General features: G+C 31.7%; 3 protein-coding genes and 1 long non-coding RNA gene across 4 annotated transcripts; 2 read left to right on the top strand and 2 right to left on the bottom strand.

Moving 5' to 3' along the window:
* Nucleotides 1-349: 349 nt before the first annotated feature.
* LOC143066406 (uncharacterized) lies at nt 350-7,562 on the bottom strand. Its single transcript, XM_076239342.1, has 5 exons — nt 7,452-7,562; nt 6,725-6,841; nt 5,077-5,190; nt 1,911-2,024; nt 350-1,357 (listed from the first exon to the last, which is right to left on the bottom strand). Exons 1-5 carry the CDS (start codon nt 7,534-7,536, stop codon nt 987-989), a joined length of 801 nt encoding a protein of 266 aa, XP_076095457.1. The 5' UTR covers nt 7,537-7,562; the 3' UTR covers nt 350-986.
* A 15,970-nt stretch (nt 7,563-23,532) lies between these two features.
* On the bottom strand, nt 23,533-38,346 carry LOC143066250 (uncharacterized). Its single transcript, XM_076239241.1, has 6 exons — nt 38,334-38,346; nt 31,484-31,756; nt 29,682-30,005; nt 26,228-26,515; nt 25,100-25,294; nt 23,533-23,984 (listed from the first exon to the last, which is right to left on the bottom strand). The coding sequence occupies exons 1-6, from the start codon at nt 38,344-38,346 to the stop codon at nt 23,698-23,700; spliced, it is 1,380 nt and encodes a 459-aa protein (XP_076095356.1). The 3' UTR covers nt 23,533-23,697.
* An 8,093-nt stretch (nt 38,347-46,439) lies between these two features.
* On the top strand, nt 46,440-49,202 carry LOC143066405 (uncharacterized). The gene is made up of 3 exons (XR_012975600.1): nt 46,440-46,545; nt 47,500-47,610; nt 49,116-49,202. It is a non-coding gene; the product is annotated as an uncharacterized LOC143066405 (long non-coding RNA).
* A 3,049-nt stretch (nt 49,203-52,251) lies between these two features.
* LOC143066404 (transmembrane protease serine 5-like) lies at nt 52,252-56,566 on the top strand. Its single transcript, XM_076239341.1, has 4 exons — nt 52,252-52,364; nt 54,252-54,397; nt 55,388-55,472; nt 56,391-56,566. Exons 2-4 carry the CDS (start codon nt 54,287-54,289, stop codon nt 56,462-56,464), a joined length of 270 nt encoding a protein of 89 aa, XP_076095456.1. The 5' UTR covers nt 52,252-52,364; nt 54,252-54,286; the 3' UTR covers nt 56,465-56,566.
* Nucleotides 56,567-60,948: the final 4,382 nt, after the last annotated feature.

The raw sequence follows: 60,948 nt of genomic DNA, 5'->3' as shown, positions 1-60,948 counted from the left end.
GTTTTCTGTTTAGTATTAAATTTATATTAAGATCCATTTTGTCACATCTTGTGATCAATTTTATTTGGCAATCGCCAATGGCAGTTAGCAGGGTTTAAGAACATCAGTTGTTCGACCTGTTAGTCAAATGCGTTTTGTTTAAATATACTTTTTCACTTTCTTGGTCTTTTGGAAAATGTTGTTTGTGCTGTATTTAGACCCTTCTACAACGAAATTTGTTTTACATGCACACGTATAAAAATTGCGGTTTTTATCCAACGCAATCATAGGTTTGAACGTAGTTTCCAATTTAGACTTGTTTTTAGACTTGTTTATATATATATATATATATATATATATATCCCGTATGAATTCTACAGAAAATAACAAATTTGGATACAGAAATCTGTTAGATGTATCAGGAATATGAAGACATTTGTAACATTTCATCCTGTAGAACTTATTTTATTTTAAATTAGAAAATCATTTGATAAATCTACAGAATAGATACGAATCTCCAAAGTAGAAGGATAGATAATATAGATTTATGATAGTTTCGAGTATCATTTCGGGGGAATCGAGTGTTGGATGTTGATGTGGTCTGTTGTACCAATATTTTGTATTATAAATGTTGTCCTTTTTATGTATTATTATATGTTCTAATATGTACAAAAGAACCACATACACATTTCTCAATTCTTATTGCTGTATTATAATTAAATATTCTATATAATTATTTAGTTTTTTATTTAATTGTTCCACACAAGTGTTATTTTCCTGTACAAAATATAAAAAACTCTGCACATGTTTTAGTCTTGAGTTTCTATTTTAGTAACTAACTTCGTTTACTAAAAGGCTAACAATAAATTTCTTTTTAAAATTTTTTGTTCTAAAGGGAAAAGTTAGTTGTAAGAATAAATGTTTTAACATAACGGAAAAATAAGGACTTATATTTCCCTACAAGATAACATTAAAACAGGTTTTACCACGACAAAAATGATAGCTGATCACTTACAAACATATGTAAGTGTAACATAAGGTATAGTTCCTAGACAAGCATTATTTGCAGCAGCTGACCATTGCTGTTGGAATACTTCTCCATTACAAGTTTGTTGGTTATTAGATATGCTAGCCATTTCTTTTGTAATATCTGTTTCACAGCTTGATGCTTTTCTTGGAGTATTCAGACAGGTATTTATAGTGGAGCGGCCATATTTGGCATCTGTTATCGAAATACGAGTCGATTTTGGACACCCAAATGTTTTCTTACTGCCTTGGCATAATGTTATCCTTTTACCACCTTTATCAAATTCTTTACGCAAATTTTTAATCGCAATTACATTATTGTTTGTAATTCCGTGTCCGATACCAGGGACCCCTGCAAGACAATTCTTAATTTGAGATGAAAAATATTAGCCATAATTTCTATACGATATTTCCCTTCCCTCCAATTTGATAAAGAATACTTCTGCTATATTTTATGAATAAATTAAAAAAGACAAGATATACAAATGGTGATATTTTGTTTTATCTGGGTTGTATTTGTATGGATATATATATATAAATAAAAAAGAAACTGAAAATTAATTTCTATGGTTTTTCAAATATGGATCACTGTAAAACTATACCAAATCTCTTCTATAAAGATATACAATTAACACATAAAGCTATTTGATAGTAAAATTTTATTGTTTGGTGCTCTGCATCATCAAGTCATAAAAAACCCATGTATGTGTATTTATCATTTACAGTTTTTTTCGATTAAAGAAGGTGTTACTGAGATAATGAAATAATATTACACCTGATAAAATAGGAGTGAAAATATAGAACATCAAAGTAATTTTTATACAAAGAAGGGTTGTAAAAACAACATATTTTGTGTATATCTCGTAATATCTATTAATTTTTTGAAATCATTAAATGTATATCACCTTTTTCGCATCTGACGCCTGTGAAATCTGCTGTACATCTACAACTATAACTATTAATTCCATCTATACATGTACCACCATTGATACAAGGAGTGAATTCACAATCGTCGATATCTGAAAAATATATTGACAACTGTAGGCGAACGAAAATGACATATCGAAGTCTTATCGCATTGATTTCAACCAATAAAGGAGCAATATTTAGGCTTGTGTCGGTGTTATGCTTTTGGACTTCAAGTTTCGAAAATCTTCCTATTTACATCGTTTTGTCGAAAAAGAAACGATGCACTAAGTTCTCTGTATTTTAGAATAGTTTTGACATTTACTTCATAGTGAATTCTTTGCAACTTGAAAGACTGTGTATGAATTATAGATTTGGTTGAAAACTATGCATTTAATGCATAAATAAGATGTAAATTGAAAAAAAAGCATTAAATAAATTTGGTAATTTCCGGATTTGTTTTATATAAAACATTAATTTATTCAAAACACGAAGGTTAATTACTACCCAAAACAATGATTATCTTAGCTATTGTTTTGCACAATTTTTTTACTTCATTTTGTTCCAACTGTTTTAATTCAAGCGTCACCGAAAAGTTTTTTGGAAACGAAACGCGTGTCTGGCGTACCAAATTATTAGCCTGGTATCTTTGGTTAGTCTCACCTTATTTGGAAGTTTGGAATGATCACTGAATAATTTGACTGATGGATTATAATGAAGTTAATCCAGCAAAGCACTTTGATGCATACACTTGTAAAAAGTGTTATTTTGATTACTGTAAATTCAGAAAATATTACTTGTCATTTTAGAATAAAATGCTATTTTAGTTTTTGCGATATTGATTATATATAAAATCCGGTTTAATTTATATAAAAAAAATCAAAATGCAAGTAGAAATTATTGCGATTATAACCCCGTTGCTTTTTTTCGCAACAACAAATTACTGATAGCCTTTTATTCCATTTTTTTTTATATACTCTACGGATGTAATGAGTTATTATAACTGTTAAATCATTTTATCGAAATTTTCAAGGTTTTGTAAACGCTAGTTTCCAGTTAAGAGATTGGAACATTCATCATAGAGATTTTTATAATCCCAAACAAATCATAAAGAGGAATAACACATATCATAGATATAGGAAGATGTGGTGTGCGTATGAGACAACTCTCCATCCAAATAACAATTTAAAAATAAGCAAACCATTATAGGTCAATGTACGGCCTTCAACACGGAGCCTTGGCTCACACCGAACAACAAGCTATAAAGTGCCACAAAATTACTAGTGTAAAACCATTCAAACGGGAAAACCAACGGTCTAATCTATACAAAAGAAAAATAAAAAAAAAAGAAAAAAAAGAGAAACGAGAAACATGTATAAATTACATAAACAAACGACAACTACTGTACATCAGATTCCTGACTTAGGACAGGTTCAAACATTTGCAGCGAGATTAAACGTTTAAATGGATCCAAACCTTCTCCCTTTTTTTCTGAAACAATAGCATAACATCACATCATAGAAAAACACACATTATAATATCAATTGGCAGGCTTAACTCAATCAAAAAACGTACATTAATACACTATAAACCAATAAATTCAATCTGCGATATCTGAATGCAAATGCACAGTTAATTAAATATTAGGGACAAACATTCAAGTCCAAAACGCAAACAAACAAGTCCAAACAAAGCCATGGCAGGTCACCACTGCGAAATATTAAACCCTTCGAAAATATTCACTATAGAAAAAAAAAATAACCGGTTTTAAAAAAAATACAGGTAAATCTTGAAGTTTATACAAATGTAGTAAAAAGAAGTGAAACTTAGAATATATTCCAAATAATCAAAGCTGGTATATAGACAAGATCCAAAGAAATATAAAATAACAAAAAAGCATTATAAACAGTATCAACAGGTCGAACTAACAAGAAAATACGTTTTGAGAGTACTCGCAGTTACTGACAGCTAGTTAAAAGCCAAAAACAATTAATAATAAAAAAATCATGCATCAGTGACTAAAAACAACTAAAACACATCCCAGGAATTTAGCATTTTAACGTCATGAACAGTCAGAGAAGACATGACTTGTGCAATGCCAAAAATAAATGTATCGACAGGTAGTAGGATAATGAGGAGCGACTTCTATAGAGATAAAAATTAACGTGTCTGTGTCTCTATATATCCCGCCTCAAAAGGAGATACAATTTAGTTATGTTTTAATTTGTTAATGACAAAATCGATATAAGTGCAAATGTATACTATATTCAGAGATCTAATTACAATATTGGTACGATAACCTTTACTTATAAGTTTGTTTAAAGGTTCGATGAGTTTACACGGATCACATAGTGATTTCCTCGCTTTAAGTACAATATTACCATAAAATTTAGGATGTGAAATACCATTTTTAATAAGTTTTCTACAGGTAAAGCCAAATTTACTTATTAAAGAATTTAGTAAAAGTTTTAAGTAATTTATGGTATCGAAATCCCTGACACAGCAATTTCCCAGTGATGCATTGATTACGTTCGTTAAAATCTATGACATCCGAACACACACGGGCAAACCGAACGAGTTGGGATATATAAACACCGTATGATGGAGCCAAAGGCACATCACCGTCTAAAAAAGGAAAACTAACAATAGGAAATGAAAAAATCGTCTCTTTTGTCGTACATTTTAGTATGAAGTTCTTTTGGGTAAATTTCTGAAGTATATTTAGAGAACTCTTGATTATTCAACGAAAAAATATCATCCAGATAACGGTAGGTATTTTTGAATGTATCAACCAAATATAACAATGATGGGTCTTTACTGAGTTTGGTCATAACACTGGGATTCATAGCAATATAGAAATAAATCTGCTATTAAAGGGGAACAGTTGGTGCTTATAGGAATACCTACTACTTGACGATACACTTTATCGCCGAAACGTACATAAATGTTATCTAGCAGAAAATTTAAAGCTTCAATCATATCCTCACATTTCCAGTAAGTGTATCTAACATACTTTCCTTTTTCGTTATAGAAAAAGGCTTTAAAGGAGTAAAGCAAATAAAATTACAATGAGATTTTTCGAAAGACCATTTTATCAAATACAAAAATAAATATCTCATGAAAGATGACGTTATGAATATAATTAAGTATATATGAAAGACATACCTTTTTGGCATCTGGCGCCTTTAAAACCTGCTGTGCATATACAACTGTAACTACCAATTCCATCTTTACATCTACCACCATGCATGCAAGGATTGACCTCACACTCGTTTATGTCTGTAAAAAAAGATGTACATAAGTCACTTACAGGTCATGAATGTGACCTACCGAATTAGACTATTTACCGGATTTGTTATCACATAAGCAACACGACAGGTGCCACATGTGGAGCAGGATCTGCTTACCCTTCCGGAGCACATGAGATCACCCCTAGTTTTTTGGGGGGTTCGTGTTGTTTATTCTTTAGTTTTCTATGTTGTGTCATGTGTGCTGTTTTTTGTTTGTCTTCTTCATTTTTAGCCATGGCGTTATCAGTTTGTTTTAGATTTATGAGTTAGACTGTTCCTTTGGTATCTTTCGTCCCTCTTTTAACGCATTTTGAGCAGGATCTGCTTACCCTTCCGTAGCACCTGAGATCACCCCCAGTTTTTGGTGGGGTTCGTGTTGTTAATCTTTCTATGTTGAGTCTTGTGAACTATTGCCTTTCTGTTTGTCTTTGTCTTTTTTAGCCATGGCGTTGTCAGAGTATTTTTTTTATCTATGAGTTTGAATATCCCTATAGTATCTATTGCCCCTTCTTTTATCAGTTAAACACACTGTTCACGTTAAGTGAAGTGTTTTCAGGTTTAAAATTATTCGGGTTGGGTTTTAATCATTAAGGTAATTTGGTTCTGAAATTTATGCTTTACGGAATTCTTTACAACCAAAGAGTGTTTGGATCATAGTTCTTTTGAAAGTTTTACGTTTCAGTTCATGATGTGAACGACGAAAGAGCGTTTTACATAAGCTTCTCAATGTCCTGACTACCATATATACTAGTATGTGAAGGGATGTCAGGAACACATATTCGAAAAGTGGCGTTTTAAAAAATGTTCTCAGATAAATAGTGAGACTCATAGACATCTCTCGTTTATATCGTTTTTATATTCTATGGAGGTAATTAATTATTGATAATGTATGATCGTTTCATACTACAGCTTCACTTAGTCAGGATGTGTACAGATTGCGTTGTCTGTTTCTTTCCCCTTTCGAACGGAGTTTTTAACTGCAACTGCACATCTACTTGTAAATGCTAACTCTCATAGTATTACCAGTCTCTAATATCTTTATGCACTTATTTTTTTTCATCGAAATGCTTTCTGACAGAAAGAAAATATGAACGTTTATAATATCTTTACACTCAAGGAAAGAGTATGGTGTATGAATCTATGACCTCTCCTAGAAGCTTTATAAAACGCAAAAAAAGGTTGTTGATCTGTAAAACTTCCAATTGTGATATATTCCCTTACGTAAGGTTTATATAAAACGCAAAAAAAGGTTGTTGATCTGTAAAACTTCCAATTGTGATATATTCCCTTACGTAAGGTTTATACTGAGTTTGGAATCAGAATATAGGATTTCCTCAGGAATTTTCTATCTGGGAATGTATATCAAAAACGGATACACGAGTTTTGAATATAGGTGAACTGCTGTTGCCTCTTATTTATAAGATATTTCTGTTACCTTTAAAACACAAACAAAAATTATGCCTAAACCAAATTAAGGATAATATTTTGATTACATGTGATTCATATATGTATACATATTATACCTGTTTGGCAAACATTTCCAGTGAATCCAGTCCTACAAACACACAAATATCGTGTACCATGGTTTATACAAGTACCTCCATGTTGACACCGTGATGCAGTACATGTGTTGGCATCGTCTGCAATTGCATTCAGTAATTTTTTTTATACAACATATGTTTATGTTTATAAAATGATTGTAATTGTTATACTTTTCATTAGGAAGATTACCAGGTAATTCACACTTCACGTTAGATAAGGAAAGATAAGATGTAGAAATCGTGGGATAGTTTATCTATTAGAGTATTATATTGTCAAAAGCAGGAAAATATAAAAAAAAAAGGCTACAAAAACTCAGGTTGAAATGATGTAATGTACGAAATATTTCAAAGGGGAAACTTTCATAGCTTATCAATTTTTTGTCTGTTAGTAAGAGAACCAAATCTATATGTAAATATATTCGAGCGCTACTGATGATTTTTTTATAGAAACAACGCGCGTCTGGCGAACTAAATTATAAGCCTGGTTTCACATACTACTGTAACAGCTTAATTTGATCACTAAATACTAAGTCTGTTGCATCCTTCGCGTAAACATATTTTATTGAACGTTAGTATCTACCCTTCTACACGGTTGGACACAATTGATATTTTTAAATAGCCGAAAAAATGACACAGAGTATAAACAATATATATTATGTATAACATGTGAATATTATCTTATGATGTAAGTAACATTAAAAGATGTGACCTTTTTCGCATCTGACACCCGTAAAACCTGGTATACATGTACAACTGTAACTACCAATTCCATCTATACATCTTCCACCATGCATACAAGGAGAAGGTTCACACTCGTTTATATCTGAAAAATTTACAAATCACTTTAATCGAAACAAGCGGTTTTTGAATTAACACATTATTCAGTGATATGCATTGTTCTCACGTTCCATTTTAAAGTGAACATTTTTCAGGTTTGTAGTTTTTGTTAAAAGACGGTGGGAAAAAACTGCAGCATTTTATTTTGGGTGTTTTTTTTTAATTCCTATTTGTTTTAATGAATCCGACGCGCTTTCCTAGCTTTACCTTCATCAATAACAACAAAAGCCGAATATTTGAAAGGGATGTACAAGAACCGAAACAGTTGAAGAGCTACATAACCAAAAGGGACCTTCAAAAATAGCCAAATCCATCTTAGTCTAACTTTGACTCGAATTGAAACCTTTGTTCTATTATAATTTGTTAAGTTATAAATGGACAATTTCATAAGGTTTTGTTATAAATCATGTCAGCATCAAAGTACTGACAACTACGATGATGAAAATATCGGGGACTGATAGCCCACCAGCAAATATATCGACCCAGCGCTGTAAAATATGAATATACGTAGTTACACTCATCCTCGAATATTTAAAAGCCAAGGATGTATAAGAACCGAAATAGTCCAAGAGCTGTAAAATAATAATGAAAAAAGAACACAAAAAAGTTCAATTTTGCCTGAGGATGTTGAAATCTTTTTATTTTAAAATTTCAAAATTAATAAACGGAAATATAAAAACTTATAAATGATCACTGGACACTGGAATACACGTCTGTAACATTCCATTTCTATTTTTACTCTAGGTGTAATACCACCAAATCATGGTACGTCACATCCGGTTGTAGGTCGAAAAGAAATATTCCCTTGAATTTGACAATTGTAGGTAATTTATTCTACATTTCATTAAAGTAAAAGATTTCTGTGTCATAAACATATGTCTTGGGTATTTCAAAGCACCATTATTTTTTTATTTGGGATTTCTATAGAATATTTTGGGATCTTGAGGTTACATGGTGACTAAACCTTGTACACAGATAAAATAAGAGGAGAAATTTGATTGGTTAACTTCCAGTGATGGTTATTTTCTTATATGCAATGAAATGTTATTTGAAATTTTTTTCATAGTACTGGACAGGATAAAACTTTACTCATGCCAAGTATTTCTTTATTTGAAACAAAGATAAATTCTACAGATTTTTTTGAAAAGTGCAAATTTAACAAAGACTAATAGGGGAAAATCAATGGTGGTATTACACCTCTAAGGAAGTAATTACGTAAATTATAATGGAGGATAGTTTAATATTAAATCTTGACGTAGTCGGGAAGTATACTGATTGCTTTGTCTGGTTGTTTTTGTCCTGTTTCAAACGCACTTTTCAACTATAACTTCCCCTAAACTAGGTACTGCAAAATTTCAATAAATGTTTGTCTTATTGCTTTCATTTGTTTCAGGTTAAAAACAGAACACTTTATCATATCTATACAAACGAGGGAAGATTCGGCTGTATGCAACTATGATTTTTCGTAGAAACCTTGTAGTTTATAAGACACTGGAAACACCAGAGGAGACATTTGATCTGTTTATTTAGCGACCGTATTCTATGTCAGATCATAAAAACTATTACCGATTTAAATAATGAAAACTGCAGTCACTCAGGATATTTCGAATGATTTGTATATCAAAAAGGGATTCATAAGTTTTGAACATAGATTAACTGTAACTATTTTGATTCGAAAGTGAGTGGTCAGTCTTTTGTAGACAAAAAGAGCCTGGTATTTGGATACATTTCTGTAAAATTATAAACTGTTCATTTTTGTGAAATGATTTTTTTTTAAAAACACTTACAATTATTATGTTTATAAAAGAGGGGCGAAAGATATCAGAGGGACAGTCAAACTCATAGATTGGAAATAAACTGACAACGCCATGGCTAAAAAGAAAAGACAAACAGACATATGATAGTTCCCAAGACAAAACATAGAAAACTAAAGACTAAGCAACACGAACCTAACTATAAACTTGGGGCGATCATAGTTGCTCCGGAAGCGTAAGCAGATCCTGCTCCACATGTGGCACCCGCCGTGTTGAATATGTTATTACAAACCAGGGAAATAGTCTAATTCGGTAGGTCAATTCCATCAAAAAGAATTGAGGTAAACTATTTGATGACATTTCATTAATGTATTCATACCTGTTTGACAAAAACTTCCAGTGAAACCAGCCTTACAAGCACAGGTAGAATTTTTACCATTATTTATACAAGTTCCTCCATGTTTACATCTCGACGGAGTACATGAGTTTTTATTGTCTGCAATTGATATAAGAAATCAATTATTAAAACTAACCATTCAATTATAAGTTTTTTTCAGCAATTTCCATTGGAAATAGTATTGCAACTATTAATAATTTGAATTTCTGGTTCCTTTTGTTAGTTTAAACTAGACTAACAGTTAAGGCACCAATCTGTCTTTTTTGTCCTAATTGTTTTATTAAATGTTCAGAATAAGGCCGTGTTCACACCAAACGCCATGTACAGTAAACATGTTTACATTTGATTTAATGTAATGTACACTAGTTTCATATTAAATTTGTTCACATCTATACACCTTGTTTAGTTACCTGTACATAAGATTTGTTCACACTTGTAAACTATATGTCATTTAAATTTCATTACGTAGAACTGGATTCTTATTTTCGTAAACTTTTCTAGCAGTTAGGAACGATCATTTGAAATTACAAAAAAAAGGGGATGGCTTTTTCCACAATTTGATTAAACAAAATTGGGTCATACAGATGATTATAATAAACAAATATTCTGAATCCAAAGTTTCCCCATACATTATAGTTTTAAATATTGAATTGGTTCCATCGAAAAAAACTAAATATAAACTTTCGCGCGAGAAAAAAAATTCTGACTCAGAAACTCATCTTTTTTTTTGAAGCAAAGTGGTTGCTCCTTTGTAAAAGTCATTTTGGATGATTTTCAGTAGTTTAAAGATGTCTCGTTTACTCATTATAAACGTAGTCTGCATCAGCGTGCTTACAGACGCAGAAAAAAAATTCCGATGTTAAGGATAACTACATTTCTATCTTTTCTGTTTGTATCAAATGGTATTTTTTCTCCAAGGAGTATTTGGCAAAGGGAGGGGTAATGATTTTTGTTTTATTTCTAATTGTATTTTAACGGATCTGAGATGCTACACAAACAATTAACCTCACCCATTTTCAGTAATGCATTTATGAGTGAATCGTTGTTTGAGCAAAGACCTGTGTACGTCCATTCGTTTCGGGAAGACCTTTTCAAATGAATTATGTGTTCGGCAATGATGATGGATGAGTCTTGATAAGGGGTTAACTAAGCTACGTAAAGTGTTTTTATAACAAATAAATATATCAAGTTTAGACAAATATTTATGTAAATAACTTAAAATTATTACTAGTAATAAGTGTTATAAGCATGTAGACAAAACATGGTTTAAACTACATGTTGGGAACGTTATTATGTTTAGTTTATATGTGAGTTACACTAACTAAGTCAGTTTATTGATGTAATAAAAGTAGATAGCTGTAAAATATTAGTGCAACAGGCTAATTGTATTTGTGTTTGATAAGAAGAAGGATGGAGCTGTACAGTATTGTTACACTAAATTGACACAGTTATCTGCCTTTGTATGGCAATTGTATTGTTTACGGTTTATGTATTTGTTACAAAAGTAACTACAATAATACAAAATGTTTTTTTTTCTTTTAGACAAAAAGTCTTGTAAACAAAGTTGCCATACATAATAAAACCGTATAGCGAGTTATTTTCGCGGGGTGCAAATTTTCATAAATTCTGCCAATTTAAAAGGCACATGCAAAGGTATTGATAAAAGTTGTGAATCCGCCAAAATAATAACCACGAAAAATGTTCGTATACATAATTCAATGAAAATCGCGAAATTTTACACCCACGAAAATAACCCGCTATACGGTATCTTCTAAATGGTAGTATCAATCTGGAGCAGTCTTTGCGGTCAATTACACTTGCTGTGCCTACCGACATGTATAGCGCAGTAATAAATATATGTATGCATAGATCATTCTTGTCAATAACAAGTACGTTAAATGTTCGAAATTTTGACAAAAACTAACCACATTATACAATACTGAAAAGTGAAATAACAAAAAATACCGAACTCCGTGCAAACGAAAAGTCCCTATCAAATTGTAAAATCAAAAGCTCAAAAACATAAAACAACAAGAAAACAACTGTCATATTCCTGACCTGGTACATGCAGTTTTTTTTATGTAAAAGGTAGATTGAACCTTGTTTTAAAGCTTTTTCAAACCTCCCACTCGTATAACAGTCGCATAAAATTCATTACATTGACAACAATATGTGAACAAAGCAAACAGACATAAAAGGTAAAAATAATCAGTAATAAGGATACAGCAGTCAACTTTGTTTAATAATCGTTATCAAAACAAAGAAATATGTCAACAAAGAAAAAAAATGCCAATGAGACAACTCTCCACAAGAGACAAAATGACACAGAAATTTACAACTAAAGGTCACTGTACGGCCTTCAACCATGTGCAACGCCCATACCGCATTGTCAGCCATAAAAGGCCCCGAAATATCAAATGTTGAAAAATTCAAACGAAAAAACTAACGGCCTAATTTATAACTGTTTTGTTGGTACATATTATATTTGATTTTTGTTTATTGTTTTGTATTTAAATCAGGTTGGTTTGTTTTTCTTCGTTTGAATTGTTTTTACTCGTTATTTTTGTGCCCTTTGGTCTATGAATACTATGTGGTGTAAGACAATGCTCCGCATTAAAGGTCATATATACCATAATCTAAAATTGCATACATTAATGACATTTGGTCTTGGCTAGAGAGTTGTCTTATTGACAATCATATGATACTACACATATCAGATCTGTTCGTTAGGTTGCTGTCTAGTTGACGTATATAATTATTTAATAGAAATAACAAACCATATTGTAGAATTATTCAGTTAGAAAGTAAAAAAGAAGACCTGTGCTGGCACCTCAGCTATTTTGATTAGATTGCTTTTTAAAATTTTACTTATTAAATTAACCTCTTCCAGCCACGACAAAAAAATGTCCTTGATTGTGATCATGTGTTATCCTCTTCTCGTTCTTGTGTAATAAAATCCCTTAATATGGACTAAGATTCTCGTCGTGATGCTGAATTGCTTCAAAGTTTTAAATTCAATATAAATTTATTATATCAGTTGGTGACTTATAAGAAGTAATTACGAACCTTTTCAAACATTTTTGTAATTTTTGTAATAGATAAATGCTAGACGCATGAAATAATTACCTTGACATGAATACTGCAAAGATAAATATTTTGAAGTTTGGGGGCATGGATCACCAAATGTGCGATTAGATGCTGCTAATGTGCATTCCCTTTCACCATTACACCAATGCGATATAGCTACAAATACGTCTGGCATGGAGCATGAAATCTGTTGCGCACGACTATCTGAGCAAGTCACAGAGTTGGATCTTCCATAGAATGCACGATGTATATATAGATGTTGGTCATCCTGACATCGAATATTTTTGGTAAAGCCTTCGCAAATTAACACCCTTTCGCCCGGTAGATCTGTAATGCAGGGGATAAGCAATATAACATCATGTAAACGCGTAGATGATGATGTATATTTTTAAGTTATAATTTTTAAAGTTTTGGATTTGCAATTGCGCATTTGATAAAAAGGATCATCTCTTAATAATTTTGTCAATTACATAACCTTGTATTATAATATTATTGAAATATAGTAGAGACGCTACAAAAGAAATATTTTACAGACCCTGAGTGAATACACTATAAAAGTAGACGAACCGAAATACCAGGTGGAAAAAATTTAACTTGCAACCAGGCAATACATCAGCAAACCAAATTTTGAATCGATTTAAGACTCTTAGTTGTCTCAATACAATTCAATATAACTTGTTGATATTCGGAAAACTTTTCATATTGTTTAGGCAATTAATATATTCGATGACTGAACGGTTATCACCATTTTTCAGGATTTGTGCTGTTTTTTTCTGTCATTGACGATTAATTAATACATGTTGTACCTTCTTTTATACATAATTTTATCTGTAAGAAAAGAAAATCTGAATCACTGCTTTAAAAACAAACCAACTAACCTATGCATTTGTAGTCCACTGTTAGATATTTCGAAGTTCCTGAGCATGGATCACCGAATATATTAGCGTCTGCTGTAACTTCACATGACTCTTTTCCCTGACATATTCCTTCTAATCTCTGTTTAACTCCTTTTGCGCTACACGATACACTTTGACTTTGTCCATCAGAGCAAATTACTGCATTGCTTCGTCCATAAAATGCTCTTACGATTTCAATTTGTTGACGAGGACACCTTAGCGAATGTTTGTATCCTCCGCAAATAATAAGACTCCTTGGAATTGCTGCAATAATGACTTAAACTAAAATACATAACAATCTATATTTCCAATCTTATTCATATAAAACCCTTAATTAAATCGGCTGTCATATCAATTTAAAACAGAACAAATATTTTTGATTTCCACAGAACTAGATAGATTTTTTACCAGACTAAAAGTCCTTGTTCAGAAATGCCAGAAGTTCAAATATCACAAGATTTGTTAGAAGCTATCTTTTAAAATGAATAAAACAGAACAAATATTTTTGATTTCCACAGAACTAGATAGATTTTTTACCAGACTAAAAGTCCCTGTTCAGAAATACCAGAAGTTCAAATATCACCAGATTTGTTAGAAGCTATCTTTTAAAATGAATTAAATATAAATCTATTTTTTAGAAATGAGAAAATAGCATGTAAGGAAATAATGTATATCCGAACAAGTTCAAAATTTGACAAAGACAATTTATCTTACTCTTCACAAATTATCACATGACAGGATAATAGTAAAAAAGTGTAGACAATTCAAAGGTACTTGATTTATTAATACCAGGGTAACGGCAAATTGACATTACCAAATCCCGTGTTATCTTCATTGATCAAAATGAGCTGTAACTGCTTCACTAATAACATCTATTGCTTGTGGCTTATGTAAAAATCGACCATTGTGCGTTCGGTTATTATAATAATCAATGAATGTTCAAAAATGGTCAACTACGGTATAGCAGTGCCATTAACTTTTTTAAATTTTATATTTACATTAAGAAATACTTCGTGATAAGGTATTATGTCTCTAAAATTGAGAAGGGAATCCGCTCCTTACATATTGTTAGCCCACTATGTAAAATATCAACTCACAATAGCAGGTGCTTGTTATTGTCCGGTATTATTTGTATGGCAAATCTTACTTTACATTTTCAGTAAGTTTTACATAATGTAATTGTACATGAGGTAAGATTGCAAAACTCACAAACATCGTTAGCTTAAGACTTGTTTTTCCCATTTTTGTTATGAAGGTCAGACAAAGTTAACCTAAGATGTATTTAGCTAATTATTTTTATGTATTTTTAGTCATAAAGCTCTACAACTGTGTCGGTACTTACACATTCTAAGCTTTTAAATATTCGACTATGAGAGTTCCTGATGAAGGCAAATCCGGAAAAGCGCTTTTTTATTCGTTGTTTTCATTTTTTTCAACAGTTTTAACATTTTACGTTTTCTCTACTAGATGTTTGTGACCAATACTTACTCTCACACTGATAATCTACTTGAAGATATTTTGAAGTTTTATGGCATTGATCTCCAAAAACAGACGTCTTTGCTGTTAATTCACAAGACTCCTTTCCATAACACATGCTTAACACTTTTGCAAATACACCGGTGGTAGTACATGAATCCGAATTACTCGTGGAATTGGTACAGGCTACCTCATTTGCACGACCAAAAAAAGCGTAATTTATTTTGATTTGTTTGCCAGGACATTTTATTACTTTCTGGAAATTTTCACATATGACAATACTCATTTCCTTCACAACTGAAAAGAAAATAAAACAGAAAAGTATTAATGATATTTAATGGTACAGTGTCATCGTACAAGCAGTCTATTTATGTGAATTCGCGAACATTTGAACTCTCTTTCTACAGTGTGATCATGATTTATACAAACATATGTTGAAAGATGAGGCAAATATTAACACCCTTCACATCGTTTAACGACACAAAGTTTACTGTATGAAGTGTCATATTCAAGTGAAGATATTAGATAAGGTAATCATCTTTTTCATTTTAGGGATTATTTACCACTTGCATATAAAGAAATGTTGTATTGTCTTGAGGTATTTCTGTATCCTTAAATACAACATGCAAAGTATAATTAAAACAAACAATATTGGACAGCTGTTAAACACAACAACAGTTTTTTTTGTTTATTAAAAAAACAAAGTTAAAGGTCAATGAATTCCCATGTTCTTCTTTCTTAGCAATTACGACCTACATCACTTAATAACATTAAATTACACAAATACTTAAAATACAAAAAACGTGAGTTTTACCTCTTGCATGTAGTTCGCTTTATCCAGATAATTGAACGAACAATCTATATATTTTTACGTTAATACCTAGCATGACAAAACTAATCTTCTCTTTATTGTAAATCACTTTTGATGACATTGTATTGTACAACTAATTTTAACGCAACAGACTGCGACAAATATTGTCCTTTAAGTGATGGATGTGTAATTACTGTGGTAATTGTATTTTTTGCTGTTTATGCAACATATTACACATTCTGTCACATATTCTTATCATTTCAGCAATATTTTGTAACATTTTCCTAAGGCGGGAGGTTTAGCAAGCCATTAAACCAGGTTCAATCCAACAGTTTTTCTTAAAATGTCCACTACCAAGTCAGGAATATGGCAGTTACTATCATATAGATTGTTTCTATATATGTTGTCGTTTGTTTTATTGCATTGTAGTGTTCCTGATGTTTCTTTGTATTTCTCTTATACTGTAAATCAGATACGCGTATAGTTCATTTTGCGTTTAGTCCTTACTAGTCCATTTTCCAGAGATTTAATTTCGCGATTTTCAAATTTGCTTAATGCTGTTGGATGAGGAAAGATCCAAGTTTAACAAATTCGCGACAATTTAATTCGCGTTATTTTTCTTCTCGCGAAAAACGCAAAAAATCATTTGGTTTACAGTAGTTGATGTGTTTCCCTCAGTTTTAAATTGTAACTCGGATTTGTTTTTTCTCAATTGATTTATGATTTTTGAGCACTGGTATAGTACTGTTGCCTTTATTGATTTTTTTAATTTTTTTTTTCTTTAGCAGTCGAAGTAGATTTTTCTTTAGTAAGATGCATATATGAAATCACTAAAACAATTAGTAATCATAAGAACACAAAATTCCAAATGCAACTGTCGAAAATGCAGATCTGGTTATTATTATTTACCCTTATAAGAAAATTTAAGCATTTGGATATGTGTACTACACTTTTCATTTTATAATATATGATGAATCGACTACTCGACGTTACTTAATCGAAAAGTCAGAACACAGAAAAGTATAATGATACACAAATATGTTTATAATAGCACACATAATATTCACGCAAGCATCATACAGATAAAAGACCAAAACTTATGACTGGAAACGCAATTAGAATATTACAGGTAACTTAAAGACTTGTAGCCGTTATTCGAGATTATAGAGGAAAAAGTGACGAAAAATTATCCTCTTCAAAATTAACCTCGTTCAATGTTGAGCACACTCTGAACATTGTAACCACCGATTATATGATAACAAGAACACGTTCGTGTAAATCGTCCAGCTGATATAACAAACGCGGAAAAGGACGGCTTCTATAATTTTGTACTTTTGTCTTTAATTGGTTTAAAATGTTAATATACAAATATATACTACCAATAACTAATCTCATTTTAGTGAATAAATGTATATAAAAACATGACGGTACTCCCGTATGTGTTGGCATCTCTGTATAAACAAATCTTAACAAGAGAAACTAGACAAAATATAATGATGTTAATATTTCCCATATAGATGTGCCAATTATTATGACCTTCTTGACCAAGTGAAAATATTGTCATATTTCAGTCGACTTGTTCCTTTGTATTCAGGAGCATCGTGTGAAGAATAGTAAGAACTAACCATTATCATTTTGTCTTTAATTTTTGCTATATGCTGTAGAAAACTAAATAATTTAGAATTTATTGACTGCATCAAATATGAAATAATGATATAATAGAGTCTTATCCATAACTTTAACTTTCAATATTAGGGTCAATTGAGAACAAAGTTTTACCACAAAATATATGTTTCAGCTTTTTGATAGTAAACTTTCCATTTCTATGTACCGGTATTCAAACAGCGCTTGCCTATGAAGTATACATAAAAATAATTTAAAAAAAAATCAAATGAACTTTTACATCAAATGGTTAAGTATTAAAACATACCTTGGCTTGTTACAGTATCAAATACAAAGAATAACACTATAATAACATATTTCGCATCCATTATAGGATAAAGTCTAACTAAATGAATAATAAAATATCTATTAACAAAAACAAATACATTTATATTATATGCAGTACATCGTCACATGTTTAATGGAATCCAATTACATGTGATTAGCAGCAAAATGTTCATATAATGCTTATTTAATATATATCGATTTCGATTTCTAAATAGCTAGTAGAATATAGTAACACTTCAACCAGATTGTAGGATTAAAAAAAAAACAACCAATCATTTAAATGAGGTATTTCCTGTAAACAAAAGCTGTCTGAAGGAAAAGAGACAAGTGGACATTGACCTATAATGGTTTACTTTTTTAAAATTGTTATTTGGATGGAGAGTTGTCTCATTGGCACTCACACCAAAGCTTCCTATATCTAAGTATATTCATATATTATAAGGTATATTGAACGTGACATACAGTTGTGTAAATAAGCGAATTGAAACGTCACAATTATTTTTTACTTACGACTATTATTGTTTGTAGGTCATTCGTTTGAACACAAACAAGGCGGAAAATGATGAGATTGGCATTTTAACGTGGCAGCATTACGGTTCATATACTGCTTCACTTAAAAACATACAAATAGTAAAATATAAAAGTACTGAACTTCGAGGAAAATTCAGAACGGAATGTCCTTGATCATTGCAACAGAAGTAAAAGGATCCACTGATGGCCTTCAGTTGTTTTCTGTCCTTTGGTCGTGTTATTGTCTCTTAGACATATTTCCTATTTCCATTCTCGATTTTATTAATTGATTGATAGTTGTGTGCTTATAGTCCCATGGTAAATATTACATTTATATTTCGGAAGAAAAAACAAATAACAATAAGTTAAATAAATTGGCTCTTTAAAGTTAGTGTATCAAGATAGAATAGAACACAATCGACGATAATCAGTGAATTATAGTCTCCTGATTGACCAGGAACATTAACATTCAGACAGCAGAGGGGTTACACATGTTTGTGGGCGCTTCAACCTGTCCCTAACATGGGTGTAACAGTAAAACATAAGAAACCATAAATTGCATATGCCGGACTTATCAAATCGGAACACTTTCATAAAAGAACCAACCAAACATAATAAAAGCCAAAAAGACACAAACCATCAATCTTGTATGTGTAATAAAGACGTCATTTTAAGCCGGAGAAAAGCATTATCTGATGCATTGCTAAAATATATGTACATACTATCGATTATAAATTTTTCTAAATGTATATAAATGAAAAAAATTATGTTCTGATTTGTCAAAACTAAAGTCAATGTTAATACAGATAAACATTTATTGAATGGTGTGAATTGATATTTAACTATTATTTCAGATGGATCTCTTCGAAATTTACGGGCTTTATAAACAAAATTACCCTACAAATTATGACATTCCATTTTCGAGAATAGCTCCACCGTACAGCCAGACTTCAACACCAAATCTTCAACAAAATGCAATAATTTAGCAAAACCCAAAAGCAATTTAACGAAATCCCAGACCCAGGAAGCCTGTAAAATAGTGTATGCCGTTGATCGCTGCCTGATATATGTGTTTAATTAAGCTTGAATTAAACTCCTTTTACCGGGACATCTTATAGCATAAGTAGTGTTTTATAATAATTGTTGAATGTCGTATGGTTGCCTATTGTTACTAAAGTTTCATAGTTTTTGAAAGATAGCTGTCTCATTGGCAATCATATCATATCTCCTTATTTCTCAGACAGTGAATTAGTTTTATGGAACATTATGACAATTACTACTACAAATAATAACATATTGTATTTGCATGAAATGAGAAACTGTCTGTGAAAAGATATTAAATACTACCTCTTCCATACACCTTACTGGAGTTAATAATGATCTTTGGTAAACATACCAGCAGCCACTTTCAAATCAAATGAAAAGATATGACATTATTGAACATAAACCATATAACAATAAGAAGAATTGGTATGATTGGCAATGAGACAACAGATCATCAAAGTTCAAAGGACGTTGATGTAAGCTATCAAAGTCACCGTATATATTTTTGTAAATTAAATCAATTGTGAGTTGTCTGTGTAGCAAATCCATTATTGCATTTTCTCCCATGTTTGACTTTGAGCGTTCCTGATGAAGGTAAAACCAGAAAATCGCTTCGGACGCATGAATTATTAAACGTGTTGTTTTTAATTTTTCTCCCAGTTGACATACCATTCAAGTTCTTTCATATGGTATGGCAAGTCTAGTAGACAACACTTCAGTGTTGACACGAAATATCATTGTTATTGTCATAATTATATACATTTATCATATATTTAGATTAGATACAGCATATGTTGTATATCTAATGAAAGTTATTTTTTCCAAACTGTATCACCTACCCTAAAACGAATACCCCATATCGCATAGCTAAATCTGTATCGCATAGCTAAACCCGTATCGCATACCGGGCGTGACGTGAATTATCGATTAAACTCAAAGTTTGACCTTTCACGCTCAGCTGCTGTATTTCCTGGCATGAAACGAAATGTAATTTCATTTCGTATGAATTTCTGCACAGTACTCACTAGAGAAAATGGCTAACCATTTTCATTTTGGAAAGTAATCCCTCTTTACTAAGGTTTGTGCTTAGTAGTTCATATATCATTTCAATCGAAGATTGGTCCACAAAAAGAGGAGTCTTATTATCCTAAATGGTAAAATTCGCGAGTCCTTTCTTTTATATGTTTTTCGGGCAAGTATATTTATTTTTCAGGTGGAACTAGGCAAGATTATTTATTTTCATCCGTAAATGGGGACCTGAAAATTAATTTCTAAAATCTGCAAGCCCCACCTCAGAATCAGATGATTGTTCCCTTACATATCATGAATCGATTATGTTAAAAAATTAAATATATGATAATCAGATCAATACATGGCAAAATCCATTTCGCATGCTGTATCCACTCGATCAATATCAGCCCTCGGAAACTTCGGCCCACGGGACTGATATTGGTTTGTCGTTCTGATACAGCATGCGATACAGATTTACCCATGTATTTTTCTATATGTATCATATATTTACAAATCTTTGAATTGTTGAAAATACTTAAAGGTTTCATATGACAGGATAATCATATCTGAATTGGGCATCAAACTTTCGGAATTTTGGATCATCAATGCTGTTCAACTTCATACTTGATTTATCCTTTTGACTTCTTTTTTCTTGTGTAACTGATGAGTATTTTACTCATGATATGACAGTTCTTGTCCATTTGTTTTTGATGTGCTTTGTTATTTTATTTTGCCATGTGATTATGGAATTTCCGATTATATTTTCCTCTAAGTTCAGTATTTTTGTGATTTTACTTTTTACCGACGTCTGGCATGCAAAATAATAGCCTGCTATTCCAAACGGAAAATTGAATTAATTTCTTCGAAAGTTTAACAGAAACCTTTATGATTTGGTAGACATTTTTACTGTTTGATGATTTGCATGATGGATGGAAACATGGGACTTTTCCTCTGAAAACTAATTTTTTATCGCCCCACTTTGCTGTTGCGATTGCCCAATTGTTCGTGATTTTGGTAATTTACTGAATCTTTCAGCTATTGTTTCTCAAGATTTATTTAGAAGAATGAGCTGTGCTCACTAACTTTATAGTATTCGTTTGTTTTATTATGAGGAATCAAAATTATCCTACTATAATTTCATATACTTCACTCCAGATAAGAATGAGCTACTAATATAATGTTAGATAAAGGCAACAGTAGTATACCGCTGTTCGAAAGTCATTAATCAATTGAGAGAAAACAAATCAAGGTTACAAACTAAAACAAATTCTACTTTGTAAAGGATCGCACTGATTCAAACATGTTTTTCTAAAACTGACATTATAAAGATGCTTTTATCGATTGACAACATACTTATTACGTTTGGATGACGTGTTTTGCAACAAATTGTCGGTATTCCAATGGGAACCAATTTTGTACCTCTTCTTGACGACTTTTTTCTTTATCATGAAGATGATTTCAGCTTCCCAATTGTGAACTTTATATTTCTATGTAGCAATATTCCAGCAGCGCCTGTATACGGAGTATATGTATCCCAATTGATCTGATATTCCCGCGCTTGTATTTCCTATCATGATGTTTTTTATAGAGGTTTGCTGCTCACAAGGAAGCTATAAAACCAAGAGTTCCAAATGGTGAAGTTGAAATCATTTCTTCGAAAATTTTACAGACGCCATCACAAGTTGGTTGACCGTTACGGAATAACCTTTTTACAGATGGTATCGGATATGTTTCTTACGTCGTAACTATAATCCCCTTCCATTTTCATGAATGTGACCTACCAAATAAGATTTTTTATTTGGTTTGTAATAACATGAGTAACACGACGGTTGCCACATTTGGAGAAGGACCTGTTTACCCCTCCGGAGCACCTGAGATCACCCCTAGTTCTTGGTGGGGTTTCTGTTGCTCAGTATTTAGTTTTCTATGTTGTTTCTTGTGAATTTTGTCTATTTGTCTTTTTCCATTTAAACCATGGCGTTGTCAGTTTATTTTCGATTCATGAGTTTGAATGTCCCTCAATGACATGTATCTTTCGCCCTTCTTTTAATCAAAAAGGGGGGGGGGTTGAACCAGTGGCTAGCTAAACCTTGCGCTTTTATAGCAATGTTAAATACAACAATAAAATTACATGACAGGACTACAGTACAAATAAAGGCAAGAACATTCCGGAAAAAGAGAAATACACAAATAAACCTTACAATAAGTCATTTCGGCATGCTAATAATTATCAAAGGTATCATGCTTATTATTTAATACGTGCGTTTTGTCTACATAAGACCAACCAGTGACGCTCAGATCAAAAGAGTAAAGAAAGGACGAAATATTACAATGCTCAATTTTCACTTTCTCTTTAAGATTAAGGATATTCGTTCACAACGCATATTTGTGTACTCCGATTTTGATTTTTCAAAAGAACTAAAAAAAAAAAGGATAAAATTGCAATAACAAAAAAAAAAAAAAATGAAATCCAAGAAAGACAAACAACATCATGGCCGAATAAAAAAGGACAAATTGCGACAACCAATAGCCGACGAAACATCATATAGAAAACGAAAGACAAAGCAAGATAAACTCCATAAAACGATGTTATTTATGGGTTTAATGAGTGACACATCCGTCGTCATTGGTGAATGACAGTCAACCAAGTAATGACAGTGAGCGTCCGTAAAATTTACTTTCCAGTAAATAATTTACTTATCACGAATATCCCTTGGTTTGAATATGCAGGTACTTCTGAAAGGTATTGCTATATATAATAGTTTATAATGTTCAGAATAGGAAACGGGAAATGAAGAGACAAAATTTTGCAAAACAGGACTCCTCAAACAAATGTTTTACAAATTTATTTAGCAACAACCACAAACTGAACCAATCTTTGTTATAATAATCTTGTTTAATTTTCAAATAGACTGTCCGTAAATAGGCAGACGTATTGGGATTGATTGATGAATATAAGAGTCATAACAATTTCAAAACTTGATTAAAATCATTTTTTTAATATAATATGATATATTCTAAGAACAATTTAAAATGTGCTATTCCTCTTACTGATCTCGATGCCTCTTTAACTTTTCATATTGTTAACGTACATATCAATATATAATATTCAAAAATAGATAAACCTTTCATAATTGAGTCGGAGAAGACAAACAGTCAACGGACTTAATTTTACAACAGATCTAATTACGCTTTATACAGCTGTATCGTATCTTGAAATATTTAGTTGTTCCCATACAAGGATCTTTGGCTGGTGCATAAATACTGCATGCTTGTTTTCCATTACAACTCTTTTTAACATCAGGAAGAATATTTACTGGACCACATGATGTTGTTCCTATGTTTCCCATTGGACATGTTCTCACACTATTTCTTCCATATGTTGCTTGTTTCACATCGATGACTGCGTTCTTCGTTTTGTCACATTTTAACGTGGGGTCGTCGTCTATGCATATATGAATATTCATCACTACAAAAACAATGCCATAAATATAATTTGTAGCTAAAAGGTCAATGGATCCTGTTTAACTAAACTAAGGTGAAGGCATAATTTTGGGATGAAGGTGTCATCAACACTTGAAAGCCGAGAATTTTTTTATGATCAAATAAACTGAACTGAAAATTTAAAAAAAAACTGTTTGTATCGGTACTAAATTAAAGCTACAGTAGATTATCAATGTTCATTCCATAGCAACTAATTATGAAGAGACAAACTTCGTTGACAAACTTAAGCTGAGGAAAACGCATATATACCTCAAAAGGAGCGAGACTCCGTTAGTCGACGGGGTAACCGTCTTTTGCTTTGCATGCATAACTTGTCACTCTCAATCAAAAAGTCGTATACGGGTAAAGAACACAACCCGTAAAATAACAGACTTAAATGGTATTTTAAGATAGAATACAACGATAACACATCCCTAGCCTGGTAGGGAGTTGAGACACACGCAACACGTCGTGTCTATTAAACAACTCGTGATGGTGATCACACAACTAATATAGGGTCGATTTCAGCCGACTTTTTTTTATGTATACCCCATGTAAACGATGTACGTAAAGTGTGAACATTTCTAATGTGCAGATTAATGGAATACTGTTGCATCAACACATTCACCAATTAATTAATGGGCTTTAAAACAAAAAAGTCAGCTCTATTCATTAACATTTATTTAAAATCTTCAACTGGATTTTTTTTTTCGATAAGTATAAATGTAAGCTATATTTTACAATTTTCTAATGAATTTCAACTTGAAGAGTCTATGGATACAAAATTTCATAACATTCTAAACTTACAAATTCTTAAGCCTTATTTTTCATTCCTGTCGATAATAGAAAAGCACAATAAAGGTTACACAGAGTTATACTCAATCTTAAATGATTTTGACCCTTCAAATAATTGAGTTTTCATAATCGGATAAAGGAGAAGAAAATATGCTCATATTTTATATCAATTATTGTCCAATTGTTACCTGTACACGCTGGTAATAGTGCATATACTTGTAGTGACGCGTTAAATACCTGACCATAGTAAGCGTACTTTTTTCTAACTGGTACCTTGTTAATTAATTTAATTAATACAGTTTTTACCGTCTTCATCGTCCTCTGCGGGTATATTTGACGGTTGCTGTGGTTGTTGTGGAGGTACTGGCGGTTGTGTTGTTGTTGTTGAGAAGCAATTGTCTTCGTCACTACCATCTGAACATTCCCTTTTGCCGTTACATTTGAATGAATCTGGTTTACACGTTCTATCTGACCTGCATTCAAATTGAGAACGGGAACATCCTAATCAAAAAATGTTTTAAGTGTTGATTAATGCAATAAACCTTAAAAGATTTCATGATAATATCAATCACGAAACTATAAACAAGTTTTATCCCTCCATTTTCTCCTGAAAAATACCGTACCAAGTCAGGAAAGTAGCAGTTAAAAATACCGTACCAAGTCAGGAAAGTAGCATTTAAAAATACCATACCAAGTCAGGAAAGTAGCAGTTAAAAATACCGTACCAAGTCAGGAAAGTAGCCGTTGTTTTTCACTTATTCTGTGGATTGATGACCGTCTCATGTTGTCAGTTTTTATTGATGACCATCTCATGTTGTCAGTTTTTATTGGTGACCGTCTCATGTTGTCAGTTTTTATTGGTGACCGTCTCATGTTGTCAGTTTTTATTGGTGACCGTCTCATGTTGTCAGTTTTTATTGACTTCCATTTTTTAATTTTCTTTCGAGTTCTCTATTTGTGTAAAACTTTTTAATAAACACACAAATTTGTATTTGGAGCCTTTATTGGTCAGCATTGATCAGTTACTGTTCTTTATAAATTCTCAAAAGTTTGTTCAAATGGAAAAATAAATGCGTATGTTCACAAGGTTCTGCAGCTTTGTAGAAAATTGATACCGTTAATGCTATTTGATCTAACATGCTTTTCGTTTATGACATTTGTATCAAAACAAGATTAAAAAAAAAGAAGAGAAAATGAGTTTAAGCTAAGACCATCTGTAGAGTAGTTAGCTAAACAGTTTCATGTGTTGTCCTTCAAAGTTTAACATGTGTATGTCTAACATATTAGAATGAACTATCGATATCAGTCATCAAACTAGTTACAAAAAACGGGAAATTTCATCTCTGAACAAACTTTAAGCTACAAGTTTTAATACTTAGACACCAAGAAAAGTGACATTACGACAAAATAAATATGTTTTTATTACTACATTACCTATCTTACACTTATATGTTATCTTCAAATATTTTGATTTATCGTGACAGAGGTCAACTAAACCAAAACTTGCAGGCTTAATAGGACATATATGTGTATCGTCACATTGTCTTCTAAGTTTGGATAATACAGATTCACATGTTGCTGTGTTTCCTTTTGTGCATGTTCCTAGATTAGTTTTCCCGTGCATAACCCTCACCACCTCGATTACTCTACCATACTTCTTATAACATCGCAGTTTAAAGTCTGGAGTCTTGCAAAATGTAAGCATTTTCCAACGAGGCTGGTCTGCAACATCAAACAAAATTAGATAAAAAAAATTATGACCAAAGGTATTCACTCAAAATACTTGTGTCATAGTTTAAATTTAGTTTTAAGTTAATAAAAACATCCATTACGATTAACAGATGTTCCTATTATCTATTTGCATTTAGTTTTGATGTCATTTTGGATAGTTGATCCCACAAAGTATCAATTTCCCGATGATAAATACTCTTTGCATTAAATTAGCTTTGATAACTTGAAATATTAATGGGGGAACGGAATTCATTTTCAATTTCAATTCCATCTTTGCAAAGTGGACAAATTTTCTGTTTTAAAGGCGTTCAAGTATACCTACCAACTTCTGATAGTAAGTTGCTAGATCTATAACTAATTATTATCTTACCATTTTACAGTGACTTGACTGTTAGTGTTGCTCTCCACCAATTGCAACTTATTCAAAATTCTGACCAAATTGCACTTAGTTTTATAAAATCAAATTGTTCAACTGGTCAGAGATTTGCACTAACTGCTGTAGAAAACCACAGCCAAGTCCTGAAAGTGCTAGGTGATAAAATAAAACATACTTACCATCCTATAAGACTTTAACTCCACTTCAATGATGACGTGACAAAATCCGCCCATCAGTTTGTATAGGTATATTATAGTCATTTCCATGCTGAAGGAACTGTTATTATTTTGAATTGCTATAAAAATGTCCAAACTAAGCTTTCAGCATGGGAATGACTATAATATACCTATACAAACTGATAAACTAATTTTGTCACAACATAATTAAAGTGGAGTTATAGTCTTATAGGATTGTAAGTATGTTTTATTTTGTCACCTTGCACTTTCACATTTTGACTGAACAATTTGTTCAATATTCTGACCAGTTGAACAATTTGGTTTAATAAAACAAATTGTTACTTGGTCAAAATTTTGAATGAGTTGCAATTGGTGGAGAGCAACACTTACAGTCAAGTCACTGTAAAAAATAAACACTTGTTGAGGTCCAGTTGGAGATATTTTTCTAATTCGAAATTATTCTTAACTTTGCGATACTTTCTTACTCACTATTATGACTATCTTTTTAAGGGTCACAAATGAGCTCGTTTTCAGTTAACAGCCTTTATCGATAATTTAAATAAAATTGAGAATGGAAATGGGGAATGTGCCAAAGAGACAACAACCCGACCATAGAGCAGACAACAGCAGAAGGTCACCAACAGGTCTTAAATGCAACGAGAAACTCTCGCACCAGGAGGCGTCCTTCAGCTGGCCACTAAACAAATATATACTGGTTCAGTGATAATGAAAACCATACTAAACTCCAAATTGTACACAAGAAACTAAAAGTTAAAATAATACAAGACGAACAAAGGCCAGAGGCTTCTGACTTGGGACAGGCGCAAAAATGCGACGGGGTTAAACATGTTTGTGAGATCTCAACCCTCCCCCTATACCTCTAGCCAATGCAGAAAAGTAAACGCATAACAATACGCACATTAAAATTCAGTTCAAGAGAAGTCCGAGTCTGATGTCAGAAGATGTAACCAAAGAAAATAAACAAAATGACAATAATACACAAATAACATCAGACTACTAGCAGTTAACTGACATGCCAGCTCCGGACCTCAATTAAACTGATTGAAAAATTATGTCTTCATCATATGAATATCAGGCACAATCCTCCCCGTGAGGGGTTTAGTATCATACCATCATAACATATATGAGAAGAACATAACCCCTGTTATGCCAACAACTGGTTTATTAATAATAATTGTGTTTAGTTCCGATGCAAAGACCCTATAAGTGAATCAATATTAACGCCAAAATATGCAATCTTTAATGACCTGACAACAGTATCGTAACTATATTCCTTCTTAATGCGTCTATTTAAAGGTTTTGTTAGCTTCTGAGGTGAATACTGACATTTTTGTGCTTTATAAAGAATATTTCCATAAAATATTGGATGTGAAATACCTGAACGTATAAGAAGTCTGCATGTTGAGCTATATTTACGAATGATGTCCTTATACCGATGATAAAATTTAGTAAATGTTTTGACTAGTTTGTGATATCGAAAATCCTGGTGTAATAATTTTTCAGTAATACATAAATTTCTCTCGTTAAAATCTAAAACATTGTTACATACACGAGAGAATCGTACAAGTTGAGATATATAAACACCGTAAAATGGTGACAAGGGAACGTCACCATCTAAAAATGGATAATTAACGATAGGAAATGAGAAATCATCTCTTTTATCATAAATTTTAGTATTAAGCTTTCCGTTAATGATATATATATCAAGATTTATAAGAAAGGGCAGTGGTCATTGTTAGTATTAGCTTTATTTAAAATAAGTTCAACAGGATAAATTTCTTTAGTATACATACTGAAGTCGTCATTATTGAGAGCTAACATATCATCCAAATATCTAAAAGTATTATTAAATTTGTGTATCAGATGTTGTTTCGATGGGTCTTTGCTGATTTTTGTCATAAATTGTAACTCATAGCAATACAAAAACAGGTCCGCAACAAGTGGTGCACAGTTAGTCCCCATTGGAATTCCGATAACCTGACGATATACGGAATCTCCAAAGCGAACAAAAATGTTATCTAGTAAAAATCCAAGGGCAAATATAGTATCAAAGCATGTCCAATTGACATAGTTTTTTTGTTTATTGCTACTAAAAAATGACCTAAAAGAGTTTGAACATATATATTCACATTCTGACTTTTTAAATGCCCATTTAATTAGGTGTGTGAATCAATGTTGAAGAAAAACAACATATTCTAATACCGTATCATAGACCCCGTACATTGATCCTTTTTAGATGATATAATTTTCGGCGCTTTAAACGGATAATTATGGTATTATACCGCTTGTAATAATTTTGTTATATTGCTGTATAAAAGTAAATATCATGATCTCTTAACAAACTAAATCAGGCCGTTAGTTTTCTCGTTTGAATTGTTTTACACTGTAGTTTCGGGGCCTTTTAAAGCTGACTATGCGGAATGGGCTTTGCTCATTGTTGAAGGCCGTACAGTGACCTATAGTTGTTTAATTTCTGTGTTATTTGGTCTCTTGTAGAGAGTTGTCTAATTGGCAATCATACCACATCTTCTTTTTTTTATATTATATGTGGTCACTGATGTAAATTATCGACACATAACCATACCTTTATTTGCTATTACTGGTGATGATGCTGGTTTTATCGAAACGCATTTATATTGCAGCTCTAAATACTTTGTAATTCCCGGGCAAGGATTTCCAAACATATTACCGCCTGCCGACAACGAGCATTCTCTTTTACCATTACACAATGTTCTTAACTTCTGCTGAACGCCAGAGGCACTGCATTTTGTATTTCCGACATTACCGATGAAACATGTGACTTTATTACTTCGTCCGAAAAATCCTTTAGTAATCTGTATCTGCTGGTTTTGAGGACATATAAGTTTTGCTTGATAATTCTGACAGATAACTAAACTTGTAGGATAATCTGAAAAAAAAATATCTTATCATTTTATAATTGAATATAACAATTAAATATGAAAAAAATCTGTACTTTGCATAATTAATATATTTCATGGTTTTATATGTACCACTTTAAGAAGATACAATTGGTAAATATTTCCAACGGTTAACGATTTATTGCTAATTTTTGGTATTCTTGTCTTTTCTCTTGAGAATGTGCTTTGTCTATACGCCTCTTAGTTTTTCTTTGTTAACTATTTGTTTGATTTTATAGTTAGGAAGGTTATAATACAATGTTGACTACTGTTCCCCTATTTTTGACATTTTTACCTTTTATGTCTATTTGTTTTCTTCACACATCGTTGTCAATATAATGAAATTTCATGCGACTGTCATACAATTGAGAGGTTTGGCAAGCTATAAACCCAGGTTCAATCCACCATTTTCCGCATAAGAAAAAATGCCTATCCCTAGTCAGGAATATGACAGTTGTTGTCCATCATTTGGCCAAACTTTTAGGAATTTTGGTCCTCAATGCTCTTCAATTTTGTACTTTATTTGGCCCTTTTAAACTTTTTTGGATTCGAGCGTCACTGATGAGTCTTTTGTAGACGAAACTCTCGTCTGGCGTATATACAAAATTTAGTCCTGGTATCTATGATGAGTTTATTTCGTTTGATGTGTTTGAGCTTTTAATTTTGTCAGTTGATTAGGGACTTTCAGTGTAAAAGTTTCCTAGGATTTCGGTATTTTTGTTATTTTACTTTTGATCAATGAATAATGAATATATATTGTGCTAAGTTGAATCAGATTTTCAACCTGCTAACTCAATAGGTAACAGGTAACAATATAACAAATTACCTCACATGGACGTTTTGTTTTACTTTTCTTCTTATTGCAGTTTTTTTTTATACAATTGATCACATTTTGTTTATGGCAGTAAAATATTAAAAGAGGAACGGCAGTCTATTTGTGTTTTTTTGCAATTCATAAAACATTTTCTTATTTTTTTATTTTATTTGAACTTTCCTACTCTCTATTTATTGTACGAATAAGGGGCTGATTGTGTTTAACTTGCAATTATAAATACGACATAAGTAGATCTGTAATTTATCAAAACATCGTGTGGTTATACATTATACAATGTTTTGAGCCTTAGAGTGACAAGCTGAGTAAGCCATCTTATATATGTACTGACAAGACTACGGTCTACATGAAGACATGCCCACCTTCCCGGATTCAATATTCTAACGCAGAGCCGACCAGTCTCTATTTTTAATCCTAAAATGGCTATTGATTAATACAAAAGTAGAAAAAAAGCTATTTCGAACCTAAGTCTCCATTTTTGGATCAAATCTCTCCACGACTGCTTAACACTACTTAAATCAAACAGAAAAGTTATTTTGTCATAATAGGTATACATCTAGCATAAAAAAAATATATAGTAGCTGAAATCCACGAGTAAGCATAGTTATCTTTGCATTTTCTATAAACTCGACAAACCTTTGCATCTGTACGTAACACTCAGGTAATTTGCCGTATTAGTGCACTCAGTTCCAAAAGTTGAACTTTTTGCTTCAAGATAACAACTTTGCCTTCGGAAACATTTTTGTGTGACAGCTGATTTAGCTCCTGATTCACAACTTTCGCTTTTCCGTCCTGCCTTCAGACATGTAGTACCATCTCTACGACCGTAGAAGGCGTTGACTATAACGATCTCTCTGCCATTACAATCTATGGTGGATTTCTCATTTTCACAAATGACTTTCGTCACATCTGAATTATAAATGAATAATTTGTAAATATTATTCTGATTTATTTTGTCGAAAAAAAAAGTAAAATCACAAAATATACTGAACTCCGGGGAAAATTCAAATCGGAAAGTCCCTAATCAAATGGCAAAATCAAATGATAAAACATATCAAACGAATTGACAACAAAGGTCATACTAAGCATCAGAACCTTGCAGGGTACAGAGATCTGACACAGGGAAACTCAGAGATATAAAATCCAACCATGACTTCAAATTAGAGCTGAAAAACCTCTTTCATCTTCTAGGAAAATCTTTTATGTTACAACATGGAAGAAAGTCAAACAGTAGATGAACAGAAAATGGTTGTTGATATAAAAATTCAAACTATGTGAAATTTTGTCTAATCGTTAACAAACAGAATGTACTAATTGACTTTTTTATATTACAAAATCTTTTAAAAATTGCTCCATATCTTGATATTAATTGATGGAATATTTCCGGGATAGAATGCATGTTGAAAAATACAACTTTCATCTGTTTCTTATTGTAAACTTTCCGAATAAAAACGTTCTTATTTGGCTACATTATGGTCGGGATTATAACCTTTAATTTTCGTTGTAAGAGTAACTTTGGATATTCCTTGCTTGTCATGGTGTTATCGTTATTATTTAATATACTTTTTGTGTAGATAACAAGTGGACGTGGTCCGGTACTTATACATCCCGACACAAAAAAGACACAATGAACAGATCTGAGAGTACTCGCAGTTATCTGACAGATAGTTCAAAGCCACTAACATCTATTAAAAAAAATCATGCAACTAAGACTAAAGATTCAACGGAATCTCAAACGTCTGCTCGCCAAAGTCATCCCATTTTGCGCAGCTATAGCCTTCACGGAAGAATTTGCCATTAATCTTAATATCATGCCAGTTGTCATGACTGGTAATGACTGACATTATATGCACCAAGAATTTTAGGGCTGTAATGTAGGTCATTTATACACACCAAAAGTGTACAAAAAACTTGTGTCATGTTTCTGTATACTAAATTATTATGAAATTGAGCTATTTCCTTCAAAAAACATGTACAAATATGTAGAAAAAATGTACATACGTTATCATTAAGATAAGATAAGATTAAATATGTAAACAACCCCTGAACTACAATGTTATATGGAATCTTCCATAATGTAAACCCCTAAAATACAATGTTGTATGGAATCGTCCATAGCAGGCGAAAGACATAGGATTCACAATACACGGTTTCCCCTGATAATGCCAGTTGTCATGACTGGTCATGACTAACATTGGATGCACCAAGAATTTCAGGGCTGTAATGTAGGTCATTTATACACACCAAAAGTGTACAAAAATCTTGTGTCATGTTTCTGTATACTAAATTATTATGAAATTGAGCTGTTTCCTTCAAGAAACATATACAAATATGTAGAAAAAATGTACATACGTTATCATTAAGATAAGATACGACTAAATATGTAAACAACCCCTAAAATACAATGTTGTATGGAATCGTCCATAGCAGGCGAAAGACATAGGATTCGCGAATACACTAACCCGAATATTCCAGTTGTTATATTACGCTCCCTATTGATCACTACATTAACGAAAGGTGGAGAGAATCGGAGACGGTAAGGGCTTGAATTATTCGAGTTACGAATACACGGTTTCCGCTGTTAATGCCAGTTGTCATGACTGACATTAGATGAAATAAATATAGATATGTCTATAAACAGCTGATAAAGTCTATTTAATAATTTAACTTTTTTGTTGGTTGAGATGTGTCGATTGTGCAGCACATGTGTCCCTTCGCGGCCTTCAGTTTAGATTATAGACTAGAGAAGAGACTAAATGCGTACAAACCTGATGTCAAATGAAGATGTAGGAAATGTTATAACGTCAATCCTTTAAATTATGAAAAACAAACATATAGTATCGAATTCATAACAGTGTGGCTATGGACATTGATTGGCGCACTTTAATATCCCATTGACTGGGACAGATTAGGTGAACGTTCGTCTATAACGCCCATTGCTCACGACGTCCTTAATATAAACATTTAAACCGTGGGGTCACCAAAGGTTCTCAACGCCTATATAAAATAATTCGAAATACTAATCAGGAATTTGTGTTTTGATTTATATTGATTAATTAAACGTCCTTTACTTGTGTTTTTGTTATGTTTCGACAATCAATTTTCATAATAAGATATCGCAAAGCCATGTTCTTTCAGAAAAAAGAATGACTTACTGAATGCATGTATTGATTGATTATCTTTTTTCGGATTTAACCATTGCGATTGTCGAGTTATGTAATCTTTTAACTTTTATCTGGTCTAATTTTATTTTAGAACGAATGCATAATCCACTTTCAAAAGTTGTGCAAATACGAAACATAAAGACAAAATATACTTCTGCCCTGTCTTTTTCGCACTTGAAAGTTATTGGATAGTAAGAAAGCTATTTGGATTAAACCTTGTGAAATTTGCATGCATTTACGTTATTGTATTGGCAAAATGTATCATTTGGTGTATATAGGAAACTTAAACCGTTCTGCTATACTGCTACTATACTTGTGAAAAACACTTGGCAACAGAAACGCATTCATCTTATCTATATAAAAAAATCGACCCAATTTACATAGAAATGGACGTCTTCGTGCATTTGTGATCGCAAATAAAATATGTTCCGGACCTTATGAGTATTTGGACCATACGTGTATGGTTGGACCATATTAGTATACCCTTATGGTCATGATATATGCGTATGGTCCAAATACTCATATGGTCCGGAACACATACATGATATTCTGTGCGTTGACTTGTCGGTCGTCTATTAATTTTTTTCTTTTGTTGATGGATTTGACGTCTTTCTGTGAGTGATTATTTGTTCATGACTTAAAACTTACTTGCAAATAATTTAAAAACAAGACTTGATTTATAAAAATGTCCAAACAAACCATGATTTTTTTTTAAACATACATCACATCCATTGCAAAAGGCTAAAATTCGCCAGGTCTTTAATTTCAACTAAGTGAGTTGACTAAATTAATGTTGCGGACCATTTTCCAATTTCCATGCGGTATCCCTATTTTTTTTCTCGCTCATCTTTTATGTTTGTTTTTTTCATCCCAAGACCTCTTGGAGCTTTCATTCTATAAAGTGTGTATTTTGCTAATGGTCGAAGGCCATACGGGGACCTATAGCTTGATAACGCCTGTTGGTCCCTGGAAAGAATGTGTCTGATTGCCTATCACACTTCATATTCTTATTTTAACATGCAGTTATATCTATGATAAGAATGAAAATTGAATTGTCATGGAGACAAAAACCCAACCAAAGAGCAAAAAAAAAAAAAAGAAAAAAAAAAAGCCCAAGGCAACATGTAGATCTTTCGTATCAAGGGAATTACTATAAATATATTTATTTCAGGTTAATAGTATTAGGCCATACTCAAGTTATAAAATAGATCTTGTCGTCAACTTTTGCAACCAGCTTCTATGTTTCTATAATGCACTGTTCATCTTTTTTGGGCTTCGACTTTTCCATTGGACAGACAATTTTGTTTTCGACTGTTTTAAAAAGATGCATTTTTTTACAAAATCATACAAGTAAGGAGTCTCTGGCCTTTGGTAGTGTTGTATGTTAATTAATGTTTGTTTATTTATTTGTTTAGGAAATAAGTATGACGTACATTTTCACTGAACTAGGACACTTTTTATAATAGTTTTTCGATATCGATCGGGCAAAAATAATCACGAATATAATGCCTACCCATGTTAAAACTACAATAAAGTATAGTTTGCATCAATTATTTCTTGAACCTACCATTTTTTTTGTCTGTGTTGGATTTGTGTGGCATTGAAAAAAACGGGTATAAACTACACAGTGCAGCTTCCAACAAGAATACAAGATTTATTGATTTTCAAAATGCGACCAAAATTAAAAATTTGCTCGAAGCGGAAAAAATTCAACAGTTTGATTTTCATTGAAATAAAATAATTGTTATGATTTACACACCGTTACTTTTTCCAATATAAATATTCGAACTATTTTGTTTGTTGTTTCCTTTATAAATTTACATCATTTTTAAAAAGACCACGCGTCTTCGATATTTAGAAGACTATAAAAGCGATGTTCATTATCTTTCTTCTGCTGTAAGTTTAATTTAGTTATTTTGTGTCATAATTGCCATCTCGTATGTTTTAAATTTGAATAAAGAAGATTCAGGTTGTCTTATACGTCAATGATACACACAAAAAAAAAAACGATAACAAATAAAATAAGGTGCAACATTCATTCTCCATGAAAAGAATACATCACATGGATGTAATTTTTGTAAGAAAAATACCAATTTCGTGAGAAGTTGTGTGTTGGACTTGAAGAGCCAAGGCAAACTGTTAATATCATCGATTTATGGTATATAAAAAAAAAACAAAGCCCACATGGTTAGCATTGAATAAATAGAAGGCCACTCTTAAATGATCACAACGTAGAAGTTTTTGTTCTCTTAATCAATAAGATATTTTCTGAAATAACGCGGGTCCCTATTAACTTAAAAGTTTTTTTGTTTTTTTTTACCATGAATAAACTTTTTTTTTTATTATTATTTATTGATATCAGCTCTGGACATTAATATTCTTAAAAGTGAAACTGTTGTAAGTGATGGTATAACAATTATTTAAAATAAATTCCTTAAATGATATGTGAAAAGAAAGTTTCATTTTATGTATCAAAATGTGTAACAAATGATTATTTAAATCCCCACTTGAAGGCCTCCGATAGACTGAGTGAGCATAAAATCATCGCCCACGACAAACAAGTTAAAGGTAAACTTTTCAGTACAATAACAAAAACGTTTTACTGTCGACCACACTGTTATGAATTTCGTTCTATGACAATTTTTCACATAAAATAGATTGTAAAATTTTCCAAATGAACGTCCAAAAAAATTGCGTCTCAATAGAAGATTTCCCGCGCAAATGTCATGGGATATACCAAAACGACTTTTAGGTGTGTTGTCATTAACATTCTGGTCAATGAACACAGTTAGATAATATATATCAATATGTTAACTATATTTATATTGGTTTTCAGAAAAGTGACTTTATCAGAAAAAAAAATTGTGGCAAACAACGGTAAATAGCATATATCATCTTGACATGACATATGAAAACCCCTTAAGCATAATGGTGTGTGTATGGAATAGGTCATGGAATTGTCCAAACCAATACAGGTGAAATACGTAGATTGATAATTGTGGACACAGCAGGAAGATTAGATATAAGATCCTCATGAGCCCGTTGTAAAAAGTAAAAAACTGTAAAAAAATCAAAATTTGCTGAAATTTGCTCGATTTACCTTGAAGTGAAGACAATAAAAATTTGCGTGTATAGAGTGAACCCCTATATAATATAGAATGAAATTCAAAACAGTGTGGCTGTGGCCATTGATTGACACATTAAATTCATCCATTGACTGGGACAATTTAGGTGAACGTTTGTATGTAACGACCACTGCTCACTATGTACTTTTTAAAGACACTTAAACTATGGGGTCACCAAAGGTTCTCAACACCTTAATAAAGTAATTCGAAAAATTAATCAAAAATAACACGATGTTTTGATTTATATCAATTATATAAATCAAAACATAAAGGTTATTCCTGATTAATTTTTCGAATTATTTTATAATTAAAGGCGTTAAGAAAACTTTGGTGACCCCACAGTTTAAATGTCTATCGTAGGTACGTCGTGAACAGTGGTCGTTACAGACAAACGTTCACGTAAATTGTCCCAGTTAATGAATGAATTTTATGTGTCAATCAATGGCCACAGCCACACTGTTTTGAATTTCATTCTAATACTGTGTTCTTGACGACTTCCTATCGCGATGATCGATAGAAATGATATTTTATTATTTAGGTATGTAATAATTCTAGCGTTACTGTTTAAAACAGAACTGAGTGTCCAACTTCATCCTGCTGCTACCTGCCTTTCTTTTTTCAAGCTATCACATTCTTTATAGATTAATACTTTTAGAGACAAAATGATTTAACTGGTATCTTTGAAAGCTAAAAAAAAAACACAAAAAAAAAAAACCAGCTGAAATAATTGGGTTTCCAAAATGACCACATATATTACTATAGTTTTCGTTGAAGCACCTACTAAACTGTAAGAAAATAAAATGCGACCAGACTCATCTTATAACCAAAATCAGTCGAGAGTTGCGATATTTCTATTTTGATAAATTATAAGAATCTAAATACCTTTATTACAAAAAACTAATAACAATAACTGATTTCAAAAGACAATCACTAGACATGGTGATAACCCTCGTGAAATTACATAAAAGTATTTCAAATTATGAAATTTGTTTGCCGTTCTATCTGTGCAATTGTTCTAAATGTCTGCTTCTTTATCAAATTTATTCAGCATTGAAATAACTTTATTAGGTATGAGAATAAAAACAAGATTTCACCAGCGATGCTAAAAGCAGAATATTTGAAAGTCAATGATTATGTTATATTTCCTATTTTGCAAATTGATATATTATTACTAAGATAATTGATAATTACACTGACCTTGGCTTGCCATTATCATTGTTTGTAGAAGAAAAATACAAACTATCTCAAATCTGTAATCCATGGTGGTGAATTGCGATCGATTTTACACTATAAGAGAGGAATTAAAATCAAATATCAACCCGTCATATTATGTTCCATTTTTTTTCAGTATTTAATTTAATAAGAGGAAGTGTAACATGCACGTAATAGCTATGGTAATCTGGTAAAACATGTTGCAAATATGATTGTATATATAATATATATTTTACATACAATTGTAAAAATATTTGATGAGATTACCCCTTGCATGTAAAATTAAGTCATTTTTTATTCATATATAACATATTAAGATTAGTTTTGATAAGGTTGGAAAAAGTGTTGCACCATGTACGCTAAGAGTTAAAAGTACATTTCAATTAAGCCAAGGCAGAAAAACTTTCCTTAAAACTTCTGTCATTGATTGACATTTTTTTTTAACATGGAATGCTGCATTTAACACGAATCAATCAACTACATTACAAACTCCGTAGAGCTTTTAAACGAATACAAAAGCTAAAGCACAACACCATATGTCCTGTTGAACCATTCCAAATTGAAATTATAAAATAAAGAAACAAATTATAATAAAAACAAAAAACACCATAGAACATCATAAACTACTTCCAAACAAAGTCTAAGAGAGTATGTATTGCCGAAATGTACCCATAGGACCTTACGTTAAAGACATCAAATGTCTAGATGTTATTTGCGTTGAACTAAATGTCAGTAGTTGTGAATACTTTCAGTGCTGAAATTAGTGTGTTTCTGTTGTGTGGATGTTTAAGTACCCACCCACGTTCATTCTGTGTTTTTGTTAAGATGTATTTTTATTTGTACCCATCTGATGAGTTAAGCCTTTTTCAACTTATATTTACAGTTTGTTCTTATGTTGTACTGTTAAACCATTGTCTCAGACTAGTTGGGGAGGGTTGACGTCTTCAGACGAGTTTAACCGCCGCCACGTTCTATATGTGCCTGTCACAAGTCAGAAGTCTTTAATTGAGTGGTTGTTGCTTGCTGCTCTTCATCGTGTATTTGTTCAATGTTTTGTATTGTTTGTTCATGTTTTGTAATATGGTACCAATGTCCCAGGTACATGTAAGAGGGAGGGTTTGGTGTCATAGCACTAAGTTTAACCCCGTCACATCGTCCCATTATGTATGTGCCTGTCCCAAATCAGGAGCTCTAAATTCTGTGGTTGTCGTTTATTGCTTTTTAATATATTTGTTTTTTCGTTCTTTTTTGTTTTATAAATGTTGTTAGTTTTCTTGTTTGAATTTTATTGCATTTCTCAGTTCAGGACCTTTTATATAGCTGGCTATGCGGTATTTGCTTGGTTGATTGTTGAAGGCTGTACGGTGATCTATACATGTAAGTGTTAATTTATGTGTCATTTGGTTTCTTGTGGAATTGTGTACTTGACAATCGTACACCATCTTCTTTTCTTTATATGCTGTACATTAATGTTTGTTTATTCTATTAATTTACTAAACACACTTGTAATTAACATAACCTTAAGTTGATAGTTATTTTATTGGCAATCATACTACATCTTATTTTTATAAAACAGTTTTAAGAATATCAAGGTGAATATCAAATACTATTTAAAGAATCATAATATGTTCAACATGCAGAAGTAATCATATTTACACGAATGCGTTATTGGTTATCAAATATTTATGATTATTAATGTTAATATTTGTTATTATTAAGGGTTATACAACTGTGTTCATAATATAACGATGCGAATTCTACATTTGGGATTTTTTTCATTTCTTATTTTAAGCCAATTAGAATATTTGACAGGTAGGAATGACAGTAACTTAATGAAGTTTTTAATTGCCTTATTCCGAGAGGAGAAAATGGGAAAATATATTTGAAATTAGGAGAAAATGATATTAATGCTAAATATATGAATAATGTAGCAAATATTTAAAACAAAATTGTTTTAGAAGTAAGTACATCTTGTGTCAATCATGAAATTTTTAAAAGAGATTTGGTTGTTGTCCGTGTTTCACATGCAATTTATATGCGCTTTGAATATAATTATAATGGAAAATCGGGGTGTCCGATACCAGGAACCGCAAATGATTACACGTACTTTTTTTTATCATTGTATATACTTCTTTTTATCAAAAGTGCGTGTTTATGTTGATATTAAAGGTGTACATATGTGTTTTGTAGAGAATTGACATTCTCCTCTTTCAGCAAAAACTCGCACTATTTGCAACACCAATAGAATTGTTTGCCGAAAGGAAAAAATCATAAGAGTTACAGAAGCAACCTTTGGTCGGTTTGGAAAAAGGAAAAAGCGCAAAAAGAAGAGATCGTGTGGAACTAAAAATAATGTTCTGAGTAAAGTTAAAGAAATTTGTGACAAGAATACATCGTGTTTATTAGACACATCTAGCCCCGTATTTATAAAACCATGTCCTGGATCATCTGTGTGCTTACGTGTTACATGGAAATGTCAAAAGAAAAAAGGTGAATAACGTTTTAAAAAAAAATATTTAACATATCAGTTTGTAGTTACTCTCTTTTAGATATTGAAACAAATTCCAGAAAAAGAGAACAAAGTTGAGAAAATCTTACCTACCTTACTTAATCATTTCAAAGAATTGTTGCTTCGTCGGGTACTCTGACGGTCAATAGTTTGGACAAAAACAAGCCAAATATGTATGGTATTATCTCAAATAGCAAGCAGATAAAACTGTAGTTTGGTGGTAAAATGTGGTTTCAATGCTTTTATTTCATTTATTTCAAACTAAATGTAATTGAAATTGCACATTTTACAATTTTTACACCAGAGTGCCTGGGTAATAACTAGTGATAGCATGTTTTGTAGTATGTATATCAGGCTAGATGTTTTGGGTTAAAATCAAATGTATCTTCTTTAGTAAACTGTATGTCAGACGACATGCTTTAGATTAAAACGAGTGGTATCTGGTTTTAAAAAGGTGTGCCAGGTGACACTTATTGGAATAAAGTCTAGACATATGCCTATTGTAGAATCCGTTATGCTTATCTCTAGGTATCTGTAACGGATACCTGAAATAACATTTTCGTCATACTTATCACACACGCTATCCTTATGCTTGCTGTTACCAGTGTAAACAATAGAATATAAATGTTCAAGAAGTTGTGAGTAGTAGATGCTTGACATAGCGGTCAAGAGTATGTATCAATTAATTACGACAGTCATAGTGACTGTAGAAATAATGAGAGAAGGATAGGTTGTTTACTATGCTATAGCACGTTTTCGCTTTTGTTTAGCAATTCTGTTATTAAAATTGCTGTTGCTTGAAAAGGTTTGTAATTGCGGCTTTAAATGTAAAGTTTCTTTTTGTATGCTTTAAGATGAAAACAATTGAAGGTCTTTCCACGCGAAAAGATCTATTTTGATACAAAAATATTAAAATTCGGTTAAAAGTGTCAGGTCCAGCGTCATATGATAGCTAACAGTGTTTTAAAAAATAAATAAACTTTTTTTGAAACAAGAATAGAACACACGAAAAAAAAAATGGCGGAAGATAATTAAAAATAAACAAAATGAAACGAATAGGTCATTCCACGGAAAAAGTGGAAACACCTAATAATAGTATGTTGCTGTAAATTGTTCACATCCGTTAGTAACAGTGCATACAACAATAATCACTAATATCTAAAATAAATTGCATTTCGCCTTCTATTATGCTTCATATCTTGCACTTTAAATGATATACAAGAATAAACCCCATTATTTTTAATATTGCAAAAGGTTTACTAATGGGCCGGCGGCGATATTTTAACTTTTTTACAGGATCAACTGAAGTAACTTTTTTCATATTTATTTAAAGGATGCACCTTAATTATTCAAACTTGTAATCAAATCATGCATTCAAAATTAAATCTTTAAATGAAAGTAATGCTTATTTTTGAATGTTGAGTATAGTGAAACTTCCTGAAACATTTTATACAAGTATGTTAACAGCCGTTTAATTTAATTATTTCATACAACACCACATCTTTATAAAATCATTATAAGTCTCCGACAGAGATTACATGTTGGTTATTTTTATGTAAATGCCGTCTGTAAAACTTAACTCAATCCTATTCTGAAAACATGAAACAAGCTATTAAGATTGTAATATTAATGATATTGGGTGGTAGCTCTGTGGACCACATCGAAGGTACGTAAAATAAAATAACTAAACCTTACGCAGAGGAGGTCACAAAAATGTATTATAACCTTTTCTTCATGAAACGCCAAAATGCGTGTCTTACTATCCAACTAAATTAAAGATATTATAAGCAAGCAGTCAATGTATTCTAACTTAATTTAGATTTGTTTCCAAAGAAAATTGTTTTTTACGCATTTGATTATTTTTCTTTTGATATGAGATAACAGTTTAACGAACTATGTGTTTATAGTGGACATGCTTATGTCCTGTATTTCTGAGAGATATTACACCTTCCCATCATGTTAATCTAATTTTCTTGGTTTAAAACTTTGTCTCGTAGCGTCGCGATTCTGACAAATCGATTCAATCACCGCTGTTTACATTAATTTGGTGTCGTAAAATAATATTTTGTTTCAGGAGGATTTAGGCCTATAATAATATGTCAAGGTGAAGAAAGAACAATACAGTGCAAAGATTATACTGTTATAAAAATAACTTCAGCAACTTTCGGTAGGAGATCTTTAACCATATGCCCACAATTTGGCGTATGGAAACAAAACTGTGGTAAACATAACAATGTGCTTAAAAAAGTTAAGATGCAATGTGATAGAACAAATGCTTGTTCTTTGAGGGCATCGATCAAAGACTATGCTCATCCATGCCAACGCATCCCTGTTTATTTGAATATTCGGTACAACTGCATCAGTGGTGAGTTTAAATCTATACAATGGATGTTAGTTTATTGTAGATTACTAGTACATTTATTTTTGTTTACTCGACGGTTCCCGGTGGCCAATGTACATTGGCTGTATATCTGTATTATATCTACATAAAATACATTTTCCCACCATTTATTTAGGGGAGGCGCGCACCGCGTGTATCCTTTCTCAATTCGCGTCTGTAATACAGGCGCGAATTGTAAATATATCTGTTTTTCGTTTATTGTTTATCATAGATCAGGACGTTTGATTTTCTTTGCTTGTTTCACCCTTTACAATGTTATGGCCTTTAAGAAATGACTATACGGTTTGAGTTTTTCTAATTGTTTGTGTCATGTAATGACCTATAATTGCTTAAGTCTATATGAAATTTGAACTCTTAGTTGCCTCATTGACAATCATTTTAAATCTTTTAAAATCATCCTATATTGTAAAAAGCACATGTACCACCTTTGAATATGTCAATTTTTTACCTATGTTGTAAGATCTAACAGTTACACATGGCGGTTCGAAAGGCACTCTGGTTTCCTGAAAATCTTGAAATAATACACTATGTAGTACACCTACCGTAAACATGTCATTGATATTTCTGGACAAGTGGACTTAAAATTTTGCCAACATATTTGTCTTTCAGCATAGCAGTTTCAGTTATGCACATTTAAAGCCTGCTTTAAGTAAACAGCAACGTTGTGTCAACGAACGGCTATTTGTTTTAGCTGATTTTGGTGGTGTGACACCATAAAGCCGTCTAATATAGGAACATTTTATCGATTTGTTTTTACCTTTAGAATGGGAAATATCAACATTTATGGAATATATTTTGGTCGTTTGCTAAGACCAGATTTATATTGTATTTGACTGTAACAATGAACTTTCTTTAATTTGTTAGGTTGTCCTCGCGAAACTTTCAAATGTACGAAGAGGAGTAAAAAGTGTTTACCAAATTCTATAAAGTGTGATGGCAAAAGTGACTGTCGAAATGGTAGTGATGAACGAAAATGTAAGTTATCATCTAATCTTTTTAAATAACCCTTTATTTGCGCACAACAATGTGAGCAGAACGAGCGAGTTCAACGGCATTTACTGTGCACATCAAAATAGCAAAATTCCATGCAGAATAAGAGGAAGTAACTTGACTGCAATCTGACTATCAAAATGAATTTGAAGAAATCGTAATGATTTGAAATATTTATAATCAGGAGTAACTGGTTAATGTTACGTTGATTTTTTTCTTAAACTATAATATTATGATTACATATTATATATAGAGAAAAAAGTAAAACAGCAAAAATATAGAAATACAGAAGGAAATTTCAAATCGGGAAGTCCCTTATCAAATAATTTACAAACTCAAAAGCTCAAACACATCAAACGAATGAAATACAACTGTCATATTCCCGTCACAGAACCCGTATATTGTTAAAGTCAGTATATGTCTCTCATAATATATTTTAGTTATTTTTGTCTATAGATTGTTGTAAACTGATATCTCCCTTTATACATATTAACAAGAATGCAATTATTAACAATTTCAAAGAATGCTCGCAGTTACTTAAAGCAAACTCAAAGTACCTAAAATTTGATATAATCATGTCGTACTACATTGCAAACTACCTAACATTCTGATATACCCCCATGCCATATGACAAATTGTGATATAGGTGGCGATAATTCATAATACATTCCAATATTTATGTCGTGAATAATCACGGAGAGCAACAGTGTTAGCTTGCTACAAACTATGAATTTCGAATCATTCCCCGGGTTACCCCCAAATGTCTGGTGTAGTGTGTAAAAAGAAACAATATAATATTCTTTTATGAATTAATCTATATAGTCATTGAGAAAGAATTTAAGCAGAATGCCTAAACTTGTTAGCTATTACAAAAACATAACGAAATACTCTGAGTGTGAAATAAAATAGTTTTTTATGTATAAGATTGTAGTCAAATAAGTGAGAGAAACAAACGTACTTTTTTCTGATTTACACACACAAAATTTTGTCTGTTTAATCAAGGTGGATGCAATTCCAACCAGTTTCAATGTGCTACCAATAAGAAGTGTATATCTAAGTATTTACGCTGCAATCAGATACCAGATTGTCCCGATGAAAGTGACGAGAAAAACTGTAAGTTATAAAAAGTGATTGACGTTTTATGTTATATAGGAACCGCTATGGCTTCTTAGTGTATTTGATGAATTCCTGTAAACATTTTAAAATTAAGAATTAAGGAAAATAGGACAGTAACCAATAGAAATATTAACACAAATAAAATCCTATATGCTCCTCCGATAACTTATTTCTAATAAAATGTTCATGAACACCATCTTAATTTCAAGATCAACGACAATGAAGCAAATCGTACGGAAAAACTTTTTTACCTGAGTTTTAACATTGGACCTTCTAAGTAAAGCAAAATTAAAAAAAAAATGCAAAGTTTACTTTAATTTTACCACTATGCAAATTTCTCCCCACAGTTTTTGAACATTTAATTTAAAGGTGAATGCCAAACAGACGAGTTCCGTTGTAAAACCAGCACGACATGCATACCCGAATCACAGAAGTGTAATGGGAAAAATGATTGTGCAGATGGTAGCGATGAGATAGACTGTAAGTTTCCATTTAACCATATTGATACGCTATAAAGAATGGTTATTTGGCATAATTGTGAGGACTATATTCATTTATCACAAGAACCTTGAACATATCTTACAGGGTCGACAGAACAATTTTTCGCGATATACATTTCATGTCTCTTTCTAGACTGGATGAGCGATATAAAGTGAATATGATAAGACACAATCGATATTTGATTTCACAAATTAATAGGGTGCTGAAATATATCAAAGTCTTTTAGAGTTTAGAATAATCATCATTACATTTGGTGTTTACAGTAATGAAACGAAAATTTTTAAAACGTCGTTCGGTATTGAGATATATCTGGACAAATGAAACCAAATTCGAAATGAGAGAACGTGTTTAAATTTTTGATACAAACGTATCGAACTATTGTTTCATGCCTTTTAAGACAACTTAACTTGAAATGGGTAGACAGTAAATTCACGGGTGTCCATGATACCTTATCTATTCTTGAAGTACTATCTTGTGATACTTGTCTATGATCAATTAGTTAAACGTAGATCAATGCATGATATTTAAATAACAACATAAGCCAATGAGAAATACTTTAATGGATTTAGGTGGTTGCAGATCCAATGAGTTTCAATGTGCAACGAGTAAAAGATGCATATCAGAATCATTAAAATGTAATCAGCAAGAGAACTGTGATGATGGAAGTGATGAAAAAAATTGTAAGTCAGTAACGGGTTTAAGACTATTCGAAAATTTGTAATTATAAGCAACCAAATCATATGCATTTCTTGTCCCTATGTTGTTAAGACCATATAGAAATCTGTCTAGCAGGAATAGTGAATAATAATCAAATGTTTGAAGGTGAATTTCAAGCAGATGAGTCCCGCTGCGTTTGCAAACAAAATGCAGAACGATTGTAGACAACATTGCCCAATCCCAGATCATATGGATATCGTTCGAGGTAAACACCTAAATATTTCATACAACAACGACTGTTTCAAATAAAAAATTGGTTCCAAAAAGCACAACTTCTACAGGAAACCTTGATCTATAAAAAATTTTGCTATTTTTTTTATGTTCCTTTTGATCATATCGCTAGTAACGTATTTATGTATATATTTTTGAATATTTGGCATTGAGAGTCCAATATTTAGAACTATAATCCAGACAAAAAGCGTTTCGGACACATGCAATGTATAAAGTTTATATATATATTTGATATCAACCGTAATGAAATTGATATTTCATAACTCAAAACATAAAATTCTAGTTATTTAAATATTAGATTTCCACAAGATGTTTAAAACATTCTTTACTCTTTTTTTTGTAAAATGGCTCGTTGAGTGAAATAATACAAAAAATGAGTTGGCATAATTTACCTTTTTGTAATTATTAACTGTTCCTGTTACGTCACAAACACGCGTATAGGATGCTCTATTTTTTCCTCGATTATTCTTTATTAAGCTATTGCATATGACATTGCAAAAATCAGAAGGGACAAAACTCCCAGCAGAGTAGAAAAAGTAGTTCATAATAACTTAAAAGTCATCATTTTTAATGAGGTTGTAAAAGTTATCGAGTCCTTCGTCCGAATGTTCTTTTATCCAGTCATCTTTCCATCCAATTTGTATTCGACTGTTCAAAGCGTTTTAAAAACACTTCGTGCATTTTAGGTGGTTGTGATTCAAGTGAGTTTCAATGCAATACCAGTAGAAAATGCATACCTGCAACGTCAGAGTGTAATCGTAAACTAGACTGCCAGGATGGAAGTGATGAACAAAATTGTAAGACAATACATGTTTACGTGAAAAATTTATGTAAAATATAATATATGAAAGATCATAACAAATCAATACGAACTCCAAGGCAAATTCTATAAGGAGAAGTCCATAGAAACTGACATAATCAAACTCTATTAATCAATAGATCAAATGAAAAACAACTGTCATATTCCTGAAAGAAACAAATTATTAGGTTCTCTTAACGTATTTAAAGTACATTTATTTTATCTTTTTGAATTTGCTTTGCATTTTCTAATGGTCCATCAGAGTTAAAAAAAATCCATCACTATTGCTTCATAAGTGTAAGTTTTGTTTTTAACAACCATAACGTGTTTAAGACATCTAAATTAAAAAACAAATATTCTAAATTATGGCGACTACAGTTTTTCAATGTTCAAATCGACTAAGAAGTAACAAACCAAGGCAACAAACAAAAATCGAGGAAATCGCCTAAATTTCAATAGGAGCAAGGCGGTATACGTCGACAGGACAAGTCTCTCATGCTATCCAGCTTAAATAAATGAATACATTTTTGATCTATTAAAAATTCTTGACAGTTACAACCACAACCAATTTACACAAGTAGTGGCATAAAAATAACTCTTTATTTAATTGAAAGTTCGAAACGTTTTCTTGTTTTTTCCTTCATCAAGAATGCTGAAAACCAAAACAAAATATATGTGGACATCAAGAGGAATTAAAAGCAACGGTAGTTTTCCGAGTTTTAAATATATCAAATTCAAAGAATTGAGGGGAGCTAATATTCCAAAGCCTTTTGATATATACATTCCCCCCCCCCCCCCCCCCCCAGATCGCACCTTTTACCCTTATATTCTACGTCCTCAATTTTTAAACCCCTATATCTAATATTTTCACTGTTACTACAATGTCCAAAAAGTAAAGTACCAAAAAATACCGAAATCAAAAAAAAAGTTTAAATCGGAAATTCCCTTAGCTAATGGCTAAATCAAAAGCTCAAACAATCAAACGATCGAAAACAACTGTTATTTTTCTGACTTCTAAATAACAGGTATTTAATTGTGTAGAAAATGATGGAAAAAACTTTGTGTTATAATTAGCTAAACCTCTCACTCGTATGACAGTCGAATGCAATTTCGTTATATCGACAACAATGTTCGAAAAAAACCCCTAAAAAGACATTATAGCTAAACTTATCAACATAGGGATACAGCAGTCAATATTGTATTATAATCTTATAAACTACACAAACAAAACAACAAATAGTATAAACTCTCCTTCAGACTTTATGTTTATTTCCTCAATTTTATGTATAATCAGAGTGCAAATATTTATCAAAGGTACCAGGATTATAATTTAGTACGCCAGACGCGAGTTTCGTCTATGTAAGTTAAATGAGAATTCTGGCTCTAGATATTAAGATAGAAGACATATTTTCAAATAAAAGGAGACGGTACTAACAAGAGTATATTATTCAAGTATTATTGAAAACCGCAATTAATGAAAAAATAATGTTGTCTATATTGAAGGCAACTGTGAGGTGGACGAGTTCCGATGTACGACCAGTACACTATGCATACCTTCATCACAGAAATGTAACGGTAAAAGAGATTGTACAGATGGAAGCGACGAAATAGATTGTAAGTTTTCATTAAAAACAATAACACCAGATACTAGATCATATCGTATATCGTTTGTTCCTAACGTTTATTCCTAACATAAAACGACTTGCATCAATCTAAAGCAAATGACTGGTAACGGCTAATACACAGACACACAATAATGAATAAATAGAAGATACAACACTGGTTTATCTATCATCTGTGATTCCAATGTCATATCGGATAGTAATTTTTTTATCTAACGTACTTTACATTTTTACTTTAATTACGTTTTGTTGTTACGCTTGACACAATATAAGACTAGGTAGCGTACTGAAAGTTTGACTCAGCTACATATTAATATGCCTGTTCTTATTTGAGAACATGATCAATGGCTATCTTTCACATATTTTTAAAACTTCTTTGTGTTTTACGGAACTTGATGTTGATGGCAGATGGATTGGAAAAGCGGGTAATACTGTTTGTTTTTTATTTTTTACCTTCCATCATAATCTAATAAAATAAAAGCTCCATAAGTTGTATTGTACGGTCTAGATGTTTTCAATATTACGAAATTTTAGCCTGTGTATGGACGCCAGTGAGAAGTAAAATTATAATAGTAGCTTATTTTACAACGCTGTTTCTATAAGAGCCGACATTTTCAGTGATTTTTCTTTAAAATTTAAAATTTCTGAATATTCAAAAGGAGGAAAAGCAGTACAAAATACAATAAGACTTTCAAATTTCAGATCTATTTTACTACAGGATGTTGGCTTTGAACAGGCATATTGACAAGAATGTGGCGCATTTTACATGTTTGATGAGTACCCAACAATACACTAACTATGGGAAATGAAATGTTGAAACACCACAGCATTAGAATGAACGGTAAAAACAATGAAAAGAATTGACTCATATATTTAATAATGTCAATATAAAGAAAAGTAAAGTATTAATTATTTAACCAAACAAATTTAAAATAAATATTAAACGCCATAATCTTTATTAACCTTTTTAGGCGGATGTAAATCTAATGAGTTTGAATGTGAGATCAGTAAAACATGCATATTAAAAACCTTGCAGTGTGACAAAAACGATGACTGTGAGGATGGGAGTGATGAGAGAAATTGTAAGTAGATATCAATTTAGAAATGATATCAAATGCGTTTTTAGGAAATATAATTCGGGAATTAAGACAACAATCACAAAAGGTCAAACTACTCGCATTGATCTGTGTAAGGACAATCAAAAAAGATATAAAAACATACATATATAGTTAAGGGCAAATATCACTCGCATCTTAAAAAAAAAGAAAGTATATTTACGACATTCTGTCTTACCCTCCTGTCATACCAATAATTTATAAGAAAAACGACTTACAAAGACGCAATCAAAGGGTCAAAACGGTAGAACTTGGATCGGCTCTCGTTTGTTCAATCAATGGTAGTACGTGCAAATTATTGCAGTTTTTTAAATATTTTTTTTTGCAGATATAACTTTAGACTGAAAAGATACGTTCATAAACATTTTGTTAAAAAGCAAAATTTTTGGTGTGGCACTTGTTAATATCTAAATCTATATATCAATGTCAAAATATCAAAATGAGGTTAGTCATGCAGTGTTTTCTGTTGATTTCAACTTAATGTTAGAAGTATGTAGCCGTAATTCTAAAAAATGACATAAATTATAAATATGAATGCTTACGCCCAACAGAATAATATATGGAGCAATTATATTTTTTGATTTTCAAAATATATGTATTTTGTTGTGAAATCTTATATTTACTAGGCCCGGAAGTACAATGTGGTGTTCCACACGTAGTTGCACAATTAGCAAATTGTCGACGACTAAGAATTGTTGGTGGATGCAGAGCTCAGCCTCATAGTTGGCCATGGGCAGTACAGTTACTCTTAAGATACGATAAAAACAGTAACTTCACTCATGAATGTGGTGGGGCCATACTTAATTCAAGATTCGTGATAACTGCTTCCCACTGCTTTTTGAGGTTAGGAATTTATAAATATAAGAATTATCGGTATGGGTAGAAATCGTTGTTTTTCTGGTGGCTATAGTAGTTTGAGATGACTTATTTCATTTAATTTTGTTTAAATGACTGAGCGCTAAAGAATTTATTTTATCAAATTGTAATCTTAGAGTTTTTAAAATAACCATAAAAAATACCAATAGACGACACGTATACATTTTACTTATAAATATTTCATTTTGTGAATTTGGGCTTCTTCAAAAGAGGGACGAAAGATACCAAAGGGACAGTCAAACTCATGAATCTAAAACAAACTGACAACGCCATGGCTAAAAATGAAAAAGACAAACAGAAAAACAATAGTACACATGACAAAACATAGAAAACTAAAGAATAAACAAAACTAACCCCACAAAAAACTAGGGGTGATCTCAGGTTCAAAATAGACTATTTTATTTTTTAATATGTCTGCAAATGTGTAGCTACAACATACCAACGCAATAGATGTTAAAGAACAAGAAAAAGTTGGAATTTTCAAACTGCTGCTTAAGACCAACATAAATGCAACAGAAAGAGATCAGCATGTAAACGATCATAAAACAATATTGCCCAAACCTGAAAAGATACCTTGCTATATGTGCGAACCTGTCCAAATCACCTTTGCTAAAAACTTAAAAAAACTATTTAAAATGTAATAATATATTTTAATTTTATATTTGTATTATATATGAGGATTGATTCCAAGTTTAAAATGGGTTAACAATATTAAAGTAATAGTATTGTGGCCGGTTGAGGTCATTTCGTGTTTTCCCCTTTCATATTTCATAGGACAAAAAACGCAAACACCCGAAGTCGAAAACACATCGCATATTCTTATTTATTTCACTATTTGTTTAAATTTACTTCATAACAAAGTCAATGTTTGCATTTCAGTGAAAGTGACATAAAAAATTGGCAAATAAAAGCAGGAAGTCATTATAAAGACAGATCAGAAAGTAGTGATCAAATACGTTTGATTAAAAAGAAATCTCCATTATTTAACCCAACGACTAACATTCTTGATCGTGATATTACAATTCTAGAAGTTAATACTCCATTTGTCTTTAATAATTATGTCCGTCCAGTGTGTTTACCAGAACGACATCCAAGAAAGGGAGACAATTGTGCCGTTGTTGGATGGGGCTCAACACAAGGTAATGTCATCAATATTTTAGGTTGCTTTTTTGTAAATATCTGCAATGCAATTTCCCATAGGAACAACTTTTACGGCTAAAACTGTACCAATTTAACTATGATATATATATTTTTTTTTATTTTATTTTATTTATTTGATTGTTATATTATTTTATTTGAATTTTACATTTGTTAGAGATACATAAAGTACCGATACCTTATCCCGGCCTCGTTAACGTTAGTATAAAGCATATCAGTGGTAAGGTTAGTACTTGTTAGTGCACAATATCTTCATTTTATCCAGCTTCGTTTTATTATTAGCTGAATTATTATATATATATATATGTTGTACTAAATATAAAAAAGCAGATGTGGTATATATATATGCCAGTGAGACAACTCTCCACTAGAGAACAAATGACACAGATTTCAAATTAAACTTACCACCAATATGCTATATTCTAATGCAACAACGTTTGTAACGTTCATTTTGATTGGATAACGTCACTTTCTTACATGGCATCAATTGACAATTGATGCTATGGGACGTACGCGCAAGCGCAGACGGCATATGACAGATTTTAAATACATGTTTTAACGTTGTTTTCTGTCAGTTTCATTAGAATGGAGATAACAATATTGTATTTTAAGCTCCGACGGCATGAATTTGGGATTTGATGGTCGCAAATACCCGTTTACTGTCTCCGCTAACGCGTCGCCAGTAAACTTAATTTGCGACCATCAAATCCCCAATTGATGCCGTCGGAGCTTAAAATACAATACATTTATCTCCTAATTCTAACGTTAATGAGGCCGGGACAAGGTACCGGTACTTTATGTACCTCTAAAAATGTGAAAATCAAATGAAATTATATACCAGCAAACAAATAAACAAAAAAGAAAAAAAGAAAAGGAAATGCCTTTTACAAGTCAATAAACTCGTCATAGATACCAGGACTAAATTTTGTAAAATATAACAGCTGTTATCAATAGTAGTGTCTGAGTAGAAAGTTGATAAGACAGATGTATGTCTAAGAATGTATCGTCCTTTATCTAAAAATATTCATCGGAAGGTTTCAAGACCTTGTTGAGAAATATTCCGTATCAAATTCACAAATAATACACGATGGTCTTGAAGTAGAGATTCCGGGTATTGACGTTGTTTATTATCTTAATTACGTGTAAAAGTATTCATTTAATTGTCTTCATTAATATTACTTTTACTTTTTCGTCTGTTTTAGATGAGTAGATGATATACATTTGACGTGGCTCTGTACATATACACCCTGTCATTGTGTTATTGTGCTTTGGTATATTTTGTATTTTTGTTATATATAACAGTTTTTATCCATCCGTTTCATGTGTTTGAGCTTTTGATGTTGCATTTTGATCAGGGACTTTCAGTTTTGAATTTTCCTCTTAGTCCGGTATTTTTGTAATTTGACTATACCAATTTGCTGTCCTGAGATGCGCATATGTATTGTGATGAAAGAGGGACGAAAGATACAAAAGGGACAGTCAAACTCATAAATCTAAAACAAACTGACAACGCCATGGCTAAAAATGAAAAAGACAAACAGACAACAACACACATGACACAACATAGAAAACTAAAGAATAAACAACACGACCCCCACGACATGACATTTGATGAAACGTTTATTAATATTTATAGAATAATTGTCCTGTAATGTGCGTTAATTACTGATGTTTTGCTTTACTTTTTTCAATAAGAAATTCAAACATAGTTCAGTAAAAGAGTAAGGGGCTAGAAAGCATTGACTTTTTCTTTTACCTTTAATAAATCTTACACCAGTTCAGTGGGAAATAAGATATTATTACATCAAATGCTCTATCATACAAAGCTAAAAATTGAAAACACATATTACTTATTTCTTTTTCAACAGGGACTGGTAATGCTGACATTCTCAAACAGACCCCGATGCCAATAGAAGACACTCAAACCTGTAATAGCACGTCAAACTTGAAAGGAGATATAACAGACTATATGTTTTGTGGAGGTTTCAAAGAAGGCTTAAATGATGCCTGTCAGGTATTAACTTATCAGTTCTTTTAATGTTATATTTAACATCGCCATAAACGCGCGAGGTTTGGCTAGACACAAAATCAGGTTCAACCCACCATTTTTGCTTAATATGGCCTGTACCAAGTCAGGAAAATGGCTGTTGTTTTCTGATAGTTAATTTCTGTGTGTGATGCATTGTCGATTGTTTTTTTATCGCACTTTAGTGTTTCTGTTGTTTTGTTGTTTTCCTCTTATAGTTGATGTGTTTCCCTCGATATTAGTTTGTTACCCGGATTTCTTTTCTCTCAATCGATTTATGACTTTACTACTGTTGCCTTTATTTATCAGATACTGAAACAATACTTTTTTAATTATACACAGAATTAAAATTGATTACATTTGGAAAAAAAAATCATTATATTTTATACAAAAAATAGAATGGCATAAACGACACAAATGGAACTACATTAAATGCAAATGAGCAGTTCTACAATTGATATGTCCTCAGTGATGTTTGAGAATAACATATCCCAAATCAATACATATTATAAACTTGGAATAGCCGATTTAACGACTATGACAAAAAACAAAACCAACTAAAAATAAGAGCTCACATGAACGAGATGCACAGCTTAATAGTCAGCATTTCTGTGATAAAGCCAAAAGTATAAATTAACTGCTTGCAAAACTTTTCATTTGAAATACTAATCCTTTACTTAATTGCAAACTTGGAGTGCATTGAGAAGCAAAGATTCTAAGCTTATGATGAATCTTAATATATGCTAAGTGGAAGAAGTGTTTCGAATGATTCGATGAAACGTATCATCTTCAACTTCGTACTTTATTTGGCTTTTTTTAAAACTTGTTTTGAATTCGAGTGTCACTGATGAGTCTTTTGTAGACGAAACGCGCGTCTGGCGTATATATTAAATCTAGTCCTGGTATCTATGATAAGTTTATTGACATGTAGATGCGTGTTTGCTTATTTGCTCTAATATAATTAATTTTATATTTAAGGGAGACAGCGGTGGTCCATTAATGTGTCTTGAAGGGGGTAAATACAGACTTCAGGGTATAGTTTCTTGGGGCATTGACTGTGCAAGTAAGTCTGTTCAATTATGTTTCAGATGTATGAATTTATTTTTCTATAAACAGTTAATTTTGCTTTTATGAAATAAGGAAAAACAGTTAATAATAATAATGTTAAACAAGGTTAAAGAAAAAATATAGTTATGTTGAATTTACTAAACTCGACGAAAATATTTTGATAAGAAAATGAAGATATCAAGGGTTCAATGTGATACCTCGTTGAACAATGACAGACAACACTAGGCAAAAAAAAACAAAAACAAACAAACGGCAATTCAGAAAATACTATACAGAAAAACAAATAAGATCTTTATATCATATTCTTCTTTAAGTGACTTATAGATTATCGTTGGTCATCTCACCAATATTCCACTGGACGTTAAGCAAACAACAATCAATCAATCAATCTCAGGAAAATTGATTTTCTACCTTGAGCCGGTACGGTAATCTGTTTATCGGTATTCTACCTATGACGATGTTGTAAATTTCATTGACAACGATATGTGCGCCCTTCGTTTCTAGCGATAATTGTTACATCACACTACTGTGCTGAGAAAGGAAGTGATCGGTCTGTGAGATCAGAGGAAAATTTCTGTCAATAACGATATAAACTGAATATGAACGTTTTCTGGTTTTCATGTATTACATATATGTTGAATAAACAATCATAGAATAGAATCAACTTTTTATAGTCAGTGAATGTGTGGTTTAAGATCTACCATGGCCGTTTCCTATTAATTAGGATTGCATATTTACACATTTAACTTAAGCTAAAAAATAGTGAACAAATATTGACGAAAAACGAGACAACTATAACATATATAAACTCGAAAAGGTCATTAACAACGCATAATTTCTTCAGCAAATAGTTCAATTATCAAACGTGACACATATTGTTTTATCGATGACACAAAACAAGTTTTTTTTTCAGAACCAAATCTTCCCGGCGTATATGCAGATGTGTTCAAAGTTCTACAGTGGATTAAGGTAGTTACAGGAATGTAGTTAAAACATTTGTAAAAAACATTTGTTTAATGGCATTAAAATGACACATGCAAACTAGTATTGAAGTGGCTTAGTAAGAAATACTTGTTTTATTAAATATTTATCTATATTATGTACACATTTGCAGTAGTTTGTGTTCTTTCAAAGCGTTATATATCAATGATCAATATTATTGATATCGTTGATATAATGGCTAAAACAGTTTGTTTTCGTTCTAAAAAAGTATTTTTTTCTAGATAATTTTCAATGATTCTTTTTGTTATTCAATATGTAGAAAACCCTACTTTTCCTAGGTCGATAGTTCCAGGAGCTTGTATGATAACATGCAATGTACTGTTTTCGGTTTAAATTCAAGTCATAATTCAACACTCAATAAGACTATATAAAACAACCTAAGACATATTGTTAAAAAATGAGTTCCAGTAGAAAATGTATTCTGCAATGCGGTTTCGTCAATCATACTCGTTTGTTAACCTATCCATTCTATTTAAAGTTGAAGATCTATTTCAATTAGTTCTGTAAAACATTATAAAACAATTCGATAATTTGGAAGCGCTGGTCATGATATAATTTTCCAGGAACGCTCCAAGCAGAGTATTTAAAAGCTTAGGATACATAAAAGAACGAAACATTCGGAGAAATATTTGACAAAAGAGGACCTTACAATAATATCTGAATCCATCAAAGACCAACTTTTACCTGACGCACTTTAAACCTTAGTTTTGTTTTAATAATTTACAAACTTGAAAGTGGACAATTTAAAAACAGACTACTGAGTTAATGATAACTTTGGGGTCTTATAGGGAACGAGCAGCAGCATCAACCCAGTGAATAATTCATTTTAAACATGTTATGCTTTGGAACATTTTTTCTGGAATTATGTGTGTATTAACTCATCCCTTTTTTCTATTTAAGAATTTTTATGTAATCCTTCTCTTAAACAGTTGTTACGTTTCAAATCTTATTATAAATACACATTTGAAATATTAATCACATGTCGGGGTTTAACATGTTAGAAGGCGGCAAACCTCTCTTAACCTAGGACTGTGGTTTATCGGCAAAAATAAAATGAACAAACTGCCAGGGAATATATACCTCCCTTCCAGCAAAAAGACACAACGTATAGATTTAAGAGTTTAAGAGAATTTAATGACCGTAAGTTCAAAGTCAATAATTATAAGATCAGAAAAAACAGCAAAAATACCAAACTCCGAGGAAAATTCTAAACGGAAAGACAATAAGCAAATGGCAAAATGAAAAATCTAAGACACATCAAATAAATAGATAACAACTGTCATATTCCTGACTTGGTACAGCATGTATCTACGACCAAATTATCAACCAGTCACACACAACATTTAATGGATTAAGTGTAAAGACGTCATTTTTGGTTAGAGACAAATATGGCCATGAGCAATGCCATATATATAGGTATCGATTAATTGTAAACCATTGAATGTGCATATGTGTACAAAGATAATATTTGATATGGTTAATTAACTGATAACAAAATAAATATTTAGACAATGAAAACACATTTAGTCACAGTGTAGAATTGGTAACTTTGATGATAAATTTGCAGTCATGGTGGTCATGTTGGTCGCATCCATTGAATTAAAGGATGACACAAATGTCAAGCATGTCTCATATCTCTGCCTATATCAATCATCAAGTCAAATTTGACTCCTGATTGAATTATGCAGCGTTAGTTTTATTTTCAATTGAAAGCTTATGCTAGAAATGAATGAGAACTATCCTTATAATATATTTGATGCGTCCGAAGCGTATATCTAGATTTACTTCCAACAGAGTTTGTAATGATAGTCGGCTATAACTAAACTTTACAGTACTGGAATTATTTTTATATTGTCCCTTCATATGGAATAATAATTTCACTAAAAAAGATACTCTTGTTTTTATTTATCAAAATGATAGGGTTTTGATGAGAAGGCCGAGGGAAAAGAACCAACGGTTTCAAATTGCAGTTAAGGCCATCAGTTTCGACAACTATTTTATGGAAACCACCATAATTTATTTGTATGTCATGAGATACTTGTGTGGAACATGACAACGAATATGTTCCACTTGTATTTCTGAAACCACTGATTGAGACTTATCAATTAGTTAACTTGTCAATTAGATTCACTTTCAACAACGGAATAGAAACTGTTGATCCTACCGTGTCACATGAAGCGATTGGTGTACATGTTGAATTTCCGTGCAGTATGTTATAGACTGTTGTTTATTTCTTTGTGTCTTTCATTTTGAAATTATTTGTTCTTTTCAAATGGATTGTGACTGATAATTTGGTAATATCTTTCATCATGGAAAGAATACATGACAAACAGCGCCAACTCTTTCAAAAATATGTTTATGTCGGAAACTTCAATTAAAAAAGGATCTGATTGTTTGACATGACGACAAAACGTTAGACTTTTAAAATAAGAAGCAATTTCTAGTTCCAATGTTTGTCTTTTTTGCCATTTTCTCAATGTTACGCAACATTCGTGCAGATTAGTTTCTCATATTTAATGAAACTGAAGCGCATCAAAAGTAATATTTTGTTTTCATCATGGTAATTGTGTTCTTGCTTATTCAGCCAATAATGTAAATGAGTGTATTCAAATTGATTAATTATAAAAATGCTATTTTAAGGCGTACCAAAGGTATTCATTTTACCTATCTGATGATTGCTTCTAAGATGTCTTGAAGTAAGAAACCGTAATTTAATGTATGTACTTCAAGACAGATTTGGAAATTGTGTCCCGTATTCATAAAATAAATTTGTATCACCAAGTTGAGCTTATATGTGAATTTGTTAAGTTTTTCACAATACAAATATAGTCTAATCATCAACATTAGCTTATATTGAGGAACCGAAGAGTGTTAATTCCATCTTTTAGTATTCTTTATATGGTAACAAGTGCTTTACACTCAATTGGTATTCATTGTGTGTAAAATCGTACCATGATAGAGGGAAAATCAGACATGATCGAAAAAACATCCTCTTTATGTTTATAGATATAGGCACATGAGTTTGAGCGCCAATGAGGTAACTCTCCATACAAGTAACAATTTATAATAGGTCAAGGTGCGGCATTCAACACAGAGCTCTGGCTCACAACAACAAGCTATAAAGGGCCCCAAAAATTACTAGTGTAAAACCATTCAAACAGGAAAACCAACGGTCGGTTCTATATAAAAACGAGAAACGAGAAACACGTATGGTATATAAACACAAAACAACTACTGTACATCAAGTTCCTGACTTAGGACAGGTGCAAACATTTGCAGCGGGATTTCACGTTTTAATGGTAAAAAACCCTTTTCCTTTTCTGAAACAATAGCATAACATCACAAAATAGAAAGACACACTATAGAATATGAATTGGAAGGCTTAACTCAATAAAAAAACGCAAATAAAAACGCAATGAACGAATAAATTTGATCTTTGATACCTGACTGCAAATACATAGTTAATAAAAATTATAAAGGATAAATAATTGTTGGTCCTTTTCCACCCAGAGTTTTTTACAGCCAAAACAAAGCAAAGCAAAACTGTAAATAATTACATACAATGATTTCAGTTTTCTAATTTCCAGATTGTCAAAAGCCACATGTCTTATGTCGTAAATCGACAAATTTGGTGAAGTGAAGTCTAGGAAATATTCTTTTTATAATAAGTTCACAATTTCACAATAGAAGTTAAGATGAGTTCTTTATTCACGAGCTCAGTTTTTGGGGACAAAGGCTTATCTCGTTTCAAAGGTATGAGGTCTCATGGTTAAAACCCTATATTTCGTTCAGAAAGTCCTATATATGACATTTGTTTTCCATATGTTTTCCATTGTTCAAATGGATGATATAGATGAGCGTTTTATTTGGCAAGGTTTTATGGAATTCCCATTTATGAATTAGCCTTAAGCTTGGAGTTTGGTACTTTTGTAAATACTTTTTGACTAGCTCCATGTCAACTCTTCTTTTACATTTTCATGTTCATAATAGTAATTTTATTGATTTCATTTCTGATTTTGACAAGTGTTACTGCATATGACTTCGGCATATTAACATATATCAAAACAACCGAAGTAATATAAATCAATTAATAGACACCAGATTTGATTTGAAATCTTATCTGAACAGAGTTGACTTTTGAAAACTATCTCTCTTTAAAGAGGCATAAGCTTCAAAATCTAACAAAAAGTTAAAATTTCATTTCGTTTTGTTCAATCAGTAATAAAAGTAGAATAGAGAAACAGTAACTAGCTTTAAGCAGCCAGTTTAGTTCTATTTTGTCAAAGTAAGCTAAGAAACATCGCTTTTTAAATTGTTCACTTGCAAGAGAAAAATGCGACCTCGTTCGATCCGTATTCGTGTGACCTTCAATTTAACCCTTAAGCTAGACATGGGTTACGCATGGATAAGGTGTGTTCAGTTATCAAAAGTAACAGAATGTCAACAATCAAAGTAAAACAATGGTACAT

The sequence above is a fragment of the Mytilus galloprovincialis genome, chromosome 3 (assembly GCF_965363235.1).
Source record: "Mytilus galloprovincialis chromosome 3, xbMytGall1.hap1.1, whole genome shotgun sequence".
In the NCBI taxonomy this organism is placed as follows: Eukaryota; Metazoa; Mollusca; class Bivalvia; order Mytilida; family Mytilidae; genus Mytilus; species Mytilus galloprovincialis.
The sequence above is the reverse complement of the archived record's forward strand: the minus strand, read 5'-3'. Positions and strand labels throughout refer to the sequence as shown.

Bases quoted from the DNA above. Each gene is read 5' to 3' on its own strand.
- LOC143066406 (XM_076239342.1), bottom strand. From the start codon at position 7,536: ATGCATGGTGGAAGATGTATAGATGGAATTGGTAGTTACAGTTGTACA. The intron at 5,191-6,724 runs GTATAATATGTA...CTTTTTTTACAG, and splicing joins TGGAAATGTTTGCCAAACAG to ACATAAACGAGTGTGAGGTC. The intron at 2,025-5,076 runs GTATGTCTTTCA...TATATTTTTCAG, and splicing joins AGGCGCCAGATGCCAAAAAG to ATATCGACGATTGTGAATTC.
- LOC143066250 (XM_076239241.1), bottom strand. The intron at 26,516-29,681 runs GTATGGTTATGT...TTGATGTTGCAG, and splicing joins ACCAGTAATAGCAAATAAAG to ACCAGCCTCGTTGGAAAATG. The intron at 25,295-26,227 runs GTAATGTAGTAA...TTTTTTGATTAG, and splicing joins AACATATAAGTGTAAGATAG to GATGTTCCCGTTCTCAATTT.
- LOC143066404 (XM_076239341.1), top strand. From the start codon at position 54,287: ATGCCAATAGAAGACACTCAAACCTGTAATAGCACGTCAAACTTGAAA. The intron at 54,398-55,387 runs GTATTAACTTAT...TTTATATTTAAG, and splicing joins GCTTAAATGATGCCTGTCAG to GGAGACAGCGGTGGTCCATT. The intron at 55,473-56,390 runs GTAAGTCTGTTC...TTTTTTTTTCAG, and splicing joins TTGGGGCATTGACTGTGCAA to AACCAAATCTTCCCGGCGTA.